This window comes from Pogona vitticeps, chromosome 2 (assembly GCF_051106095.1).
Source record: "Pogona vitticeps strain Pit_001003342236 chromosome 2, PviZW2.1, whole genome shotgun sequence".
In the NCBI taxonomy this organism is placed as follows: domain Eukaryota; kingdom Metazoa; phylum Chordata; class Lepidosauria; order Squamata; family Agamidae; genus Pogona; species Pogona vitticeps.
In genome coordinates, this window is record NC_135784.1 from 109,236,230 (window position 1) to 109,308,318 (window position 72,089).

Sequence of the window (72,089 nt, forward strand, 5' to 3'; positions counted from 1 at the left end):
GTTTTTTTTTTTTTTGAAAAAACAATGATGGAAATTAGAAAAGGAAACACTCAAATAGAGACATAACTGAACAATGATTAATGAACCAGAGAAGGTTCATGAACCAGAGTAAAGTATTTTCAGAACTGGAATTGCAAGAACTAGAAAAGATGGCAAAAGAAAAATCAGCACAGAACAATGACCATAGTGTGGAAGACAAATGAAGGGTAGAGGAGGACATAATAGTGGAAGAAAACATATCGATAGAGGAACAATTTATGGAACAACCTGGAAATTATGAGTTGAGAGAACAGCAAAAGGAAAAAAATAGTAACCCATATGAACCAGAACACAGAAAGACAAACGGTCCCCACGTTGCACCAATTACAAAGTAAACCAGTGAAAGATCTACTGAATGATGCAAATGTAGTCATCAGAACAATCCCAACAACACACTAAGGAAACAAACAAGCTCATGTATAGGGCAGTAGTATAGTATAGTATAGCGCAGCTACTACAATAACCATGGAACTGGTTACAAGCTGCAAAAAAACCCCAGAAAACTCCTGGCACTCCAAAATGAAAAATTTGGCTGGAAAGAAAAATAAACAAATTACGTGGAGACATTAGCAAGTTAAAACACTTGAAATGAAAAAGTAAAAGCCAGACTATGCAAAATATGCGACCTAGAAAGGAGAACAGCTGGTGAAATTATGGAAGAATTAAAACAATGGGTGACAGCTACAGCATGGAAAATTGAAAGATCTGATGGATGCTTGAAACAGGAGAGAGAGAAAAAACACCATGTCGAAATAACCAACAAGTATTCTATAAATCATTAGGGAAAAAATGCAGAGCAAAAGAAATTAGGCCCATGTAAAGTTGATGCTCTAAACTTTTGGGAAGAAATGTGGGAATGCCCAACCGGACACAAAAAAGATGCCTCATGGATTAAAGATATTTGTAAAGAAAATGTATGGATGATATTGCAATAGCAAGTGAAATGATTAAGAGGCAAGTAAAGGCTGTGAAAAACTGGGGTGCACTTGGACCAGATGAGGTTCACAGATTTTGGTTAAAGCATTTAAGAAGTCTCCATCAACATAGAGCAATGCAATTTAATCAGTTACTTCAAAATTCTACAATTGAAGATTGGATGACAACAGACCACATATTTCTGATAATAAAAGATAATCAAAATGGCAATGAACCCGGTAATTATTGGCCAATTATGTGATTTCCAACGATGTACAAGCTTCTCACATCCCGCACTACATCCAAAAAGTGATGTGGATAGTTTATATTTACCATGAAAATATGGAAGGCGGGGATTACTGCAAATATAGCAGATAGTAGAGGAGGAAAAAAGAAGCCTAAAGGATTATATTAGTACAAGTAGAGAAAAATTAGTACTGGAGAATATTTTGAAAACAACAGAAACAAAGGCTCAATATAAGAAACAACTATTGGAAAATAAATTGATCAGTTGGAAAAATAAACCACTACATGGACAACACCTGAGAAATATTGATTGAAAGCATTATAATAATTCAACATGAACATGGCTGAACCTGGGGACTATTAAGAAAGAAACTGAAGGCTTGATTTTTGCTGCGTATGAGCAGGTACTCCAAACCAATGTAACGAAAGCTAAGATTCAAGGAATTAATGTTGACTCTGCCAAGAAAAAGATGAAACTTGCCGCATCTTGTTGGTGAATGTTCAAAGATTGCACAAACAGATTACAAAATTAGACATGAGAGAGTGGCAAAATTAGTGCACTAGTCATTATGCAAAAATATAACTTGTCACCCTCCAAAACATATGGGAACATAAGGTAGAGAAGGTGTCAGAAAATGACAAAGTCAAGATCCTGTGGGATTTCCGGATGCAAACTAATAGATACCTTGAACATAACACACCAGACATAGTAGCAATAGAATGACATTGCAATTCCAGGGGATGCTAGAGCTGAACATGAAGAATTGGAAAAACTGACACAATTCCAAGATCTGGCAATCAAAACATCTTCCTTGTGGATGAAACACACTTCACTGGGCTCCGTGGTCATTGGGGCTTTGGGAACAATATCAAGAAACTTCACACAGTACTAATAGCAGTTGCAGATCTCAGAAATCACACCATCAGAGCTACAAATAAACCACGGCCATATTAGGAACAGTATACATCCTGTGCCAATATTTAACTGATACATAGGGCTTTTGTTAAAACTTATATCTGTTACATAATACCAGCCAATGTTTTTATAATTTTGATTGGCTGTGCCTGGTAAGGGGCCCTACAGATCATGAACTCCAACCCCTGTTAAAAAGGTACAGTAGGAAATTGAACTCCCAACTTCTGGCTCCATAGCCAGAGGCCTAAACCACGGAGCTATCCAGCAATTTATTTCCCGATAAATTCATGTTTATCCTCCAGTGATGGGACTCCCCCCCCCCAGAACTACATGCCTGAGTACCCAGACTTGCAGATCGGGCCATACAATATTTACCTTCTGATGACCAACTGTAGCCTTCATGTTACACAGTGGTTAAACTGCAGTACTGCAGCCAGAAACGTTTACGACTGGGTTCAATCCCAGGTAGCTGTCTTGAAGTTTACTTAACCTTCCATCTTTCTGAGGTTGGAAAGATTGAGTATCCAGCTTGTGGGAGGTGGGGGGCAATGTGCAGCCTGCATAATTAAACTGTAAACCACCCAGTGAGTGCTTTAAGTGCTATGGTGTGGTATATAAGCAGCATGTGTTTTTTATTTAATATATATATTTGCTTTGAAGCAACATTTTAAAAAAGTGACTGCCAAAGCAGAGTAGCATATAGGTTTTTGTGGAGGTGAATAATTATGTTTTCTCACCTCAGGACTCCACAGCCTTTCTTCAAGGATGACATGAATAATATTTAGAGGACAAGATAATAGTAAACCATGGGAAGAAACACACGGCAAGGTAATTGTCTCTCTTACGTATGTTTTATTTATTTATTTATTTATTTATTTATTTATTTATTTATTTATTTATTTATTTATTTAAAAAAAAGAGGAAGAGAGAGACTGTAACAAGCATCACTGTTAGCCATTCAAGGTTAGCTTAGCATGCTCCTAACTGACATTAAGAAGAATTATGGTGGCATAAAAGCAGCTCTACAAATGCTAACCCCTAGGAAATTAACCTTTGATTGTGCATGACAGCTCAGTGAGTCTTATTTGTTATTTCATGACAGCTAAACCAGCCTCCTACACTCTCTGTGATTGCTTCAGTCTTCAGTTCCAAGCTTTAGTGACGCCTGTTATGCCAACACAGGAGGCTTACTTTTTAATAATGATTTTCCAGGCCCCTCATAGTTTATGCAATATAGTAATAAATAATTTGAATGGCAGAGAGCAAAGGATTATCACTGTTCTTTTTTTTCAAAGTGTTCCAGAATCTTGCATATATATATATTTGAATATATATATCTTGAATATATATATTTTTAATTATTTAAATAATTCAAATTATTTATTACTATTCTGCATAAACTATGAAGGGCCAGGAAAATCATTATTTAAAAGTAAGCCTCCTGTGTTGGCATAACAAGCGTCACTAAAGCTTCATATATATATGAAAAGACCTCCCCCCTTTCTGCATTTCCTTCCCTCAGTTGTGTTTTTTATTTGCAAGCAGGTATTCAAAAGGCACAAATGCCCTGCCTGACTCTCCCTCCTCCAAAGCTCTACACCAATCTTTAGGCTGATTGGTAGCTCTAGTGTCTGTTACAAGGTCCACAACAGAGCCTGCAGGCTTTCAGTGCTGATGAAGGTGAAGAAAAGGAATTTCTGCCCCAAAAATAGTTGTTTTGATATGGCGTGGGTAGGTTGATTTATCCCAAGCACTTCCTGTCCTTTATATAAATTAACCCATCATTTGTTGTTGTTGTTTAGTTGTTTAGTCATGCCCGACTCTTCGTGACCCCATGGACCAGAGCACTCCAGGCCCTCCTGTCTTCCACGGCCTCCCGGAATTGGGTCAAATTCATGTTGGTAGCTTCGATGACACTGTCCAACCATCTCATCCTCTATTGTCCCCTTCTCCTCCTGCCTTCACACTTTCCTAACATCAGCGTCTTTTCCAGGGAGTCTTTTCTTCTCATGAGATGGCCGAAGTACTGGAGCCTCAGCTTCAGGATCTGTCCTTCCAGTGAGCACTCAGGGTTGATTTCCTTTAGAACTGATAGGTTTGTTCTCCTTGCAGTCCAGGGGATTCTCAAAATCCTCCTCCAGCACCACAATTCAAAAGCATCAATTCTTTGGCGGTCTGCTTTCTTTATGGTCCAGCTCTCACTTCCGTACATCACTACAGGAAAAACCATAGCTTTGACTATTCTGACTTTTGTTGGCGAGGTGATGTCTCTGCTTTTTAAGATGCTGTCAAGATTTGTCATCGCTTTCCTCCCAAGAAGCAGGTGTCTTTTAATTTCGTGGCTGCTGTCTCCATCTGCAGTGATCATGGAGCCCAGGAAAATAAAATCTGTGACTTCCTCCATGTCTTCCCCTTCTATTTCCCAGGAGGTGATGGGACCAGTGGCCATGATCTTAGTTTTTTTTGATGTTGAGTTTTAGACCATTTTTTGCACTCTCCTCTTTCACTCTCATTACAAGGTTCTTTAATTCCTCCTCACTTTCTGCCATCAGAGTGGTATCATCTGCTTATCTGAGGTTGTTGATATTTCTTCCTGCAATCTTAATTCCAGCTTGGGATTCCTCCAGTCCAGCCTTCCGCATGATGTATTCTGCATACAAGTTAAATAAGCTGGGGGACAATATACAGCCTTGTCGTACTCCTTTCCCAATTTTGAACCAATCAGTTGTTCCATGTCCAGTTCTAACTGTTGCTTCCTGTCCCACATATAGGTTTCTCAGGAGATAGATAAGGTGGTCAGGCACTCCCATTTCTTTAAGGACTTGCCATAGTTTGCTGTGATCCACACAGTCAAACCCATCATTTAAATTCTTTATTAACAGCATGGCATAGCCTGACTTTTTTCCCCTCTTTCTCCATCGGAATGCTGTCAAATTGCACAGTTTTTCCTAATTGCATATTTTTTTTTACTGCATCTTAAAACATGACTTAATAAAATAAAATAAAATACTAGCCTCATTATAAACCCCTTCCTTTTGAAAGGCCCCCTAAGCTGCAGATCTCCAAGAAAAAGCTGTATTTTGTGGACATGAATGATTATTCTGAAAGGAATAAAATTGCTGTAGTTGAGGGAAAGATGGTCCAACAGGTAGACGTTTGACTGAGATGTGATTCAGTTAGTGCCAAGGGGACTAATTTTTCTGAGGAATAGAGAATGACTCTTTCTAATACGCATGTTTGTGTTTTCTTTTTGATTTGGCAACAATTGTGTTATTCGGCAGACAGCAAAAGTAGCATTTTCAAACTTTTCTGTTTACAGCTTCTTCCTTCTTCACATTTTATTACTATTTTTTGCATTAGTCAGATGTAATATAGCAGAACCGTGTGTAGACTGATGATGCTGTATAAATAACTGATAGTAATAAAAATAAATGACAACGAATAACAGTTGGGATCAAACAATCATCAGTTAGGCATATAGATTGACTCGGGCAATCCATACATCTGGAAAAACATGTAACTGTAAAGTGGGACTATAGGATATACATTCAAAAGTAGATTGATGATTGAGGTCTTCAGATGATGGAGTGATGATGAATTTTTTACTGCTCCAACTTTGAAGTAAGAGTGCATTTACAAGAGTGCATTCACATTTACACACTGCCTTGTTCCTTAATGTTTATGAAATTTCAGAGGACATACCTGTTACCTCCTCACCTAACTTTGTTTCTTCTCTGGTTTTTCCCTTCTTTTCCTTGCTGCTTAAAATCCGTTAAGGAGGAGAAGAGGGAATAGATGCCAAAGGGTCTGCTGATGTGTAAAATCCTCTGTCTGAAACTGCTCTAAGCCTCTTTGCATCTGCAAGAGCTCAGAGACTCCATTTACATTGTCCCACTGCCAGACTTTACATTACAGAAGTCATTCCAGGCACAATTGACTTATCTTCCGGAAGGACTGAAGTCCATAGAAATAGTTCCCCTGACAGTTACCATCCGTGAGATTCTACATTAGTTACTTAAGTAAATTCCATTAATCTAATCAGTCATCACTAGTATAGGGCTAGCAAATGGATTTAGATTCATGCACCAGGATCCTGTTCGGCACCAGCGGAACTGAAAGCTCCACTGGCATTGTCCATGTAAGGGAGCCTGTCCATTTAAGTGCTGCCATTGTAAACAGAGGCGCTGGTTGTCCCCTTGCGTGAACTGAGAAAATGAACTCCCTCCCTCTGTGAGCAGTTCGACTGTAGGCGATCCTGGAGTTTTGCTTTTTGTGGATGGCATCTTCAAGTCTTGGGCCAGCAAAGGCATCCTTAGAAAGAGGCCCCAAGAAAAGGAGAGAGGTGTCCGAACCTGCCACAGTTGTGCTTTTCCTTTGAAACCATGAATACAGGGGGGCAAGATTATCTTGAAAATCACCCCCCTTTTTTGGTTCAGGAGAGGATTTGTATCTTTGGGGGTGGGCAGTGTAGGTCTCTGTTTCCTCTCTTAGGGCCTGTCCACACTGTAAAAATTTGGTACAATTTGGCCAGTGCTTAAAAGGCCCTTATCTTCAGTGCAACCTATTTCAACACAAGTACCCATCTGGGAAGGCTGAATAAAGAGCTATTTTACATCTCAACGACTTGTTTCAAAAAGATTGCGTGCCCTAGTCTTGTGCCAGATACGGGCCAGCTTTTAAAGAGGAAGGATCAATCATTTGAAGTGGATATACAAGTGGACAAGGTCTTTTCTCCATGCCAGACAGTGCTATCGGGGAACCATATATCCTAACTATATGCCAATGTGGACGGGCTGCTTGCTGTGCAGTTGCCCGGCTTCATTTTACACAGGGTTGCAAAGTGAAGCCCTCAGCTTGTAGCCCTGCTGTGTTTCCCAGCAGTTCTTCCTTCTCTCTTTTAAATTTATCTTTAAAAGTCTGTGCAGGAAGAAAAGCCAGATTGGCTTCATGGCAAGGCTGGGATCCCTCCATTTAGAAGCATAATTATTCAACCTTCTCTCCATCTCAAGCTTCACAGAGATACAGATGCATTCCCTCCCCCCCCCCGCTCTCTCTCACACACAATTACACAGCGGGACTTGATATTAAATAATGCCATCTGTTGAGATAGGGAAAGTAAACCCTGGTTTTGCCAGGAGAGGGAGCTAAGTCCACACACAACTCTGTGTCGCTTGGATGTTCCTGAGCACAGTGAATGGCAGCGAGAGAAAGTGGTTCTGTGTAGTGAGGGGGGTGGGTGGGAGGGAGAAAGGAACCAGAAATAAACCAGCAGCAAAAAGATGAGGTGAGTGTCGTTCTTTCAGCTGGGAGCCTGTAACATCAGCATCCCACAACAGCCACACTGGGGGAATAAATGACTTCTCTATCTCGGTAAGTTCATGCCGGAGGGCAAAGACTAACCTCAATACTTTGGTGTCATTGCAAATGAATGTTTTGTTTGTGGGTGTTGGGGTTCAGGGCTAGGCAGGGGAATTCCTCTGTGTTGATTACATGTCTTTTTCAATTGTATTTTTCCCTGTGCTTTTTAAAAACGGTGATCTAGCCCAACTGAAATGCCTGTCTTCCTTTGCGTGGGCATATTCTGGGTATTATTTTGTACACCTATCTGGTTACAAACAGTGATGCACGAAGCGTATCTGTATGTTGAATAGCATTGCAGATTAAATGCCTCCTGGGTCTTACATTTCACACGGCACGTTTGGCATGCACTCTTAAAGACCACTACCAAATAACTTATTTCTTGTGTGTGCCTATTTACTGTTGGGATGAATCAAGGTAACTGGACTATTTCGACAAGACAAAGTGCTTCACCGAGGCCAGTATAACACTGGGGAATTTACATTAATATGGCATGCTGAAAATCAGAACATTAGGCTAATTCAACTCCTATAGAAAACTGTATTTCTTTTAGAAGAAGAAGAAAAAAATTGTGCTTTATACTGGAGAAGCTTCTTGGACTTTTAAGGGCAGGATGTTTGAGGGGCTTCTGCTTGTCAGTTTCACTCATTCTTGGGTTTTGTTCTTCTGTGACCTAGGAAGGAATGCGGACAAACGGACCTTTCCTAGCAAGGCGATGCTGCTGTTTTCCACACCAGGTGAGAAGAAGACTGTGTTGTCAAGGTCCTGGGCTCAACAGGATACACACACACACAGAGAGAGAGATAGAGCACCTGAGATCACTAGAGTTGTAAATCCAAGGGCAGAGAGTCAGAGAAGCCGAAAAGCCTCTTGTGCCTGAGCGCTTCTAAGCGAAAGGGATTGTGACTATGACCTAAACCCTGGGATGCAGCGATAATGAGCTATAGCTGGAAGAAGATGCATTCTTCTCAAAGAAACATGGGAAAGTCGCTCAACCACAAAGGACCAAAGCTCACATAGTAATGAACTTACATTTTATTTAGTAGCGACTGGGCTGGGAAATAACATCAAGTGCCAAAGGCATCTGCACTCAGGACTTTTCCTTCCTTCTTTTCGTCCACCCTTCCTTCACCAAAGAAGACCAAAAGGCACAGCCCAAGCATCTCTAAAATCTTTGCCAGAGAATGGGGAATGCCATATTTTTGCTTGGGATGATTTCATCCCTGATGGGCCACTTCAGCAGGATGTACAAAAAGTGACTCGGGTGACGAAAATCTAGACAGGACTGCCTTGACCCACTGACTTTGCACATGAACGATACGGAGTGGATGGAAGTGAAGGAGCTTGCCTGTGTCCTCGGAAGACGAAATGAGAAGAAAGGATCTCGAAAGTTAGGTCTGCTGGATTTTACTGAAAAATTCGGTCTTACCAGTCCATGTGCCTGCCTCCCTTTCATGCTATTGGAAGATTATACCTGATGCAGTCCAGCTTACCTGCTTTGGTTGTGTCTTTTTTTCTGGCTTTGCTATGCAATTCAAACCCTAAATTAAACAGAGAGAAGAATGTTCTTTCCTGGACTAGACTAGAGAATCAAAAGTCCCAAAGGTAGGACAGATTTCTTTTTACGAAAAACTGCAATCGTCTATCTATCTGTTTCTGTCATCTCTGCCATCTCTGTCTCTTAGCATCTTAAAATGTAAATATATTTTTCTTTGCTTCTAGGACTATGAATCTAAAATAATGTGGAATGGTTTGAGGAGTTGATCCCTGAGGCTCCCTGTAAAAGAGAGAACCAAATGTTTTAATTTTCTTAGCAGAAAAATACAAAAGCTGGAAGGGTATTAAAATGTCCCACCAATTAGTGGGATGGAAAATTAAATCAGAAACAGAAGCACCTAATGTGTTACGCTTCAGTAGAGCTGAAGGGCTAGTTAAATGGACACTGGATAAACTGAATCAATAGCTTATTTAAGTGAGCATACATCTAAGCTGGAAAGCAATTGTACCCGCCCGCCCCCCATACCGGGCTGCTGAGGGACTTTGAGGATTTGACTCTGTCCCGTCCCTGAAAGCATAATCTATTTTAGGCTGAAATTCAGAAAGGAGTGCTGGAGACAACTACAGCAACATGACTGCGGCAGCCAGTTTCAGATCCTTGCCCAATGTTTCTTAATGAGATTCCTAAGGAGGATGGGAGCCCTCCTAAGAATGAAGAGACTTTAGTACTACTAGCCTTAGGGTGTTCTGCCTTGCTGCTGCTGAGTAATTAACGGACACCTGATGTCTCTTTTGTAAGCTCTGAAAGGACATGAGCTGATGTCACCACCACAAGCCCCTTGATATGAGACTGCCTCAGGAGGAAAGATGATTTGGAACAACACCACTATGGACGGGAAAGGGTTGTATGTGAAAAAGGATTCCTGCTTTCGAATCCTCACCGGCTGCTTCCTCTCCTTGCTGATTCTTTCCACTCTCTTGGGCAACACACTGGTCTGTGCTGCCGTCATCAGGTTTCGCCACCTGAGGTCTAAGGTGACCAACTTCTTTGTGATTTCTCTGGCGGTCTCAGACCTTTTAGTGGCGGTCTTGGTCATGCCCTGGAAAGCTGTTTCTGAGATAGCTGGATTCTGGCCGTTTGGATCATTCTGTAATATCTGGGTAGCTTTTGACATCATGTGTTCCACAGCCTCCATCTTACATCTGTGTGTCATTAGTGTGGACAGATACTGGGCCATCTCTAGCCCATTCAGGTACGAGAGGAAAATGACCCCCAAGGCAGCCTTCATCATGATCAGTGTGGCATGGACCTTATCTGTGTTGATTTCCTTCATCCCTGTACAACTCAACTGGCACAAGGCTAAAACCACCAGCTTTTTAGACCTCAATGCCAGCTTCCAGGGTGTAGCCATGGATAACTGTGATTCCAGCTTAAACAGGATGTATGCCATCTCTTCCTCTCTCATTAGCTTTTATATCCCAGTGGCCATTATGATAGTCACCTATACAAGAATATACAGGATTGCTCAAAAACAGATCCGACGCATTTCAGCCTTGGAACGGGCAGCAGTGCATGCGAAGAACTGCCAAACTCCTGCTGGTAACAGAAACAGCCTGGATTGTCAACAACCTGAAAGTTCATTCAAAATGTCCTTCAAGAGAGAAACCAAAGTCTTAAAGACTTTGTCCGTGATCATGGGGGTGTTTGTGTGCTGCTGGTTACCCTTCTTCATACTGAACTGCATGGTGCCCTTCTGTGAGCCTGCCATCCCATCTGGGGGAGGAGAACCATTTTGTATTAGTTCTACCACCTTTGATGTTTTTATATGGTTTGGATGGGCCAATTCTTCGCTCAACCCCATCATTTACGCCTTCAATGCAGATTTCCGCAAGGCATTCTCCACCCTCTTGGGATGCTACCGACTCTGTCCTGCTTCCATGAATGCCATAGAGACAGTGAGTATCAATAACAATGGGGGCGTAGCCTTTTCCAGTCAGCTGGAGCCCAGAGGGTCTAGCCCTAAAGAGTGCAATCTGGTCTATCTCATCCCACATTCCGTTATATGCCCTGAAGAGGATGACATGATGAAAAAAGAAGATGAAGGAGGACTGGCTAAGACCCTGGAGAAAACATCTCCTGCCCTATCAGGTATCTTGGATTTTGAGGCTGATGTCTCTTTGGAAAAGATCAATCCTATCACACAAAACGGTCAACATAAAACCTGAGGTGTAAAGTTAGCCCATTGGAATGTAATCCCACAAGAAAGATTTTCAAGGTGTTTGGTGAGGGGGGAGGGGGGGGAAACAAGAAAGTGTGCCCTTGTGCAAGTCAAAGCCATCCCATAAAAACCAAGCTCAGTGAACGGTTGCTGGACAGAAAAGCATAAAATTGAAAACAAAAAATTCCAGCCAAACAGAATTTTGTGTTTTGAAGTTGGTCTCTGTTGTTCATCCAGAACAGAAATGAATCGAAGATGTAGATACTGTGGAAACTGCAAAGACAAAGCTGAAAATCAGACTTGATAAATGTTTGCAGAGGTGGAGTGGGCCAAGGAAACCTTATTATATGAATAAAATGTATTAACCTAAATATGAAGTTCCTGTTTGACTTGCATAGTTGTTCATGATTGTTTATAGGTTGCGAGTAAAGTTTGGTGAGTTGCTAAGGTTAGGTGGATGCCTTTATAAATGATTTCTGAACATCAACAGAGCCTTATAACAAGAATGGAATATTTTCCATAGCAGGAAGATAACGTGTTGATATTGGCTTTATTTATTTATTATTTAAATAGCTATTTTTAAAATATGTTTCAACAAATTTAGCTTTATTTAACTTATTTTAATGTATGTTTTAAATAATTTCTGAGGTCTCATTCACTGCATTTTTGACTCGTTTACTAGTCAGCACTTTATTTTTTTTTAAAAAAAGAAGATGACCCTTTCCCAATTCAGCTTTGCCTGGATAACCACCAAGTGTGTAGTTGTTCAAAGCATAGCAAAAATAAATAATAAACAAGTACATATAAAATGGTGAATCAACAATGCTGCATGACAAACGGGAGGTGTTTTATGGATTCTCTCCTTTCCCCAACAGAGGAACAGAGCTGACTGAATGATGAGTTATAAAGGTTGTACCCGTATAGGAATGAAACAAATTGCTGTGACTGATTCTGAAGTTTCCTGTTATGTTGACTTAGCTTGAATGTCAGCATGTGAAACTGTACATAGTATACCTAATTCATGAATACATTTTTGAAGAAAAATTGATCTAAGATGTCAACCATTCTCAGTTAACTGACAGTTAATTGCCATTTTCTGAGGTAAACCTGCTCTTCTTAAACATTTCTTACTTCAGAATTTGGCCACTGTTTTCTGCTGGAGTAGGGGCTTCCACCCCTGTACCTTCTAAGAAATGTAGTCTAGATCTATTGACAGATATTATCCTTGGTAGTTAAATAGCGCCTCCGTTTTCGGAGGCAGTATACCTCCAAGTACTAGGTACTAGAGATCAGCCATGGAGAAGGGCTCATGTCCTTTTGCCCTGATTGTGGCATCTGTTTGCCAGGACAGGAAAGAGGATGCTGTACTGTGGATTCCCAACTGGAACCAGCAGGGTTCCTGAGTTCTTGCAAAATGAGTAAACTGCAAAAATAAATATTGGTGTATGAACTGTCTGAAATCCTATTGTGCAATTTGGTTTTCTTTTTCTTTTTCTTGTTCATTTGTTTGTTTGCTGCCCACCGCATGGAAAATAGTGCCTAATTCTTACACTGGATTCTCAAGCAGTAAATGGAGCAGCAAAACCTTTAGAAACTTAATGTTTTGAACTACATAATCCAGAATTCCACAGCCACTCCAAAAAGTAACTTTTCCAAGCTCTATCCCATAAGCTCCCCAAGTTAAGATTTATTTTTTTACTACCTTAAATTCCGAATTCCTACTACATTCCCATAGTAATGTAAAATAAAAACACAGAAGTTGCTATTATCAACAGTCACCAGCATTAATTTACAAATACATTCCAGGATAATTATTTTGGATTTTTGAAAAGGGGACATTAGTTTTTAAAAAATTGTTTTTTGAAAGAAATGAAACATTTATCAAGGGATGTTTTTGGCAAGGGAGGCTTGGTTGAGATAAATTAGAAGCCTAATGCAAATATACATCCTGAATCAGGTCTGTGTTATGTATTGTGAATGTTTTCATAATTCTATTGCCTGTAAGCTGCTTTCATACATATAATAAAAATATTTTGTGAACATAAGGTCAAATAAAGCAATTTACATGATGTTTATTAAATAAATTATTGTTGTATCATTTTTAATAATCATGATAATTTATCTGGAATAACTCTAATTGATGTAATATAGTGACAACAATGGTGTTCCATTTCAGATATCAGGTATCTCTTTCAATCCGAATTCAATTTGAGCTGCTTTCTGTCATTGCTGAAATTGTGAAAGAGCTCAGTGGTGGAGCATATCCTATACATGTATAAAGTCCCAGATTCAGATAAAAAGCTGGGAAATGCTCCTGTGTAAACTCTTCAAAAGGTACTGCTTGTTAATGTCCACAGTATGCCCACTCAGGGAATGGCTACACTAACAGCAGGGTGTAACCTACTGTGGGCTGTTTGAAAACAGTTGGGCTTAATTACAACAATCTAATCAAAGCTTGACTGTTCACATGGAAATGGCTCCTCCCAATATCATGAATAAGTCACAGGATAGTGGCAAATTAATCACTTCCCCTATTTGGCAGAGGGCAGAGGAAGTGGCTTTTTAAAAACTGTGTATAAGCTATTGCTGATGCACTGCATCAGTTTTTTCTTTCAAACTTTCGTCTCTTTACCTTCTCTTAAAGGCCTGGTTGAGAAACCATCTGCAGCTGAAGCCACCAACATGGACTTGACTGTGGGCAGATTCTCAACCAGCCCTTGAAGAAAAGGGAAAGAAAAGTTTTTTTTAAATTTTGTTTTTAAATAAATCAGTGATAATCTACACACAGGCAAAAAAATTGTTTTCACTTCCCGTGGCCTCTGGCAAGCACACAAGCTGGAACCGATCCAAACAGGAGCGATCCTGTCTATCCCAGAAAAGTAGAAGCTCTTTGACAGGGGCCAGAAAGGTGCAGGTAGGAACACTCTGGGAGCAGGTTGGTGTGCTCTAGCAAAGACATTGTCTGATTGCTAGCTATCTTTAAGAGCACACCAACCCAGCCCTGCAGTGCTCCAAACAGTGGGCTAAACAGCCCTCTAATGACCCTCGTAGTCAGCCTTTCAGTGTATCAGTGGTGTCATTTAGCATCAAACCATGGCTGCTTCCTCTGCCCTAAAGACTAACGTCTTTCAATATATTTTAAAGAGTTATGGCTCTCTGTCCCACAACTCTTTGTTTCACAATGCCACCTATAAAAATAAAAGATGGGTGAGAAAAACTTATTTTGGTCCTTACATCCGTATTTTTATCCCAATGCACAGAGCAAATGAATGCACGAAAGGGCCACGGCTTGGTCTCGTTCCACAGATTCTGGTGTTTTCAGAGGTGACAAATAATTTTTTAAAAATGGTTCATTTCCCAAATTTAGCCTGATGCGGTAATCCAAAGGGAAGCCAAAAATCGGTTCCTACGTGTAGTCAGCTTTTGATTCTGTGTCTCCAAAGTGCATAACTCTGGTATGTGATCAAGGCTGTCTTTTCATTGTTCCAAGCTCTGCCCAAATCTTGCTTCTTCTATGGTGTACTAGGATAGTTGTGTATGCCTATACCAATCTGTTGTATGCCGGACTATATCAATACTGTACTTATGCTATTTTAGAGTCACCTGAAACATGGTTGTGTTTTCAGTGGAGGAGTTAGTAGAATATTTGTAATCAATTCAGTCATGCAAACAACAACATACAGTCATGGAGATTATAGTCTTTGGAAATTCTCTTCAACTAAGTAGGATAGTACATAAATTCAAGGGCAGATAAAGCCAGCAATGATTATAGATAAGTAGGCATGGGATAAGTTGATTTGGAAAAGTCGCATCAGAGGTGGAAAAGTTACAAGGGCCATGCTGGCTAGGGCAGTTCAGGACTTCTGCAAGTCGTGAGTCATCCTGCTTCAGAAGCAGTATGGTGAGGCTTCATGGAGGGGAGAGGATTGTGGCTCCTTGCTGTGGGAACCACTGAACTCAATGAGATCAGACTTTTAATATGATCCAGCAGGGCTTTTGAATGTGTTTTGTGCCTACTTATTACAAGAGCCTGTACATCCTTTGGGGAGAAGGCAAGGCAATGGGAATCTAATATACAAAAGATTCCCATCTAGGGATGTGCAGATCACTTCCTAGGGATTTCTAGGAAGTGATCTGCACAATATTGCTGATCACTTCCTAGAAACCTCTCTGTGAGGCTTGTGGGCTATGGTCGGTGGTGTAGAAATTGGGATTTGGGAATCAACTGGTTATGTGCGACCACTTCACTTCAAACTTGTTTGCTTTGAATTTCAGCTGGCCGGTCTGATTCCCTGAGATAGAAAGCTATGTCCATAGATCACCATTTGTTCTTCACAGTTGTTGCAGAAATTAAGGGTATCTGTCTGTCTGTCTGTGACAAGCAATGAGAGGGCTTTACAATGGAAATGCCTTGTGCCTTGTCTGAGCTCTCAAAGGGCCTGCCTGCTTACATAAAGGGATGTAATTGTCAGCCATAGCAGGGAACCTGGGCATTTGGGAACAATCTGGCCACATTTTGCTCAGAGGTCTGATTTTTCCCTTCAAAACACTGACCAAATGTGCAGCTTCATTTAAGCCTATCAATATTCTCTCAGTATTTGAGTCACCCAGAGCCTCATAGTTTGGCAAGGAAACAAACAGATATTTAGGGTTTTTTAAAAAAATTTCCTTTCACTTATGGACATTCATATGTACAAGGTTAAATTTAATAATCTCATATGGACAAAATCCAGTGATTCTGAACAAATGCAAGCAGGATTGTGCCTGCTGTCCCTCTTCCTGACTCTTTGTGATCATGGACGCTTTCGAATGGAGCTTACATGTGCATCAGTTGTATAAATGCAGACGATGCTATGTTACGGCATTACCTAAGAAATGCTTAGGGTCAGAGAGTGCTGGGTCTCTTTGTTGTTGTTTTAAAAGACAGCTGAATTTTATGCTTTACACCACTGGCATAATTCTACACATTTTTTTGGGGGGGGGGTTGTAACGATATGGGATCTTTAAGCCATCATCATCATCATCAAGTCAATTCTGACTTATGGTGATCCTTTTCAGTTTTTTTCCAGACAGAGAATACTCAGAACTGGTTTATAATTCCCTTCTTCTGGGGGCGCCCTGGGACTGTGCAGCCTTGTCCATGACTGCACAGCGGGCTGTACTCACAGGAGGAACACTGTGGAATCAAATTTAACCTCTTTTTAAAAATCATCAGAGTTGGTGACCATCCGTCTCACATCTTGCAGCAGCTATTTGCATGGTTTAATAATGTACTGAGTGAAGACGTCCTTGCTGTTATCTAATCTGAATCTTTCATCCTTCAGCTTCAGCACCTGACCCCAGGTTCTAGCAATGTATAAAACTTCTTTTTATCCACTTTGCCCATGCTGTACACATCTTTGTATGCACCCTACCATGTTTCCCTTCCTTGCTTTCCCTCTCCTGTTGGCATGTAGATACACACAACTGTCAAAAATGCATGAATACACGGAGGATGGGAACAGAAGAGTGGGTGTCACACCCGTCTCTTTTCATGTATTCCCTATCCCTGGCTTTCAAGTGGGTGGGCTGGGGATTTTAATCTCTTTCATAATGCATTTCAAAATTATGTGGGGAGAACAGGAAAAAAATTTAATAGTTTCCATTTGATTACAGTGCTGTCTCTGACATTTTCTCACTAGTAATTTGCTGCCTTTCCTGCTGAATTAAGTGTCCTGGTGCAGATGATAGGCTACAGAACTCTTAACAAGAGCATCCTTGTATATTTTAGTCCTAATCATTTTGGTATTGTAGTGGTGTTTTTTTTTTTAAAGAAATCTCTTTTTTAAGGATCTTCATGCATTTCCCTGTTTCCTCTTTTCTTACTTTTTAATATCTACAAAATCATTGCAAACATTATTAATTCTTCACATGACCAAAGTCCTGGTTTGCAGAGGTTAAACTCCACCCCCTCTTTAATCCCTCTCAGTAAAAGTGAACACAACAAAATCCCAAAAGATTCCTTACAGTTTCACACACCCCCCATCACATCTTCCTCAAGAAACTCATGGAAGCATTTGTGATTCTCTCTCCTCTGTATGGTCCTCATAAAACACCCCATGAAATAGGTTAGTCTGTGGAAAAAATGACCAGCCAGCCGTCACTCACTCTAGTTTCATGGCTGAGTGTGAGCCTGAACCTCAGGATCCCAGGTCCATGGGGCTGGCCCAAGGTATTTTATTATCTGACACAAAGCAGTAAATGGCACCTGCATCCCCTTAAGCCAAGATACGTAATACCTAGAGCTAGTCATGCTATTTTGTTGCACAAGGCAGAACACTGGTTGGAGAAATAGGGTCAGTAACCTTTCACATGCTGTGCAGAGCGACAAATGCAGGCTTGTTACACAATGTACGTTCAACATGGTGCTGCACCCAAACATGTCCCTAAGCTAATATATGTGGTCGAAGCAGCTAAAACTGTGCTCACGACCTGGGGTTCAAATCCCAGGTAGCCGGCTCAAGGTTGACTCAGCCTTCCATCCTTCCGAGGTCGGTAAAATGAGTACCCAGCTTGCTGGGGGGGCAATGTGTAGCCTGTATAATTAAAAATTGTAAACCGCCCGGAGAGTGCTTGTAGCACTATGGGGCGGTATATAAGTCCAATAAATAAATAAATAAATAAACATGTTGTGGTTGCATCTTGCATCTTTGCATTTTTAGATGTGCACTGAAAATCTTAATTTCTTAAGTAATCCATGCAGGTGGCTAATTGGATGAAACATGTGCAGACTTCTTTTCCCCTCTGGAGTATAACATAGCTGCCTAGTGACTTCTGGGAAGTGTGGTCCAAAGCGACACTTCTTAGGCCTATTCCTATGACTGACGAGAGAGAGAAAGAGAGAGAGGGAGAGAGAGAGAGAGAGAGAGAAGAGGGCAACGTTCCTTGTATATTTAGGGGACACAGTGTCTGAAATAGCCTTGTTGCCAATTAGTTTTACCACAGGACAAGATGCTTATTTGGCATGATAACTGGCATTCAGGGATGGTTTATGGATCAGGGTTGGGATGCTGGCATTACACTGCTGAAAGAGATCATACTGATGTGTGATTCCTTTGCTGGTATGTTGAGGAACATATATTTCTTGGTGATGCTACCAATAGGTTGCCTCCCTTATGTTTCCTACTATATTCTCTCTCTCTCTCTCTCTCTCTCTGTGTGTGTGTGTGTTTGGGATCACCATTTACATATTGCCCCCCAAAGAGAAAAGGCATCCGGCATACGCACAGTATCAGAGGGAAAATTCCTACAAACGTTGTGTTTATGGATGCGCATGTAGACATATAACCAGAATTGATATAAAAGTACAACGCATCCATAGTGGGCGAAACTGTGATTAGGTGGCCGGTGTGACTGCCTCCTCAGCCTGTTAATGGGAAAATTCCAGGTCTTCGCTCTTTTTGCTTTTAGTTCTTTATCGTCAGACTTGGCCTGGGCAGCAATTCAGATAAAGGGTACTTTCAAACAGAGAAATGTCCTCTGTGGCGGAGGACACTCAATGGCTTATTTAGGACCACTGGAATATTTGCCTAAGGAGCCTGGTTAGGCAGCAGTGGGCACCTTTAGGCCCTCCCAAATGTTTTTCGGATTGTTGCCCACAGCAACTCCAACCAAATGTAGCCAGTGGTGAGGGATGAGGAGAATTGTCCTTCAACAGTTACAGGAAAAGGGGTTCAGCTCCACTTGGTTTTCTTTCTCATCCTCCCTTGGTTTGGTTCAGCTTCCAGTTTCAGGAATCTTCTCTAATTTGTCTCTAGACTTTACATTAAGCAAGAGTGTGGCCCTGGGATGCCTCTGCCTCCTCCTGAAAAGAAGTGGGGCTCCACAGCTGAAAGCAAAGCAAAGGAAAGGTTTGGCTGCTTCTAGGAACAGAAATATATCTTTTTAACAGATTTTATGGGTGCTTTGCAGTACTTAACACCAACACTGCCCACTTTTCAAGTGTATACAGGCTTCTTTTGTTGTTTTGGTTGTTGTTGTTTATTCACATTTTGGGTGAGCAGTGTAGCCTCTGGATGATCCCATGGGGCAAAAAAAATTGCCCCCTGGATATGGTGAAGTTGCCCAACCCTGCTTGAAATATTCCTTTTCAACAATTGGTTGCTTTCCTTGTTTTGGATTCATGAGAAAGCATAGAAAGCTGAAAACCAGAGGCAGGAATAGTTAGGCTTATAGATACAAACCATCATGGAATACTATTTTTGACAGTAATAACCAAATGTTGCTGGGGCTTTTGTATATCCAATGTGCATTCAAACTGGTGTTTAAAAAGATGTATTATTTTGCTTCATTACCATATGAAGTGCAGATGTAGAAATAGCAAGAAGAGCCATTTAGTTGACTGTTGCTACTTTTATGACTGGCAATGAGGTCAGGAGTCCCCCAGACCTTTCCCACAAAGTTATTCTGCAAAGCCACTTGTGTGTATGCAGCATTGATTTGATTACTGATAGATGTTGCTACGTGTAACTGAAAGTGGAAGAATGATAACAAACCTTGGATTCAACCTTCGTTGTGTAAATATATGTTCTTGAAGTCAAATGTGGTGTTTATTTTTTGTCCCATCTCTTTCATGTGGGACTGACTGGTGTAACAGAAAGATAATCTACAAGGTCAGTGGCTTAATTTATATATAAAAGCAGTATTTCAGAGAGAAACACAACTGCAATATCCATGAAGGATACTGTAGAGAGAGGGAAAAGATGTGGGGAAAAACAAGTAAGAGAAGGAAAAAAGGCCAGAGCAACTCAACTGTGAAGCAAGGTTACAATGTTTGGCATGTTTAGCTTGAAGAAATAGGAGAGTAAAAGGGAGTCATGATAGAACTATAAAGGGTTCTATAAGGTATGGAGGAAGTGAACAGAGAGGAGCTTTATTCCCTCTCTCATGGTGGGACCTTCCCCAAAAGGTTGGAGATTGTAGCCTGCCTCTCGCTCCCAAGTCTTACCACAGAACCATTCTAAACAACATGTTACTTTTCTTGCTCAGGGTAGAGATGCAATGAACAATTTAACTGTGGAATTCTCTGCCACAAGAGGTAGTGATGGTTACTAGGAATGTAGACAGGGAACAACTTTGGATCTGATTTGTTTCAGATTCTTTTAGGGAATGCTTCATTCATTTTAAATCTTTCGCTTACCCGTCCCTTCTTCAAATGTGAAAGAGACTGGCTTTTTGGAAGTTCATTCATTTCATTTCACCTCATTTTTCTGCTCCCAGTAAGTAAGCCCTAAAAAGACATGTATTTATTACCTGTCACTGGTCTTAGAAGCCCTGGGACTACTTTGACACTGGAGAAGAACAGGGGCAGTTTCATGGGTGTGTGCCTGATGTGGTCCAGTTGGTTAATCAGCCAGGTTAGAAAAAAAAAAAGAGAGATAAGTGGAAGAAGGCAAAGGATGGTCTTGAAGAGGTTGGAGGGGGAAGAAAAGGAGACAGATTGAGAGATCCCTAGATGAGCAGACTGCTTGACCCCATGCTCCTTCTCAGGAGACCCATCCCAGCTGCTGTAACACAGGTAGAGCTACACAAGTTGGCACTGGGCCAGGGGCTATCAATTGTGATATGCTGATCCTAGGGGGAAGATTTCTATGACATGTCATATTTTTCCTGCAACCTATATTTGAGCTTATAAATGGGATTGAACATGTTTATGAGTAATCTGTTGAGAAAGGCCAGATTACTTATAAACATGTTTGAACTTGCTTATCAGTTCAGATGCAGGTTGCAGAGAAAGTGTGAAATGTCATAAAAATCCTCCCCCTTACTCACTATGGGGAGACCTGGATCTTCCCCTCACAACTCTTCATTTCCTCTTCTTTTTTCTGGTGTCCCAACTCCAGTCTCAGGAGTGGTGGGTTCCCATTACCATCTGCTTTAACTCAGCCCAAACTGTAGTGCCCTCTATGCTACCTGCCTCGGTCCCGTTGCCTCTCCTTCCCTAAACTGCTTTCTTGCTGCTTAGAACTGCTATTGCCAGCGTAAGTGATGAGCAACGCCAGGAAAAACAGATCTTGGCCAGGAGCTGTGCAGGCCCAGAATTCAACAGCAGCATCCCCTGCAAGATGACCCCAAGAATCTGCCTTCTTGCTTCTCTCCATCTCTCTACTCAGAAGATGCAAAGGTGAGCAGTGATTCTCTCCAACCAGGGCAGGGGCAGAAACAACAATGGCTCACATGGTTGTTGTAGGTTTTTTGGGCTGTTTGGCCATTTTCTGGAGATTTTCTTCCTAACGTTTCACCAGTCTCTGTGGCTGGCATCTTCAGAGGACAGGAGTTAGAACTCTGTGTTCTGGTATAGTGTGTGGGATGGCTGAGTATTTGTAGTGTGGGATCAGCTTTTTGTCCTTTTCAGGAGATTGGGTGTTTATGGGAAGGAAGTAAAACCTCCAGAACATGGCCAAACAGCCTGAAAAACCTACAACAACCATTGGACCCTGGCCGTGAAAACCTTTGAGAATACATCAAATGGCTCATGTGTTTTTCAAGTCCAGTCCAGGATCTCCTCACATGAAGAGGAAAGACCAAGATTCTTCCACACCCACTTTGGAAAATCTTCAGGGCTGGGAAGGGGAAGAGAAGAGGCCTGAACTGTTACAAGCAACAGATGTGCACAGAAGTCCTCCTGAGGCTCAATAAGCAGACATCTTTGACCAGCATAGCTCTTGTGGGAGACTGGGGTTCTGACCTCTCTTTGTTCCTCTCCTCTTCTTTTCCTCTTCTTAAATCCTTAGATGGGAAAGGGAAAAGGACAGCCAAAAGTTGCTGAAGGAAAGTCTGTTCACACATTCATCGCTCACACTCTCCACTCTGGGCCTTTCTGATTGCCTATGCATAAAAGCCCTCATAATGTTAATGGCTGAACATTTCCCCAGGGAATTTGACAGACAAAGGGGGAAGGAAAAGTTTAATGAAGCAGGAACACACACACACACATACACACACTTTTCATATACTTCCCTTTCACGTTTAAGAGACTGTCTTCTGGAGACTGATGAACAAGCACAGAGGTGAAAGTAAGAGCCTTTTCTGTCTATTTTCCTTCCTTTTATTTCTAAATTAAAGTGCCATTCCTATGAGTTTTCAATCTGAAATGTTTTAAAGGGAAATTGGTCATTATCAAAAACAGGCAACAGCTTGGCCACTGTGCAAACAGAACGTTGGTCCAGGTAGGCCTTTGAATGATCAGCAGGATACTAGAGACGTATTTTGCAGCCAAAAAAAAAAAATCTAGTGGGGGGGCATGTTGTTCAAATGAATCACAAATTCCAGGCCAAAGCAGGGCACTTGGAGGAGATTCAAGGCTTTTCCAGGGCAGAACCAGTGGCTGTCAGGTGTATAAAAATTAAATCAGGCTAATCCTGACATTTTGGATCTGCCTCGGAGCTTCAGTGGGTCACTATAAGATGACTGCAGCTCAGATCACATTCAGTTCTCCAGAATCACCAAAGCTCAGATCAGGGCCAACCCTGACATAAGGCAGAAAGAGGCTGCTGCTTTAGGCAGGCTGTTATCGAACACTGGGAAGGGAAGTGGACAGTGGAGCTGTGTCTGCTCCATAGACTGCCTAGCAGCCACTATGTTAGCCTGCTGCCTCTCCCCAGGGCAGTGGATGACATTGGTCCATTGCCAGTGACAAAGTCAAGTCTAACTGTCAGTCTGGTCAACTTCTATACATGTAATAAAAAATATGCCATTTTGCCCTTCAACCTATATAGCAACAAGGGTATTCCTGCCTCGACTCGTATGTTGGAAGATAGAATTTACAGCAATATATTCAATTGCTGCCCAGTTCCTCTATTATGAATATTCTATTTCTCTTCTACTTCTCACTAAACATATAATAAATTTCATCCCCTTGCTGTAACACAGCTTGCCTTGATGCTATAAAAAAGATTTATAGCCTGATTATTCCCCAAATAGGCACAAATTAAAGAGACGATAACATCTTTATACAAACACCCACTCCTTTCAAAGTGACCCTCAAAAGTCATTTTGATGTACTGTCTGGTGCTTCAGTTCTTTAGTAGAAACGTAAGTAAGATCACTTGCTCATTACTGTGTGGCACGTAAGCTGAAGAGGTTTAATACAATACATGTAGTGCTGCTTTTTGCTGATCTTCTTAGATAAAATAAAACAGTACTGTAATAATCAGGTAAGAGGCCCCCAGCTTACAGTATATAAAAATGTAGCTTCATGCGGTCAACACTGTTAATGAATTTCCTTTCATTGTTGGGATAAGCCTCAATGAAAAGCCCTTCTACTCTGGATAAGAGGTAGGGCAAGCATTTTTTTTTTTTTACTATAAATGCTCTTTACTTTAAATATCTATACTAAATTCTAGAGATGAAGCTCCTTGCCACCCATCCCCAATGGAAAAGCCAGATAAAATAAGATTTGCCAGAATTGGGAATGGAGTGAAAGAACTGCCTGCCAATATTAAGAGCAGTCCATGAACCCTTAAAAAAGATAATCTACAAAAATAATACAAATCCTTATTCCGGACAAGGTGGAAATTTAACAAAGATGTTGGACTTGAAAGATTTGAAAAGCCCTGATCCCCTTACTACAGGGAAGTAGGAAACACCTTTGAAATGTTGTGGTGACAGAGTACAGTACTTAATTTTGGGAAGAGTTACAATGCCAAATACCAAGTGACAGAGGAGCCTAATGTAAAGGCAACCCTCCTGGAAACAAGGGCAATGTACATGATGTGGCTTCCTCCCAGGTAGCCCCAGTCTTATCTGACATTCTGTTCTTCGCACATGTCGAAACCATGCTGAGGATGCAAAGGGAATGTGAGAAAGGTCTCTAAAGCAGGGATGCAAGGATGTAAAGTAAGAGCTGAAGAGATCTTTAGAGCTCCATGTCAGATAAATAGGTCAGCTATAAGCGTCAATTATAACATTGCACTGCTTCCACACTCACCAGACACGCCTGCCCTGATGCGACCAAACTATAGCCTGGGCTGTTTGCCTTGCTGCTTTTATTCATTCAGCAAGATGAAATCAGGCCACTGACGTTGCCAGAAGCCAGACTTTTCCCTAGTTTAAAAACCACAGAGAATCTATTTTTAATGATGTGTTTCTTCTCTACCGTTGGGCTCCCCATGTGACTGCAGAACTGTAGCCACCGTTTAGCAGCAAGGCACTTCCACGCACAGCAGGCCGAGAAAAAGATCAACAAATAGCAATTTAACAAAAGGAAATGGAGATGAAGGATAAACACACACACACACACACACACAAATGCATTATTTTAAATTGCATTATTATTGTGTTACAGTCTTCTCAATCAAAAAATATTCTATGCATGTTTTTGATTTTTTAAAAAATTCTAATTAACATTTTTGATAATTTATTATGCTCCTTCAAGTCCATTCTGGCTTACGGTGACTCTTTCCAGGGTGTTTCCATTCCTTTTCTTCTTCTTCTTCATTTTTTACCCCGATTCTAAGAAGCAGACAAACTGCCGAAACCTCGGATCTGTACTTAGTGTTTATGATTGGGCAGGAATACAGATTCCATCTCCTGGTATATTTTTGGAATTCATTGACACAGTGGCTAAAAGCTGAAATACCACCTGCAAATTACTGTGATGGGGTCCCTTTCATTTAAATGATTTTTCAGGGCTTTAACATTTTAATATAAAAGTAGCCATTTAGGGAGAGAGGCAATGGCCTTGCTATTATGACAGAAAGAAAGCAATGCCTGCAAATGAGGTGTTGTTCCCCCCCGCCCCCCCCCCCCAACATTTTGATGGTCTGTGCAGCCCTTGGAGGATCCTGAGAGGGGAGGGTAGAAAACGTCCCTGGGTCCACCCAAGATGCCCACTCTTGTTGCAGTATCACAACACAACCAATGTTTGGAGAAGATAAAACCTGCTCCATTCCCTCATTCTGCAAGATAGTGGGAAAGAGGCAACGTGTCTTGCTGCAGTGTGGCCTCATTTCCCGGTTCATTTTGCACAGCAGGAACTGGGTTCTGATACAGCTGTAGTTTTCTATGACAATTGGGGTCAACATGTGTTTTTGGATGCAGAGACCCAATATGGAATCCATTTTACATTGTTCACAACTACATATCCCATCTCCAATGCATGATTTAAACCACATAAATCAACCCATGACACATAGCTCGATGCATTTTTTACTGAAAGGAATGTAAAAGAGACCAACTTTGGAACGGGCAATTTTTGGCAGGGGGACTGAATTTCCACCATGCTTTCACTATAAGGCTGAATGTACATTACTATCCATATCCCCTAAATTGTCTGCATAATGAACCTGAAACCCTAATTGGCAGTGGCAAACGTAATGTCAGAAAAACTACAATGGATCATAATAGTTTGAGCATCTTTGATTACAAGAAAAGAAAAGAAAAAATTAAAACATCCAGAATCCCCAGTTATCAAGACGACCTGGGGTTTCTAAAAGTTACAGTCTACGAAAGTAACTTTTCCAAGCTCTGACTGTGATATCCTTGAAGTGATGAAGGGGAAAGTATCAGTTCAGAGAGCTTCTGAACTCCAGTGGCAAATTTGCAATCTAGTCACTTGTCTGGGAGCTGCCACTCAGACCTTCTCAAAAAAGAAAGAAAGAAAGAAAGAAAATTCTAAAGGAAAACGATTTTTCCCCCTGAAATGTGTTGAAAGATCTTTAGCAATCACAGTGAAATATTTAGCACAAATGATGACAAAAATATTGCTATTAAGGGTGCTTGCACATCATGATTCTCCAAGGGCAGCAACAGGGTTAGAGATCAGGATTAGAGATTAATTGTTCTGTCAGTGAATCATTAACCCTGCCGGGAATACAAGAAACCCAGCTGTGAAACTAATAGGTGCGATTCCTTTCTTCAGTTTAATGAAACTCATTCATTCAAACAGAAATAGCACAATGGACAGTCCAATCCACAAAGCTCTCTCTCGGTATCCATGCAGAAGGGGAAGAAAAGACGGCAAAAATGGAAACATTACTTTTGCTTCAGACTGCAGCTTCCAGAACCTTTGAGTCAGAATATCTAAGCTGGCTGGCTGGCTGGCTGGGAGGTTTGTGGCACTGTGTTCCAAAGCAGGCATTTCTCCATCTTTTTGGCACAGGATCATGCTGGACATGCACCCTGTGTACCATCCCATGTCTGAAATGGGGACATGTGGAGAGGTCCAGGTTGCCTTCATTTTTCAGGACCTTTGCAAACATAAAGAGATGAAAGGAAGAATCAGTCTGGTTTACAAGGCCAAGAGTATGGGCAGCAGGACACATTTCACTACATACATTTGTTTAATTAATGCAATGGAGATGACCTTCTAAAAAGGGTTTCTGTAATACATGTTGAGTCCCGTATCTTGAAAAGTGTTTATGAAAAACAAAACCCAGAAAGACACATCCAGACGACAACAACAACAACAACAGCAGCAGCAGCTGCTGCTGCTGCTATTACTACTACTACTACTACTACTACTACTACTACTACTACTAACAACAACAACAACAACAACAACAACAACAACAACAACACCAACCAACCAACCAACCAACCAACCAACCAACCAACCAACCAACCAACCAACCCAGCATGATGAAAGCTAAGATCCAAGGAATTAGTGCTAACAGCAAATGTTGACTCTACCAAGAAAAAGATGAAACGGTGTCACACCTCATCTGTGAATGTCCAAAGATTGCACAAACAGATAACAAAATTAGATATGAGAGAGTGGCAAAGTTAATGCACTAGTTATTATGTAAAAATATATCTTGCCAGCCTCTGAAAACCCATGGGAACATCAGACGGAAAAGGTGTCAGAAAATGAGGAAGTCAATATCTTGTAGGATTTCCAGATTCAAATGGACAAACACCTTGAACATAACACACTAGACATAGCAGTAATAGAATGAAGATATATGTGGATCATTGACATTGTAATCCTAGGGGATGCCAGAGTTGAACATAAAGAATTGGAAAAACTGACAAAATTCTGAGATCTGGCAATAGAAACATCTCACTTGTGAATGAAACACGTTTCAGTGGTCCTTGTAGTCATTGGGGCTTTAGGATCATTATCAAGAAATTTCACACAGTATTATAAGCAGTTGAAGATCTCAGAAATCACACCATCAGAACTAATAATAATAACAACATAGAGGCACCTAAAAGACTAACTGTCACATTTCAACCTGAGCTTTTGTGAATAACTTTCATGGACTAACTGTTATATTTAAATGTGAAATATATAGATTTATCCATAAAGGCTCACATTGAAGTATAACAAGTGTCTCTATACCTTTTTTGGTGGGTATGTGTGTGTCTGGATATGCTTGTACAGTCTCACATGACTACTGATATCAGAAGACTACAGAACCTTGGTCTCAGGTTCTGACTCTGAAATCTAAGGTGATGGGATGCCATTTAGATCTTGCCTTTCTTTCTGCATGCAGCAGGCTATGATAAAAGGGGCAGAGAGAGAAGGAGAGAGGAGATTGTAGGCAACTGGAGGTAACAGTCTGACGTTGGGACCCACAGCCTCTGAGGACAAAGGAATGTAGGGAGATGCTATGGAGGAACAGGGAAAGCCCTGTTTTGGGAAGGGATTTATGACTATGACAATGCCAAAGACCTCTGGTGCAGGGTCTAGCTAAGATCTGACTTCCTCAAGGAAGGGGGCCGGGGCTAGGGCTTTGAACTGATCCCTTGCCAGCCACGGTCCAAAGCCTGGCACCACTGGAGACACCAGACACTCAACTCCCACACAGTAGGCACACATGGCAGAAAGATCAGCAGTGGTGCTTCCAGAGAAACTTGAGGAGATCCCTGTACAATGGCCATGCAAGACCCATCTTTTGCCCACCCCTGCCTGACACCTTTCACATACTAAGGTAAACAGGAGTGGAGGCAGTGCTGTAGTCGGGGGATTTGTCAAGAACCCCTAGTGACAGCTCATGACCAGAATGTGGGTCACACTGCAAATTTTGCTAGCGAGGCACCTTCCTCATCCCATTCCATAAGCCATTCCATGTCTTAAGGTAACCTGGGGTTGGTCTTGGCTCAGGCCTCCTTGCAGTTCAGATCCATGAGAACAGGTCATATCACTCACTCACTCACTCACTCTCTCTCCCTCTCTCTCTCTCTCTCTCTCTCTCACACACACACACACACACACACACACACACACCACCACCACCACCACCACCACCACCACCACCAACAACAACAACAACAACAACAACAACAACAACAACAACAAATGGTACCTTTTGTAGTGTACAAATCAATCTCCATTGATTTGCTTATCCACAATCTGAAAATACTGTACTGTACTTTAATACAAATATTAGAAGAAGGACTTTAAAAAATGCATGTTTTACCAGAACTGAGCACTACAGGGAGTCCCTGCCAGGGACCCTACAATGAATTTTAATTTAATTTTATTTTTTTTAATTTTATTTTATTTATATCCCGCCTATCTAGTCAATAGACCACTCTAGGCGGCTCACAACAGGGGTACAACAATAACTAAAAACAAATTTACAAAGAGGAAACTTTCAACCATGAAATTATACACTAAGAAAAAGAAAAAAGGAAAATCAGGATTAGCTAAGGGGGGGTGGGGGGGAAGGCCTGCCGAAACATCATTGTCTTTAATTTCTTTTTAAAAATACCCAGCGAGGGGGCCGCGCGAATGTCCGGGGGAAGGTTGTTCCAGAGGCGAGGAGCCACCGCCGAGAAGGCCCGACTTCTTGTCTTTTCCTTCCGGGCCTCCCTCGGCGTTAGGCTCCTCAACGTCACCTCCTGGCTCGCGCGAGTGACACGGGTAGAACTTGGTGGTAGAAGGCGTTCCGCCAAATATCGCCTTTTGGTTTTCTTATGGAGTTTCTCCTTTCTTACAAAGTGGTTCCCAGTCCTTCCTCTTCCCCAGGTTCTGCTTCCGGCCAACTCACCTGAGCCTTCAGTCACAGGCAGGTAAGCAGGCGGGATCCTTCCTCCTCCATTGCTTCCTTGGGCCTCTTCCAGGCTGCAGCACCTCACGAGAAAGCAGAGCCAAAAAGGGCAGCTCTTGCCCCTGGTGGTTTGGCCCCTTCACGTGCTGCTACTGTGGGAGGTAGGTGGCGGGGTTGGGGCTAGCCCAGGCCACTCCTCATGAGGGCAGCAACAATGGTGTGGAAGGCATTCACTAGTATCCACGGTTTTCAGGATATGTGGGGACTTGAAACCAACCCCCGGCAGATATGGGGGGTCCTACTATATATTCTAGACGCAGCAAGGGTGGTTTGTTTGTTTGTTTATTTATTTATTTATTTATTTATTTCACTGTGAGAATGTAGAGATGTTGATATAGCACATAGGTTCCCAAACTTTTTTGCCCCCTAGACCACTTGCCAACTTTCTTGTTTTCCATAGACCCCCTGCCTACCTAATATCACATTTTCCTGAACCTATTAACATCAAACGTGTTTTGAGGTGGTTTTTTTTGCACAAGTGTAGAAAAAATGTAAAATTTTTATTAATACCGTTATTGAAAAAACACAAAATGCAACTAAATATTTGTATTTGGAACGGAAAAAAAACCAGAACTTAGTAAAATTAATAAATTAATACACAGCTAATGATGTTAATGAGAGGGATAACCTGATGTTCTGATAACAGTTTTTCAATATTTGGTTTTAAATTAGTTAGGTATAATCTTAAATCTCCATGTTCAATTATTTGCAATGACCTCTTTTTTTTTTTTTTTTGCAAGAAGATTGGAAACCACACTAAAACCCCTTTCCATGAGGTAGGAAGATGGAAAAGCTATCAAAAACTTTCTTGCGATAGTCCATAATGCAGGATAAACAACAGCTATATCTTTCTGAAGTCAGAATTGCTGATACCCCTTGTTGAACTCAACCTTTAGTTCTTCATTAGTGCTTATTCCAGCCAGTTCTTCTTGCAATACGATATCCGACCCTTCAATCTCACCGTATGGACTGAAAATCCACTGTGGTATTTCCATAGTCAACACATCATCAAATCTGGTTTTAAAGTCCATGTGAAGGACCTCTAAATGTTGAACATAGACCAAAACATCATCATCATGGATGTTTGTCAACAACAAGTTGGGGAACTGGAAAAATTTGTGTCATCCAATATTTTGCTTCATCATATTCATTCTGGCAAGAAAAGATGCAATGATAGACTTTAATTTTTATTAAATTTAGAATATCAATTTGCAACTGCAAGTTAATCTCATTAAACGTACTAAACAAATCTGTTAAGTAAGCAATGTCTGGTTTCCATTTGATTACATTTTCTTTCAAAATAGGATCTTTAGCATCCAAAAACTCTAAAATAGTCTCAAAAAGTGAAAAAATCTTCTCAAACATAAGCCTTTCGATAGCCAGTGTACTTCAGTGTGAAGGAGTAATCGATGAAAGTCCTCGTCTTTTTCATCACACAATTGCACAAATGACCTAGAGTTCAACGTGTTGCTGCAAATCTTGCATTTATGACGAATTGAAGAGATTAATGCAATCTAGCACTCAGATTTTTAGCTACTAAATGTTGTCGGTGAATAATGCAGTGAATTGTAAACAACCCTGGTACATTTTGTTTTAAATGGCTCATAAAACCTCAATAGTGCTCAAACATAGCTGGTGCGCCATCTGCTGCAGAAATTATATTTGATAAAGGGATCACTTTTTCCATGAAATAATCTTTCAAAACTTTGAATATTGATTCGCCTTTAGTATCGGTTGTCAAAGTTCTTGCGAATAGCAGATCTTCGTGGATTTCTTGACCCATAACAAAACAAACATTTTTTTACAACACCATAATGCAAAACTTCACAAATATTCGATACAGTTTGGTAAATTGAGGTTTCCAGTATCCATACTGCAATATACTAGTAAAATGTTTCTAAATATTTTAAGGGGAGCCGAATGTGGTCAAAATCAAAAAATTACCAATTTTTTGTTTTTGATATTAAAAATTAAATCAGACTTTGCAATTTCTGGCAAACTTTGTTTCATCATTCTATCTGCCCTAGAAATGGAATTATTACAGTTTTTATAGTTGCCTACAGTATGCATTTTTATACAAGGCATGGCTGGGGCAAAAGTGGGCGTTGCTGGTGAGTGCTTTTGACATCATCTTGTGAGTACATTGGATTTCCTGTTTCTGGACTAGATTATATCCTATGCTTAGACAAGTTTTCTGCATTATTATGTTTTCCTTTGTGACAAATGAAGTGTTGAGAACAAAAAATGTCTTGTGTTTGTATGGTTTTGTTTTACTTGTTGGCAACAGTTCTACTTTGAGTGTGAAGACTGCTTGTAATGATGATGCCATGATTTAATTGTTGTGCTTTCAAGAAGAGAAAGAATGTAGGAAAATGAAAATATTTGGTACAAAACAAAAATTCTAAAAGAAAAATATATTTTTATGTTACAAAATGGCTTTTAATAAAAAAACTGTGCCAAACAAATTAAGTCAGAAATATTAATACTGCCACATTAAAAACTTATAAACTAATCAATAAATATGTTGTAAAAGTTTTGGGTGTTTATCACTAACAGTCTCTGTTAGTGATAAACACCTGAAAGTTTCTTATTTTAACACAGTGAGCATAGGCACCTCTGGCTCCCCTTAAAAATACTTTTTAAAATGTTGAAATGTCCACTAAAATACATATATGGCTCTATGCAACCATAACGACTACAAAATATGTACAAAATGTTGTACTTACTTTTCTTTTTTTGTTTAGTCATTAAGTTGTGTCTGACTCTTCATGACCCCATGCAGAGCACGCCAGACCCTCCTGTCTTCCACTGCTTCCTGGAGTTTGATTAAATTCATGTTGGTAGCTTCAATGACACTGTCCAACCAACTCGTCCTCTGTCATCCCCTTCTCCTCTTGCCTTCACACTTTCCCAACATCAGAGTCTTTTCCAGGGAGTCTTCTCTTCTCATGAGATGGCCAAAGTATTGGAGCCTTGCAGTCCAGGGGACTCTCAAGAGTCTACTCCAGCACTACAATTCAAAGTATCTTCGGTGGTCAGCCTTCTTTATGGTCCAGCTTTCACTTCCATACATCACTACTGGGAAAACCATAGCTTTGACCATACGGACCTTTGTCGGCAAGGTGATGCCTTTGCTTTTTAAGTTGCTGTCTAGGTTTGTCATTGCTTTCCTCCCAAGAAACAGGCGTCTTTTAATTTTGTGGCTGCTGTCTCCATTTGCACTGATCATGGAGCCCAAGAAGGTAAAATCTGTCACTGCCTCCATATCTTCCCTTTCTATTTCCCAGGAGGTGATGGGACCAGTGGCCATGATCTCGGTTTTTTTGGTGTTGTGCTTCAGACCATTTTTTGCACTCTCCTCTTTCACCCTCATTAATAGGTTCTTTAATTCCTCCTCATTTTCTGCCATCAGAGTGGTATCATCTGCATATCTGCATTACTTTTCTTAGGCACTCCTAAGGAAGATGATTTCGATCCACTTGACTTTTACCTGTTTTCTATCTATATTTTTGAACGTATTTTTAAGACACTTTTCTTCTCAAAACTCAGAAACCAACTGAACATCTCTAACACTCCTATTTATGAATTATGAATCAAACAAGTTTGCACAAAGCTTTGATACAAGTCTAAACAAGCACGTGTGTGGGCAATGTTTGTGCCCATATAGCTCAGTAATGAGAAATGACAAAATGTCATTGATCCCATTTACAACTCACTGACATTTACCATAAAATTTTACCAATAATTTTACAAACTTACACATGAATGTAGCACACCACAATACAGATAGTACATAGTACCTAATTAAATAATATTCTGAAATATTATGTGCACAGAATCTGTGTTTGGTGTAATTATGGATCGCCTAAATATTTATTATTTCCCTAATGGGATCTGCTCACGTAGACTCTCATTTACATCTCGTGTACCCCTAATTTTTTTCTCTTTGATGTGGACCCCCTGCAAGTCGAAATCGACCCCTGGGATTTCATATAGACCACTTTGGGAACCTATGATATAGCAGAACTGACAGGCTCCAGATGTTTAGAATGATACCTCATAAAAAAAAATAAAATAAACCCCAGAACCTTATGATTCATTTAGGAAGCCTTCAAAATTGCTGTGGCTCTAGGGATAAACAGAAGCCTCATGCTTCATTTAAGGATTTGATACTTTAATCTTAAATAGGACAACATTCCATATACCAAATTGCCCATTATTGCCATATATAACAAATTAAAACAACAGTCTCCCACTGGTTGTTAAATTTGGTTTCGCCCATTAAATAGTCACGGTGATACCACTCTGCTTCCTACCTTCTTCAGATGTACTGCTCTTTTCAGGAAAAGAAAGGTGCTGGATTTAGTACTGCAGAGTCAAATAAGGAAAGAAAGGGATGGACACGAAAATGAAGTGCCTTTATGAAAGACTGCCAAGGGGTTGATCACGGGCGCATCATGTTTGATTTTCCTCAGCAGTCTGCGGTTGAACAATTCAGAGCAAAACCCACAGCTGATTTCACTAAAGTAAAGCCATTTCACTGTTTCGGTATCTGATCGTCAAAGGTGCATCTGTACAATGCACAGCTGAACATCGATTGGTTGTTAACAAGCAACCAACCTCCTGTTCCAGAAGGATTTTAATTGAAATAATATCAGCTGTGGGTCCTGATGGCAATTTTTAGAGTACATATTTTAATTATATTTAATTGTTTTATCTTTTTTACTGTATTTTAATTGTTGTAACCCACCCAAAGACCTTTGGGTAGTGTGGCCGGCATATAAGTTAAACAAACAAACAAACAAACAAACAAACAAACTGGTTCAATTGGTTGTTAGTGTGCTGGTTTGAAAGCAAGTGATAGGATCTACCAGAGTCTGGAAAAGTTTAGGTTAATTAAAAAACAAACAAACCCAACAACATTAACACACTTCCCCCAACTTCTAGAGTTGTGATCCAAATAGTAATTTTTCTAAGATGTAATAGAAAAATTGCTCCAATACATTGTTAGAAGAGGTCTTGTGCCACTTGATTCTTACCTGGAAAATGCCTGCTTTGCATCTTGGACTTTGCTGCATTGGGGCAACTGCTTTGGGTTATGCTGATCAGCTTTATAACAATCCTATCTGCATGTAATAACCTTAACCCAAACCCCCTATTGCACCAAAATTGTTTGAGTCTAAGAAACTGTTGGGTGTTTGGAACAGATTTCTACTAGCGAGAGCAATTGCTGCATTACTTTCATATAGCTGTAGTTTCTAGTAGAAATGTGCCATTTGTCAGGGGATTTCTTTCTTTTTGGACTCTAAATCCCAGAATTCTTCCTTCAGGGAGTTCCACTTACCAGACCGACACCTCAGTGGTGCCTATCTGGAGAAACCCTGGGCTGCATGGCTTCATAGACTAGACTAGGCTAAGCCAAGCTCCACCCTAGTTTCCTGTTAGAAAAGGAAGTTACCTGCTGGGAATTCACAGCAAGCACTGGGGCAAAATCCCTTGTAAACATCAGCTGCGTCAATTCAGTGACTCAAGAAACTGTATTTTCTAAACAAAAAAAAGGGATCAACCTCTGTAGCAGAAAAACCTCATTGAGTGAGGAGGAAACCAAATTCTGCAAAGAGAATGAAATAATTGCACAAATAAATGAATCTCAATTAATAGACAATAATTTCAGTTAGTAGTGGTTTATTCGATTAATAGAGGAGTTCAAGGAATGCCTTGTCAGTTCCTAGCAAATTTCCAGCCAAGCAAGGATTTGAATCCAGGTCTCCTGAGTCCTGTTTGACACTTTATCTGGTACACCACACTAGCTTTCTATACAAACAAATCCATGAACAGTTTCAGAGTAAAACTAGATGATGCAAGTAGCATATTGTTAGAAATGAGCCTCTCTCAATTACTAAAAGATGCTAGTTTTGCACACTGTCAGTTTTTTTCATGTCCTATATCTTGCAAATTGGCTTGCCTTTGTTTATATTGGTCATTGCAAGGTACATGTGGGCTTAATTTGCACGTCTAATTGCTGAGGCCTGTAGCTCTGAAGGAATTGTGTCTCTGGGGACAAGCATGACATTAGCTTCTAAAAGGAATTCTCAGAAGCTGAGAATCTCATGTAGTTTGAACTTTATTCAAAGTTCTCTCTCCTTTATTCTATATCTGTCAGGATACAGAAGTCAATCTATGCATTAGATTTTTCTTCCCACATCATATATAGGAAGCTGAGGGCCTTTATGAGCACAGTGGGAAATATGCATGACTGGCAACAGCACGTGACACACTAGGGCAAGTGACGTGGACCAAATGTGTGGATGCCTGGTTTGTTTTTCTCTCCCACTCATGGCCACAAGCCATTTTGGTTGCACTGGCTAGGTCTGGGAAGCCACCACCATTCAAAATCACCTCTCCAGTCCCACATCTAGATTCTGTTCCTTTACCCAATTGTCTTGGATCTTATTTTACAAATCTCTCATTCTACATACCTTCCAATTTAACACCTTTCCAGTTAATCACCCCTTATTTAGGAGTCAAATAGTTACTCCTCACAGCTATTACTTTCAGGGTGATTGAATTCTTGAGCATCTTGCTGACACCTGGAAACTATAGTGGTTTTTTTTTTGTATGTAGGAAACTCACTATGGGGGTGGGTGGTGTGCATGTGGAATCTTGAACATGGAGAACAGTTTGAAGCTGCAGCAAGATGTACCATTTAGATATCAAAATAAGCTTCATTCAAAGGCCCTCTGATTAAAACACAGAATGCAATCAGCCTCACATATCTGAATGAATGATGAGACAGGGAGGAGATCATCATAGCTTAGATAGTTAGATGTTCACATAAACCAAAGTAATGCTCACACAGAGTTAGACTCACCCAATATACTACATTTATCACAGGGGTGCTATTGTAGGAAAGGGGTAAATGCACACGTCAATGGATGCTGCATTTTCCATGCACAAACCATAACACTATAACACTTAACCCTGGACATCTTCACTGATAGCTAATAATGAATGTAATGTGTACTCCCTGATTGCTGGCAAACAGAACATCCCAGAACAATTATCTTAAGGTGGCAATAGCTATATTTGTCACTGGCACTATTGTCCATGTCATTATCATAATCATCACCAGCTGATGGTGGTGGTGGTGATGATTTGGACAACATAGTTATGTGAGAAACAGTATGGAGAACACTAGGAATATTCCATATTAGGAATAGCTATTGAGCTGGCCCAGTGCAGAAGGTTGAGGAGTTTTGTATGGCTCATTTTCAATAAGAAGTTTCCAGTACTGACATATTTCTTGAGAAATTCAACAGGAAGAATGGGTTGTTTGTTGTTGTTGTTTTTTTTTTTAAAAAAAACAGACATGGGAGAAAGCAAAACTGACTGAGTCATCCAGCTGTAAATGTGTATATTGTCACAAATATGTCAGATGTGCTTTCTCATGGTTGACATGGTTCATAGAGTGCACCATTTTCAGAGAAGTGAGAGAGTCAGCAACCAAAGCACTTGTCATGGAGTGCCTATAAAGAGCTCTGCAACAGCTTGTCTACTGTTTTACTACCTGCTTATGTTTCTCAAATGCTTGCCAAGTTGTCAATGCAGTAACGCAACAAGAAACATGTGAAGAGGCTGTGGAAGAGTCTTCACCTAACACTCAAAAGGTGACATAGCATGAGATGAGCCTCCACGATTACAGCATTTCAGATAGGGGATGACATCAACAAAAAGGCCCTGCCTGAGGACAGTGCCCACATCAACTCAGAGGGTCGTGGCCTGAAGAAATCTTAGGATTTGAGCAGAAAAAGAATAAGCTATGTCTTAGATCAGTGGTTCTTAACCTTTTTGAAAGAAACGCCCCCTTGAGCCCTTGAGGAAGTTATCAGTGCCCCCCTTCCCAGTGGAGGTGGCGCAGCAGCGGCAGCATGGCACCGCTGTGGGAGAGGGGTGATGATAACTTCCTCAATGGTGGCGGTGGTGCCATCACATCCACTGCCAGCACAAGCTGCTCTGGATCTGGCGGTGCCATGCCGCTGCCGCGGGGAGCAATGACAACTTCCTCAATGGTGCTGGCAGCACCACATCCGCTGCTAGCACCAGCTGCTCTGGATCCGGCAGTGCGGGGAGGGGGGTGATGATAACTTCCTCAATGGCGGCAGTGACACAGCGGCTCCATCGCCCCCTATCACCCCCTTCTGTTCCTTTGCCCCTGTGTCACCGCCTTTCATTCCATCACCCCCCTGAAAAATGAAATCGCCCCCTGGGGGTGTGATATCGCCCAGGTTAAGAACCACTGTCTTAGATGACAGGTCTCATATGCCCAAGCCTATATGGCCATTGAACAGGCTGACTGGGGTATTCTGGAAGTTGCAGGCCAGAAAAGTATGTACACACTGTTCAGTTGAATGCTGAAACACTAATACAATGAGGGTTTTATTTTCATGGCAACTACAGGAGGGGGCCAAGAGCGCAAGGAGTACGCACAGTGTGAAACAGCAGCAACCTCCCCCTTGGGTCCCCTTCTGTTGAATCCAGCATTTATGGAATTAAACATATTAAAATAAAAGTAACACAACTTGAATACCTTATAAGGAAGATGCTGATCTGGTGCTAAAGAAGAAGAGGTCTTGACAGCTACATTTCCACCCACCCCTGGGAAGCTCAAGATATCTCCTGCATACAGTACTCTGGCTCCAGAGGATCTCTCTTCCCTACCCGCACCCCGTTTGATTTCTCTTTTCTTCTGGTTACATTGGTAAAGGTAAAGGTAAAGGTTCCTCTTGACAATTTTTCTCCAGTCGTGTTCGACTCTAGGGGGCGGTGCTCATCCCCGTTTCCAAGCCATAGAGCCAGCGTTTTGTCCGAAGACAATCTTCCGTGGTCACATGGCCAGTGCGACTTAGACACAGAACGCTGTTACCTTCCCACCGAGGTGGTCCCTATTTATCTACTTGCATTTGCATGCTTTTGAACCGCTAGGTTGGCGGGAGCTGGGACAAGCGACGGGAGCTCACTCCGTCGCGTGGATTCGATCTTATGACTGCTTGGTCTTCTGACCCTGCAGCACAGGCTTCTGCGGTTTAGCCTGCAGCGCCACCGCGTCCCCTGGTTACATTGGTGTCACTGCCAAAATTCACAGCAGCTGTTTTTCACTTCTCTTATTCTTGTGTCCTCTGGACAGATGGAGCAAACAATTCTGCCAGAAATTATTCTAGTGGTATCATGTAACCCCTTTCCATAAGTTGTTTCTCTAACTCTGTTCTCATTTATGAGAAATGGGTTTCTCCTGGATATTTGGTAACAAAAATACTGGCATGGGCCCAGATAAGGACCTGGTCATAACATCTCTAAAAAGGCAAAGAGTGAAGGAGGTCATTTGTGCGTCTTTATTTGGATGTGGTTTGAACTGGGGGGAGCAAGTGCACACATTTACTTACTACCCAGCATGTCAAAAAGAGTATCTGCCCATATGGACATCCTGTAAGATCTATTTTAAATTTCTTTCACAGCACCAAAGTTCTTTGAAGCCTTTTTTTTTTTGACAAGAATAAAGTGCCATGTATTTCAAAGAGAACATGATATGTTATATAATTGTGTTATTTTTCATATATTAAAAGCCACAGGGGAAAAAAGTGTGGGTGTGTAGCTGATACATCCATGAATGATGACTGGAAAAAGTCTTAAGCACCCGAAGTGATCCATATATTCTTAGTTCAATAAACAGCCAAGAGACAGAAGAACAACGTCTTGATTTGGGATCTCAGATTTCACTTCAATTTATTTCCTGGTACCACCACAACTGGACTCTCTCTCTTTCTCTGTGTGTGTGTGTTTTTTTTTTTTTTTTTAAAAAAAACCCATATTCTCTTGTTTCAATTTATTTATTTGTTCAGAGTCTGAGAAAAATGGACTTTTCTCAATAAAATGTAGGGAAATCTGAATCTGAGGAAATGGACTTGCCTCAGCAATATCTAGGGATTTGTTTTTAAAAGAAGTGATGTGGAATCAAGAATTACTTGAAAATATCTTTAAGAAAAAAAATGTTAATCTGAACTAGCGTAGGTGGTTTTTGATTAGAAGGGAGAGGAAATGGAAAGAGAAGAGAAAGTTACATCATGGAGACCATTTTCAATTTAGTTGTAATAATAGTAATTATGTACTGTCAAGTTGATTCCAGCTTATGGTGAGCTTTTCCAAGGTTTTCTGGGTATAAACTATTCAAATGTGGTTTGCCTTTCACTCCTAGTGGTGTTCTGGGACTGTGCAGCTCACCCAAAGATACACAGGCTGGCTCTTCTCCTTGGAGACATAATGGGGAATTGATTTCCCAACCTTTGGCTCATCATCCAACCCACTGAGCTACCTGGTCATAAAAAAGGCAGCACTTATACAGAATGATAAGCCACAATTCTAGAAAATCTTAGCTAACTGTTCAAAAGCAGGTGCGCTGGTGTATGCTGCTAGATTGCCTTTTTTGTGTGTGCCCTCTTACCTGTGGAAGTTGCTTTGGTAACCAGGGATTCACTGATAGGGGACAGCTTGCCAGCACTGTGTCCAAAATTAACTCCTGGCTTCTTATTACCAAAGCTTGTAATATTATTTTTTAATGATAAAATGTCAGGCATTACTGGTTAAATTTTTTTACTTCAAACAAGTGTCTTAGCTGTTACACATTCTGCTATGAGTAACACAGCATTATTCAAAGCCACTTCATTCTGCCTGCTCCCACTGCCTTATATATTTTTAAATGGCCCGAAATAGCCATATTTCTCTTAACCCCTCACCCATGGACACTGGAGAAGGACTTGGTAAGTAATAATGTTATTGTTGAATTATTTAGCAAAATGATTGCTAAATTATTTAACTAAACAGTCATTGTGATGCCTATGTCTTCTGCCACCATAACTTATTTATTTATTTAAAACATTTCTACTCCACTTTTATCTTTTTTAAAAGTATTTTTTATTTTCTATAACTATAACATAAACAAAAACATATACATATAACATATAAACTCAAATACAATGACTGTGTTCCCCACCACTATGTACGGGACCTCTTGCCATCTTCTTCTTCTTCTTCTTCTTCTTCTTCTTCTTCTTCTTCTTCTTCTTCTTCTTCTTCTTCTTCTTCTTCTTCTTCTTCTTCTTCTTCTTCTTCTTCTTCTTCTTCTTCTTCTTCTTCTTCTTCTTCTTCTTCTTCTTCTTCTTCTATTGTCCTCTTCTTCAAAACTGCATGGATTCTTGATTTGGAGCTTTCCGTTTCCCCCTTATTAGCGCATATTCCAAAAATTTGCCCCACATTTCGTAAAAATTATTCCTTTTTCAACTCTCCTTTCTTAATCTTTAAATTACAAGTTAATTTATCATTTATTGCTATATTCCATATTTCTTTGTACCATTCTTCAATTTGCATTTCATTTTTAAATTTCCATTGCCTAGCAATTCCCTTTTAAAAGGGAATTCAAGGCGGCTTACATCATTTAATGACAATATATAAAACTAAAACCAGTAAGTATATAAATACTGTATTTAAAAGGGTCAAACAAATACAACAGTAAATGATGGTAAACAGAAGCAACCTCAAAAGACACTCAAAGCAGTAAATCTATTTAAGAATGTATTTAAATTAACCAATTACCAGTAAAATGGTTGCTTGCAATGTAGTACTGTATGTCCAAACTCTGGTTATTACCACAGATACCAAGATCTGCAAGCCATCTTTGACCTGTGGTTTTCAAATACAGGTTACGAATTGCAGGTAGAGGACTAAACACACTGAAAAGAACTGGAGCTCTCCATAAGCTTCATATGGTTTCTTATAGTGAAGGTCAAAACCTCATTCATATTGACAGCCGGAAGCTCTTATCCTGAATTGAGTGTAGTTCTGTGCACGATAGTGCACCAGCACCTTCACTTCCCTCAGTCATACTGATAAATGAAACCGTTCTATATCCAGCAGCATTCAATGCTCAGCAAAGTGAAATAATAAAGAGAGCAAATTCTCCCTATCAAATTCCACTCAGTCGCAAGCCTATGTATGTTGTAACTGCTGCTTCAGAGGCAGCCAATGCATTAAATTGCTCTTTGCATGACTTAGAAATGCTCTGTCTGCTGAACATGGCATGGGGTTGTTAAAGAGAAGAGTAAGGCACTGGATGTGTTGTGAAATAAAAGCAAACAAGGAGATGTACTCCGTGAAGGAACTCCAATGAAGAGCCTGTTAAGTGACTTATAATGGAAACAGCCTAACAAAGCTGCCTTTTCCAAAACAACATCAATAATGTCCAAAAGGTCTTATTGTGTCTCATTAGAGTTCAGGGAATATAAATACAGCACTGTATCAGACAGCAGGACTTTAAAAAATGCAGAGAGAGGCATTCACATATGTGGAAGCAATTTAAAATAATTGATTTTACTCCTCGGGTGGAGGAATTAAAAAAAAAAACCTCACTGCTGCCCAAAATAATACAGTCCCCTGTCAAATTTATTTGCTCTTGCACATCCCTCATGTAATCACCCAAATTTATGTCAACCTCAAGCATGCTAAACCTGATTTAAATGTGTGTTTTTTTTTGTTGCTATTTTTTGTTTTGTTTTTAAAATAGTAATAGGGATTGGGCTGTGACATTCCCTGGTGCACAAAGGAATCACATGTTGCTGAAGTTCTGTGAATTTGGACATGTGTCCATAGAAGACAACGCTGACGTAGGACTGTGGGGCTGGAGAGGAAAGAGAAGGGTATGCCATTGATGTAACATGCTCAGGACCCTTCAGGAATCATGGTCTGTTGAGGGCAGTTGAAAATTAGCTGAAAATAAAAGGAACTGGAGGTTGGGTGGCCTGCTCAGGCCCTAAAACACTGGCTTATCAAGCCACTGACATTGAGGGAGTAGTCCATGATGTTAAAATCCCCCCTTTCTGGGCTATTAGGAGCGTGCAAGTTCTCCTCCCACTTCAGCACCTTATTAATTATTTGGTTGGGACCTTGATTCAGTTATGAGTGATTTGGATCTGATCTGATCTAATTCAGGCCAAATCAAAATTGAAATTAATCATCATTACCATTACCCCACCCCACCCTCAACACCACCAGCAGCATCTTAGAATTTCCAGCTCTGCAGGTCTAAAATGATGGTGGTGTTGCTTCCAAAACCTTGTTCCTTCTTTTGACTTCTTCTTGGAAGGAAAAAAAAGCAGCCATAGTTTTTTGTTTTGTTTTGTTCTGTTTTTCACACACAGTTTGAAGATGTGCTAGCTTATTCCAAGGAGATTGACCCTGTTAACATACAGACAAATAGGTGAAGGGTTTTGGGGCAGAGGGTAGGTGGGAGGTGGGCCAGTCACCTTTAAAGTTTGCTGTGGTATATTTGATAATAGTGCCTCCCTCCCGCACTGTAACAGTGCTTATGTTGTATAACTGCTGCTTATGCACTAAGGGCCAAAACATACATTACAGATGACACCTCATTAGATGATGAAATCATTTTAGTGTCCTCAAGACATGATCTTGTGAGACCATTGTGTCTAAAAAAATCATACTTGCCAATAAAATCTGCTTTATGTCCCAAACACCAATCACAAAACAAAGCAAGCTAATTTGTAAAGTACAGATGGTGTGATAGGCTTCTGGTTTGGCAATCAGAGGTTTTTAGCACTTGTGGATTTTTCTCTTCTAATGTTGTGCTGTCTGTAATGTATAGTTTGACCCTGTCTGTCGCCATTCTCTCTGTGTGCAGTAACAACAAATTGTAGAGACATGAGAGAGAGAAAAATAAAAACAAAACAAAAATACACTAATGAACAACACAGCTTGGAATGAAAATAAACATAACCTAAAAATGTGAGCCAACATTTTATTTATTTTTATTAATTTATTAATTAAAATTGGCATGGGTAGGGGATATGGGTGAATAATGACAGGTGATATTCACTATCTTTCTTCTGAAGTACACATCTCTCACAGCAGAAATGGTTACGTGGATAGGCCTTAAGTGAGTGCGGCTGATTTTTATTTATTTATCTTATCTTCTTGCAAAGAAATCCAGAACAAGAATATGTAGTCTGGCTTGGTTCCTAGTTGTAATGGATGCTTTCCCCTAAGAATTTGACAGGCATTCGTTAGGCAGTGCTTTATGGGAAACTACCCCTCCTCTTCCTTTCTGGACAATTTGAGCCCTTTACAAATGTTGATGAAGAAATGCATTTTTAGAACTATATACATTTGGTTGAAAAATTACCCCAGAAGATCAATCCAAATCTCCTTTGGAGAACCATCTCATTCTCCTGGGAAACATTAAGCTCTGTATGGAAATAGTCTCAATGCTGAGAAAGGAAAGGACCCAGTACAAAACAAAACATTTCTTCTCTTACAAATAAACACGAACTTCACCCACAAAGTTCTATTAGTTTTGAACCGAGCACAAACTTCAGGCTGTGATGAAGGGCTACTGAAGAGTCTCCAAACCCTCGTCTCAATAGAAATATTTTTTGTTACAATTGTTTAAATGGTAAAAGAGCCTTTGCATCCTCTACTGGCCAAATTTTAATACATTTAAAAACAGAATCCCCCCCCCCCCCCGGTACCACCTAGAGCAGTTGTTCCTAACCTTGGGTTTCCTAGTGTTTTTAGACTTACAACAGCACAAGCTGTGCTGACCAGGATTTCTGGACGTTGTAGTCCAAGAATATCTGGGAACTCAAGGTTGGGAGACATGGACCTAGAGGGCACAAAGAGAATTTTGGAGCCAAATATAGATTTTCTGTTTTTTTTTTTTAAAAATAGGGTTATGTCAGTGGTGGGGACCTGAGTGCTGATGCATGTGTCCCTCTGCTGAGATGCATGCAACCCATGGGTACATGTGCTCCACCCATGGCTCGTGCCAAATAAAGGCGCCATAAAATTATTTTATTGTTTTTGCTACACACACCCTTCTCAATTTCTTACTGTTCTCTGAGACAACGGTTTGCCGGTTTTACCCTTAACAATTATGTAATTGCCTTTTACTGGCATTGCCATTTGGTTTATCCCTTGATCGAAAATCCTTAGATTTTTAACGTCTTATGCGCTGGTTGGTTTAATTTTGCTTCTGTTGCATTGTCTAAAGAATTTCAAATGACTTTCTCTGTGTAATTTTTCCTAATAGATCTTCAGGGCCACACACCTACATCTTGGTGTTGAGAATCTTACATACTTGTTCAATATGTAATATCAGAACCAATGCCCGATATGAAGACGTTTATTTCTGTCAATAAATAAGGATTCTGTGCTGTCATCATTAGAATGAAATTAAGCACATAGTGCGAAACAAGCTGAATGCTTGCAACTGAAATGTGGTGGTGCTCTCTGCTAAAATTACAGGTGGGCTGTGTAGATACGCAAGATAAAATAAGTACTTATTGTCCTATCTACGATGCTGGTTGCCTGAAGAGAAAGGTCTTTGCTTGCTTGCAAAGATGGTGCCATCTTTGTCTAGGAGCAATATTACAGACAAGGCTGTCTCCTGTGTTCCCACTAATTGCATCTGTGCGAGTTGGGGGATTAAGAGAAACGTCTCCTCCCTTGACAATCTTAATACCCAGGCAGGCTCACAAAGGGAGACACAGTCCTCGAGATAGCTTGGACCCAAGCTGTTTAGGGCTTTATAGGTATAAAGGAAATATGACACACAATCTTGCATGCTATTCTTTTAACTCTGAGTGTCAGTGAAGAATACGTCCTGAACTGGCTATTGACTTTAGAATTTTTTTTCCTCCAAACTTCGGAGTCCTTGAGTCTGTCCCTTCCTTCCTGACAATTCCTTTGCAAGAGGCAGCTGTTCTTAAAGGTAGGTGTGTAGAGATGCAGCTTTGCACTATATGTATAAACAAGCAAAAACCAGGAATGATAAGTACAAGTTTTTTGTTTCCTCTAACCAAGGAGCATGCAGATTGATCACTTTCCATTTTCCATAAGGGCAGGTGAGTCTGGGCTAGAGATGGGCATGAACCAGAAAAATGACGACTCCAGCTGGTTCATGGTTTGTGGCTATCCATGAACCACCATGAACCTCCAGAAAAATGAACTGGTATATGGTGGGGCTTTTTTGCCCTCCACCTCCCTAGCTTGTCTTCTTTCTACTGTCCCATAACCTCCCTAGTTGGTCCTGCCACCGCTGCCTGCTCCTCCACCATGGATGCTCCTCCACTCTTAGAGGCAGTGGGCCTGGCCTCCCTGTCTGGAGCACGCCTGCTGCCTCTGTGCATGTGCCCCCTCATCAGTTGATAGGCGGCACATGCACAGAGGCATCTGACCTGGCTTTAAGCATCTGGCCTGCTGCCTCTGTGCATGCACCTGCCTATCATCTGGCCAGTGGGCGCATGTGCAGGACAGCTGGATGGCTCCAATAAGAAAGTAGTGGTGGTGGTGGTGGTGGTGGTGGTGGAGGAGGAGGAGGTGGCGGCAGCAGGAGCAGGTGATGGGGCAGTGGGAAGGAAATAACCAGGCATCTCCTTTTGCCAAACCAAATGAGGTATGGAGGAGAAAAAAGTTTGGTGCTTTGTTTTACTTTGACTAAATGGGATTCTTGAACTGGTTCACGAAATGAACCACAACCAGCCTGATTTGTCAGTTTTTCTGGCTCAGTTCATGCCCATTTCTAGTCTGGACAGATCTCCCTACACTATTCTGTGCATGAAAAGCAGAATAACCACATTCCATATCCCTTCCCAGAAGACAGGAGGGCCTGGTGTGCTCTGGTCCATGGGGTCACAAAGAGTTGGACACGACTAAACAACTAAACAACAACAACAACATATCCCTTCCACCTTACAATGGAAATTTGCCTAGTTTGTGTGAAATTGGCCATATCTGATACATGAGGAAAGGGGAAACAGTATAATCCTTGAACCTTTCATCTTATTTAGATTGGGGGGAGGGAAATAAAAGTTGCAGGAAGATGATGTGTGTCTCCCATGGTAATCAAAAGCAAAGCAAAGTGTGTTGCTTATATACCACCCCATAGCACTTAAAGTACTCTCTGGGGGGGGGTCAAAAGTTAATAGTGCAGGCTACACATTGTCTTCTTCCCCTGCCCGTGAGTGGGTTGTGAGCACAGTTTTGGCTGCAGTACAGTAATGTAACCACTGTACCACAAGGGTCCTTCACTAATCAGTGAAGAAACAACAAAAAAAGAAACAAAAAATGATGGAAATGAGTTGAAACAAATGGGATAAAAACAAGTGAAATGTGGGAAGGAATGGAATAATGAACTGAATATTTATCTTTCTTTATTCCTACAGGTTTTATAGTCCACACAAGTCTACTCCTCATGTGCTATTTATGAAAAAATGACCATTTATTTATTCATTTGTTTAAACGTTGTTATATGCACTCAAGATGCTTCCGACTTATGGCGGTCCTTAAAGGATTTTCAAGATAAGTAATATATTTAAGGGATGGCTTTACAAGTACCACCTGTGTTGGGTTTCTCTGGCAAAGACAACCATATTTGTATTCCTGAGTTTGCTTCTTATCCATTCTCTTCTCCTTCTCCTTCTGTCCAAGCTCCTGACAGGTACCTGACAGAAATCCCTTCCAGTGTTCAGAATAAAACCAAAATGAAGCCTTTATAAAACCTTTATGGATCTAATGGTTTTGACAGCAATGCCACACTTCCATCCCACATTCTCAGTGCTTCCAAGTGGACTCCTCCAAGACCTTACATCTCTAATGTTTAAAAAGCTTCTTCTGGTTTCTGGTCTAAATTATTAATTCTTAGAACCTAGCCATTTGTTCTTTTATTGACAGCCTTATTCTCAAACTTCTTTAACCTTCTGTAACCTGAAGAGTTCTTCCTCAGTGTCCTATGTTCCTCACTCCGAAGTATTAGTGGGATGCGATAAAGCCCTCTTTCAGAATCAATTTTTCCTATTTATCCTCATTTACATAATAATTAAACAGAATCACTTAGGTGTCATCCTTGTGTTTCTGCAGCAAAATGTACTCAAACAGTTCAGAGCTTGAAACAAAGACCAACCTTAAAATAATAAAAAGCAGTATTTTTTTTAAACGAGTGATCAAATTAGAGGACTAGTTAATGCTGACAGAATAAACCTATCCCATCATTACTGTATACATTTACCTCAACACAGGAGGTGGCAAGTATCTAGCCCTACTTCCTCTGTGATTAGTTTCATCACATAATGACATAGAAATGGGTATCAGAGTCTCCACATGAGTAGGAGACTGCCTTCTTTGGACTGATCCATTTTTGCATGAAGAAAGTAATGACAGAGGAGAGCAGGACATTTGTTGCCTTATGTACTGAGGTAAACAAAAGCTGTATCTCCTTAAGCAAGCTGTGTCACAGTCTGGATGGACAAGACCTTCTTTAATGAATATTTTCTGTATTTAGTTGGCAATGGAATGAGGAACGGGGAAAATAATTCCTGGGAAGGTTTCTCTAACTAGAATATTGTAAGTTGTTTTTTTTAAAGAAACAGTTACTGTTCTTGAATAATTTCTGCTTCATTCCATTTGATAATGCAGAAATTAAATTGATTCACTTTCCCCCATCATTGGTAATACATGCCAGAAAAAGATGCACCTGTCAAATCTCCACCTGTCCCAAAATTGCTAAGGACATTCTGGCTGCAGCCCTGTTAAGTCATGCTTTACAGTGTGAGGAGACCACATGTACTGAGGGAGCATGCTAGCCCCCAGTGCCAAATCTGGGAACTAAAAGGGGGGATCTGCCTGAGCCAGCAGCAGACTGTGGGTAGGCACAAGTGGGGACTCCAAGCAATCAACTGGGAGAAAAGCTAGGGAGGTGATATGCTGCTTGGAGGCAGGCACAGCTGGTATGCTGGCCACCAGAGGCACCAAGGCAGAAAAAGACAGCTGGGAAAGGCAGGAAGAGAGGGTGGCAGGAATGGCTGCTCATGCTCCCTCTCCTATATTTGAGGCTAAAGCAGCAGCTGCCTCACACATGAAGAACAACAACTGCATGGGACAGAGTGAAGATCCAATTGTATCCTGTGTACTTCCAACCTCCTTTCTTCAGCCTTAACTGATTGCAAAGTACTTCTCTTTTTTTTTTTAAGGCTCCATATCATTCCTTATTTTGGCCAGTTTGGGGTTACTTGATAAATTTTATTAGAGGGTTGAAGGTCTAGTTATTGCAATGTTACCATGGATGAAATCCATGGCAGCTCAGCTATTCTAGGAAGCTAGAAAATCTATTGTTTATTGTCTCATGAGACCACTCACCAAATAGTCCTTAGAGACCATTTGGGATGTTTTTGGCAAGGGGACCATTTTTTAATTATTATTACTGAGTATACAACAAATCTTTAAAATGTACTTCATATATGTCTACGATTGATTATGATTAGCAGCTCTTGTTTTTTATTGAGACAATGACTTTGAATTTTTTGTGTGTGTTAATGACCAGTAGATTGTAAAGAATTGCTATTGCTGTTGCTGCTATAATCTAACTGCAATAACTGCTTAAGTGAACAGATTTAATATTGGTTCCAAGTCTGACAGCTTCCAATATCTAATCTCTGAACATTACCAAATTATTATTAGTGATGGTATGAAATCAAGAGTTGTGTGGGTTGGACTTGGAAGCAGAAAAAAAAAAGCCCTCATCCTAAGTATCATTTATAGCCGGAATACATGGGAAATATTATATGGTTTCCCACCCCCCACCTTTTGGTTTGGTTATGGAGAGAAGGAAGCTCAAGCACCATGCCCCTCGCAAAAATTGCTCAGGAACTTGATTTTTAGTTAGGGAAAGCTTGGCAACCCATTTCCTGTTTCTATACACTGCTTACATCATCTCCATTCTGAGAAGCAAAGCTTCTCACGGGAAATGAAACCAGTGGCAGGGGGGAGTGGGAAGAGATGCAGTCCTTGTGTGTGTATGTGCATATGTGTATTATTCCCAAAGAATGCTTGAACATTCCTAGTATATTCTGAGGCAAGGTGACTGGAATTCAGTCACTGTTGTGACATTGTCATCCTTTCTTACTGTTGTCATTATTATGTTTCATCAAGCTGCATCTGAGTTACAGGGACCGCAACAGGGGTTTTGAGGTACAGAATGTGAGATATTTAAGGAGTGGTTTCAACAGTGCCAACCCAAGTGAGTTTCTATGTCTGAGTACGGGCTTAAGTGCAGCTTTCCTAAGTCCTTGTGTGTCACTCTATCCATTGACTTTCCACACTTTCTTACTAGTTTGGCCAAAAGGACTAAATATGGTAAATCGCATACAGTCTTCACTACACCATTCAAAACGGGCAGTTTTAATTAATTAAGAAGATATAGCAGAAAACAATGAAGAGAAATAAGAAGGTTTTGTTGGAAGTGACTGGATGCTACTCAGATTCCATTCAAAGGACCTCCTTTGGTTTCCTGGGCTGTTCTTTACCTGTTGTCACCTGTGCTGACCTTACTTCAAGTTAACATTGCTATTCTTAGGGATGCTGATGTCACTTCCTTCCTTCTCACTCCTACCTTTTGTCCTTCCAAGGAAGAGACATCTTTTTTGGGGTACATTTAGAGATGAAATGGGAAGCCATATATTTGTGACTTAGCTGGACATCTGTCATCTTTCTATCTCTAGTGTACTTCTCTAAGAAATGTAAGATGCCTTTTTAAAGAAAGTAGTATGGATGTGATACAGGGACGTGGTGGCGCTGCGGGCTAAACTGCAGAAGCCTGTGCTGCAGGGTCAGAAGACTAAGCAGTCATAAGATCGAATCCACGCGACGGAGTGAGCTCCCGTCGCTTGTCCCAGCTCCCGCCAACCTAGCAGTTCAAAAGCATGCAAATGCAAGTAGATAAATAGGGACCACCTCGGTGGGAAGGTAACAGCGTTCTGTGTCTAAGTCGCACTGGCCATGTGACCACGGAAGATTGTCTTCGGACAAACGCTGGCTCTATGGCTTGGAAACGGGGATGAGCACCGCCCCCTAGAGTCGAACATGACTGGACAACAATTGTCAAGGGGAACCTTTACCTTTACCTAGTATGGATGTGATACAAAGAGGGAGGTAATCATTTTGAGTTTCAGTGGGTTAAACCCAAAAGTTCATGTTGTCCCTGTGCCACTGTTTGCTGACAGTCCAACAGCATCCAGTTGATTCTTGCCTTAGGTACAATAATCATTTCCAGATAGTCTGTTATAGGTAGAGTTGACAAAGCGGCAGAATCTCATTCACTGAGATTTCATAGCTGAAGCTTGAGACCTAGGGCAGGGCCTTGTGATGTCACAGAGACAGGGCAGAGAAAGATAAAGAGGGAAGAAAGCACAATAAACATGTGCAAAAATCTTTGTGCTGAGTCTTGACACCAGTGGAAAATGGGTAGAGATAGCTGACCGGGCGTTAAGGCCATTTCACATGCAGTTCTCTTCTCCTCTAGCACCATTCACCCTGTGATTTGTCTCCACATCTGGAGATCTGGAGAAGCCTAGCAGTTCCCTGAGATGCTAACTATCACCCTAAGACTAGGCAAGCTTAGTTAAAGGTAGCCAATAGCAAACAGTAATCATTCTTCAAGAGAGGTCCAGGACTTTTGAAGAACAAATAGGCATAAACCCCTCATAGAAGGACCCAGAAGAAAAAAATTTTTCTCTGAAAAAAAAAATCCAGAGGAAAATGAAAGCTTTCTGTTCCCACCAGCCCTCTTTGCTAATTTGGCAAAGAAGCCCAGTGTTGGATGCAAAACACTGTTCCTCAGGTACTTCAGAGAAGTGTTCCGTGAACAAATGAATTTTCTGGGCTGCCATTCTTCAGGCACTCTAGAAAGCTGCAGAACTTTCAACAATGACTTTTGTTTTCCATGCCATGGATGTTGTTTCTCAGTTTCTCCTGCCTCACATTTCAGTTTTACTTGCTACTTGAGTGGCTGTGTTCAGTGATGTGTCAGCTGTTTGCTCAAGGCGCTGCACTCGTCCAATCAGAGAGGCAAACCGCTCCTTAACAGGGTTGAGCCGAATATAGGCTACAGCTTGTTTTATGCATGGGAAGCATTACTTCTGGTGCCTGCTCAGCTAATTAATTAAATCCTTGTGTAACAAAGAGCACCCACAGATGTTAAAGAAACAGAAAGCATAACTGAACAGGTCCAAATTCATACTGGTCTCAGGCCCTCAATATTCCTAATAGCTTTTCCTCCTCCTCCATGGAAGCATTTCCTTTTATTCAGTGGGGTATTAGAACCAGCGCTCATGGAATTGAAGCCCTAAGATCTGATATCATCTACCACCTTTTTAAGTTTTGCTGTATCTACAGAATTTGTCTGCAGTCCTCCAAGGAGCTGGGATAGAAACTGATTTTCCCAGGAACAATATATCCCGGCATGTTGCCCCTGTTGTCATGTAAACATTTTAGGTTGTTTTATTTTTCAGTGGCCAGTAAGGAGCTATTCACTGTACAAAAGACGGGCTCCTTATTTGGTGATATGGGCTAATTTACCAGCATGCATTTTTTGACTCTCCTGACAGAGGGCTGGGTATGAGAATTGTTCATGATGGGCCCCTGCACTTCCAAATTGTTACTGCATCATATAAATGAAACCATGTTTTCATCACATTTGTCTTGTTAGGCTGAGCCCTTTGGGGTTAATCCTCTTCAAGAGGTAGTACCAAATAGCTTTGTCCTCCTCTATAACAGAAGACTGGAGCCCCTTGCCTTGGCTTTGGATAAACCTGGAAGATTTGACTATGAATTTACTCTAATGTGGACTATGATTTAGGAAATTCAGCCAGTGGCTATGTTAAGCGAGCAATAAAAATCTAGATGGTTTTATAATATCTGAGTCTGCTAGAAACACATGGCAACAAGAAACATAAAATGAGACTAGTTATGACAATGCACACAAAGATGTATACAGTGGAACCTCTACTTAAGAACGTCCCTACTTAAGAACAATCCAACTTAAGAACAGCTCCGTTCACTAAATTTTGCTTCTACTTGAGAACAGAGCTCCAAGATAAGAACAGGGGAAAAAAAAACTTTCCTGCCCTTTTTTTAACCTTAGGTCATTTTAGGCAGATCTCTTAGATTAAAAAAAAAAAAAAATCTCCCCCTAGTGGTAGAGTACGGATTAACCGGCTTTGCATTAGTTCTTATGGGAACTAATGCTTCAGTGTACAAACGTGCCTGTACATAAGGACAAAAAACAGCCGGAACAGATTAATCGGTTTTCAATGCATTCCTATGGGAAATTTTGCTTCAACTTAAGAACGTTTCAACTTAAGAACACCATTCCAATACGGATCAAGTTCTTAAGTAGAGGTTCCACTGTAGTTTCTATGGACGGAAAAGAGCAGATACGGATTAAATGGTTTTCAATTCATTCCTATGGGAAATGCAGATTCGACATAAGAACTTTTCGACTTGAGAACCGCCTTCCAATACGGATTAAGTTCTTAAGTAGAGACCCCACTGTAGCTACTTATACACAATTCGGACAATTTCATCCCTCATCAGACAATTCTACATATTGTTTCCCTGAGTGCCAAGATCTCATTTCAATTCCATTCCCACCCACTTTCTAATACTCAAATACTCATTGAGTTAGTTCTGCTTTTTTTTTCCCTTGAAAGGCTCCTCCAGCTTTTCAGTCTGAATGTTACTGACTACTTGTGTCTGCTGAATTATAGAAATCGTATGTCATTTCTGCACTTCTAACTTCAACTCACCTCTGCAATTAACCTTCTTTGCTTCTCAAGGTCTTCCTCATACAAATGAAACCATCTTTTTAATACATTTTATTTATTTCTGGTGTTCAATTATAAAGTCCTTTTGACTTTCCCTCCTGAACCATTTGCTTGCAGCAAGGTGTGTTTGTTCATGCTAGAAATCCACATATTTAATTTCTGGGTCTTTATGTTAATTATAAGCCGTTAGAAAATTAATATCTTTTAAACACAAATAAATAGGCCGGAGCTGATCTTTTTTTTCCAGTGAATGTTTTCAGCACAAGACGTTGGGGGCTGAAAGGTGAGATTTCTCATATATCTTAACTTTGTGGACACAATCGTAGTCAGTGTCTGCTTTAGCTGCCTTATTTATGCTTTTCTACCCATAAGTACTGAACATGGTAAAGCAGATACAGTGGTGCATCGCAAGACGAATGCCTCGTGGGATGAAAAACTCGCAAGATGAATGGTTTTGGCGATGGGGTTGATGACTCGCAAGACGAATGTTCCTATGGCTATGCTTTGCAAGACAAATGTTTTCAATTTTTTGTTCCTGCCTCATGTTTGCCGATTCTTAAATATTTTTCTATAATGTTTAAAAAGTTAAAGTTTTTTGGTTGAAATTTTTGAAATCATCTGCACAATATGTATGGCTTTAAAGAGCACTTAATAAACCCTTTGTAAACCATATTTGACTTTGTTCTCACTTTTTTTGCCCATAGGAATGGATTAATTAGATTTCAATGCATTCCTATGGGGAAAACGCGTTTCGCAAGATGATTTTTTTCGCAAGACACCATTAACCGCGGAATGAATTAAATTCATCTTGTGAGTCACCACTGTATCTGGGAATGCAGCCAGGTAGCTTTCGCACTAGTGGTACATCCACAAGGAGGAAGCCCTATGTACAGGTAACCATAGATGTGTGCAACCCTTTTTGGACCAGAGCGGAGGCAGTAATGAGAGTTTAGGAAACGGTTTCTTTCTTTCTTATTGGTTTTTTTTTTTTTTTTGCACTACAAAAGCAGCAACAGGGAGTTATGCTCCCCATATCTTTTCCAAGCTTTTCAAAGATTTTGTGGTGTCCCACCAGCATGCTGATGTCTCAGGACTTGTGTTGTCTCGACACATTCACAGACTCCCTGTGTTCTGTACTGAATGCCTGAAAAAGGCTTTCAATATTGTGAGGACGACTATGATAATTTTGAGCATGCTTCATCTCCATTTGCTCATTCCGCAACCAAGTTTGATTGGCTGATTGGCCTGTCAGAAAAGCAAATGGCTCCACCACTGGCAAACCTTTCTTTCGTTTGGTCTCTTGGTGTCTTACTATGGTGGAAAATACCATCCATTGTTTTATCTTCTAACAACACAGTCACACGAACATCTTTATGCAGGTATCTGAAGGAGCAATTTTGAGCCTAGCAATTGCTGATGAAAGGTCCTGTTTATTCAATAGCAGAATAATAATTCACAGGTGATAACATACATGGTGCTGTTCTAGCTACTTTGGACAGTTAAGTCCTAAAATATATTTTAGGTTTGAATTTCTTGGGTTAAGTTGGCAGGGAAAGAAAGTGGAGGCCTTCGATAGGTCATTGAGCAATTATGTTCCTCCCATCCTATTTTCCCCCTCAAACAACTATATTAAAATAAACAGAATGTCTCCAGGATGTGTAGGCTGTGCAGTATGAAGAACCATTTTTAAAAGTTAGGTTCTTGCTTCTGCTTCCCATTTAAGTGAAATTATTCTTTTTTTACCCTATTCCGTGTGCTTCAATAGTCATTTTCCTGTCATTCCTACTAAGAGATCCAAGCCCTATAATGATTTGCTTTAAAATACATTAATCACAAAGTCAAGCGCATAAAGGCTTGAATTGGATATTTTAGTCATTTCTTTATGTGAAAAGTGCCAGAAATGAGGCACCATGTAATGCATATCGCTATTTCTAACAAAGCAAGAAAATGTAATTGGGTGAGAAACTTTCTGTCTAGCCAAAAAATGTGCTGAGAAAATTTGGACTGAAATTCTGCCTGTATTTATGAACACATGGGCACTGTGTACAGGCAAACACACACAAGGCACATTAGCTAAATTACCTGATGATACTTTAAATGCTCCTTAGTACATAATCAACATTTTATTTGTGGAACTGGAGTTATTAATTCAAAAGAGCCTGACATCCTTAGTGCACATCATTGTCCATTGCTTAATGATAGCTTCTCCTTTACTTAGGGATGGTGGATGGAAGGGATGCTGATTATAGACTACCTTTGTAGACAAAGAGGGATGGTGAGGAAATAGGTGGTGAGCTTCCCTTCCTTCCTACTTCATTGGCCAAAACATAGCATTTGCATAGTAGCTCTGGCTACCAAGAGACTCAGAGGTCTAGCATCTTGAGAGTGTTGCTGCATAAACTTGCTTCAGGTGGCTAGTTCATGTATGGGAAAACAGTTCTTCTGATCCCACCATTCTCTTCATAGCAATTTGTAACTCCTCACGTACATACAGTAAGTCTCTAGTATTTACTCAGCACGATGGTGCTCCATGTGCAGCCTTAGCCAATGTATACCATTTAATCCTCTGTAGCCATCTAGTGTGCATGTTTACCCCGAGGTGCAAGAGCTTGTCCAGAAAATAAAGTTGTAAAGGCTTTGTGGACTTTCATGGGGCTCTAGAAGATGTTGAACTTCAGAGGGATGGGAAACCTTGAGCAATCATGGTGCAGACATATGTACTTACTGAGTGGGAGGAGCTCTGACCACCATTTTGAGGTCAGGCACTGTCTTCTCTGAGACTACAGGCTGTCCCTGGACACAGTGATTTATGATTAGTTGTGAGTTTTGGACCATAGCAGGGAAGAGGAAAATATTCAGGCTGGCAACATATTCATGGTATTACTATCAAGAATTTTCAGAAACTGCTCACAAAGAGAAGAGAAGCCCTGAACATCTCAAAAAAAAAAATGATTTCATCATTACTAATGAGGTGAGCCGCCAAAAGCAGCTGTTGTTTTAAATCTGCACATTCAGTAGCCGGGACCTCTAAGCTCAGCTTCATTGATTTTTAAGTCTGTGAGAAACTAAATGGTTTGAGGATTACAGCTCTTAAACTTTATAAATTCCAACCTTCCCATTTATAACTACCAAACCATTAAAGTATGCAAAGGTCGCATCATGAAAATTGCTTTTAAATTACCAGAGGTGTTTCAGTACCTCTTTTGTTAATAGTAACTCTACAGAACTAAAATGATCTGGGTCAGCTGAGAATTGTAATATCTCTCTTGCTTTTGTGTTCTCTCCTCCTTCCCACAATTAATAGTTTGTTATTGTATTGCCATAGATGTTTCCAGAATGCCCGATTGGCACAAACACCCTTCAGTAATCCCCTTTAGAATATTAATACTTTCATCAGTCAATATACCTCAAACTGTCTTGCCTCAGTCTGCTACAGGAACCCGTCAATATAGTTAAGGGCAATGTCCATCAGAAAAATCTATCAAGTTTAAAACAAATAATCATGGAAATGGCCTTTGAAAGTTAAGCCACCATGGCTAATTAAATGCCAGTGAATGTGGCAGAATTATAAATATTTAGGGAGAAACAAATGGGAACCAGAGCACAATGCATCAAAGTAGTTTTAAATTCTGTGGAGAAAGGAGACAAGGTGAAATTTCCAAGGAATTAGGTGTGCTAGTCTGTTTTAGATTGTGGGCAAAATTAAAGGGGAAAGAACAGGGAAGGGGAAAGAATGAGAAAAAGAGAGAAACAAAACATTTTGGCACTTTAAAAACTTTTTAAAAATTCAGTGTGAGTTTTCATGGATCAAAATCCATGTCTCATACACCGAGAGTACAAATACATGTCCTCTATACAGTGGTGCCTCACTTAGCGATGTTAATTGGTTCAAAAAAATTGCTATGGGAAAACATTGCTAAGCAAAACACCATTTTCCATAGGAATGCATTGAAAACCGGATAATCCATTCCAATGGGAACGGATTGCCGTCCTTAAGCGAAAATCGCCATAGGAAACATCGGTAAGTGAAACGCGGTCCCCCCATTGGAATGCATTGAATAGGTTTCAATGCATTTCAATGGTTTTGACAGGTCCATTTTCGCTATTTTTAAAGTGTCTTAAAATATTCAAAAACTGTTTAAAATGCTTGGAATCTTTAGTGGACCTTGTAAAACCTTTGCAAACTTAATTTGACTTTGTTCTGAGTCTTCGTTAATTTTTGGTGAATTTCCCCCCCCCCACACTTAAAATAGCAAAAATGGACATCGCTAAGCGAAACAGGGGGACGTAAACTGTCATCGCTAAGCAAAGCAAGGTCTCAGACATCACTATGTGAAATTTCCCCATTGGAAACATCGCTAAATGGAGCGCAAGATTGCTCCAAAAACCTCATCGCTAAGCGAATACATCGTTAAACAAGGCACTCGCTAAGCGAGGCACCACTGCATTTCTATATATTTCCTCAATTGAGGATACAGATCACAGATAAAGAGACATTAAATCATTAACAGAGGAATGGGATTATGAAACTGTTAATTGTCTCAATTAGTAGATCCTGCTGAGAGTGATAAGCTGTGTGCCAGGTAGCTGTCAAATAAAAGCTAAGAATTGTTTCCGGGGGGGGGAGGTCAGAATGTACCAAGGGAGTAAACTATTTTATGCCTATGATATATTTCAGGAAGCAGGGTTATTAATACAAATACAGTAGTGTGCTAAAAAGCCTTCAATTCTATGTAGACCCTTAGAGATGCACTCAGTGGTCTTGGGAAGGAGCTGTAGGTGACTGTCAGTGGTGCTCTGTCATAATCTATATTGGGTCTGTCTTGAAGCAATTCCAATGTACTATTGTACTCTGTGTATCCAGTGATATACCTCCACCATTTAGAGGGGTCACATCTGCATAACCAATGAAATAGCTAAAAGCATAACAGTTACAAGGCAAAGGGAGTGATACTACTCCTTATTAAGTTACGACAGTATATTTTTATACTGTTTTGTTTTATTTTGTAAGCCGCCCCGAGTAGACATGGTCTAGAGGGGCGGGGTAAAAATCAAATAAATAAATAAATAAATAAATAAATAAATAAATAAATAAATAAATAAATAAATAAATAAATAAATAAATAAATAAATAGATAGACTGTATGGTAATTCAATCATATCCATTTTTGGTCAAAGGTATTAATAACAGATAACCCATCATTTGTCATAAATAAGTAGTTACTTCCAATGTCTGCTGTCTCCCTCTCAAGTCTCTCTTTGTAATTCCTTTTTTCCAATAATAGCCAATCTGAGTTCCGTAACAGCTTGTCCTATCAGATTGAAGTGCTCTGAAACTGGCTTTGCTGTGTTGCCAGTCCTGATATCAGATTTATGTCCATTCATTCTTTTGTGCAACAATTGTTATGTCCCGTGTAGAAAGCAGAAGGGTATCGTGGAAGAAGGTGGCATACATCACATTGAAGAATGAACTAATAAGTAAACCTTTGATATTGTGGCTAACATTGTTTGGGACCTTTGCTGCCACTGCCAGTGTAGATACAGGATTCCTTTCTCTACCACCATACTGTGTTGTCCGTAGAGTACAGTTCAGACCCCTGAAAACCTAGGAAGGAGACGATCATTGTTCTGATTGAGCTACAAGTCATAGATGATACATCTCAGTGGTCTTAACAGGGAGTTGTAGGTGACTATTAATGGTATTCTGCCATTCTCTCTTTTGGGTCCTCCTTGTGACAGGGTATTTTGGCATAACGCTCTTGCTCTGCTAATTTGCTTTTTCATCATTGTCATTTTAGAAATGCCTATAACTCCATGCATTTTGAGTCTCTATCCTACGGTTCTAAGCAAATCTGGTTATGCTGGGGAGAGAAAACCTAACTGGTTGCTTAGAAGAAGATGAATCATATGTGCTGAAATGCATCCAGTGTAAAGCGATCTAGAAGGTCTTCTCCTCTGAACGCTGGAAGCATGCCCGGCCTTCCACATACTAATTTTGGGAGAATTTGACAATCTATTTTTTTATAGCATCAGGAATAAAAAATCGTTTCCCTTCCTTTGACACTAGATATGCAAAACCCTGGATTCAGCCATTGGTGTCTTTGAAAAATTTCTCAGCTTGTTCATACGAAAATAGTTATTCAGAATGCTTTGTATGCAAATCTGTTGTGTTCCTGGTGCAGCCTTGATAAACTCTTGACATGCAGGGTCGTTGTACCAAAGGTCTGATCACTCTGGGCTGATCAGGCTGACACTCTTCATTAGCCTTTGAGCAGGGGAGGGAATCAGTGAATCGGGCATGCAACAGAGTCTACAGAGAACAGAGACCCATTTGTGCCCTTCACAAAAAGGGGAAGGAAAAAGCGAAGGAACGAAAGGACTCTGGGCTGCCCAATTGTGAAAGACCTATTCCGTTTTCCCTCTCAGAGTTTGGAATGTTACTTTAAGAAAATCATCTGTTGCAATTATAGTTCTGAGGATTAAAAAGATACAGTAGTTACTAATACAGGTGACAGGGTATTCTTGTTATTACTTTAATATCCACATTGGTATATCCGCAGAAGCTCGCACTGTAAATACGCATGTCTTAAAAGTGCCACCCAACTATTTGGGTTTTTTTACACATAACAAAACAATGGGAGTCTTCACTTGAAGCATGTGATATTCTTCCACCATTTGGAGGGGCCACATGCCCATAATCAAAGAAGTAGCTAAAAGCTTAATAGTTACAATGCAAAAGGAGTGATACTTCCCCGTATTAAGTTACAACAGTATGGCAGTACAATGATATCTTTGTTTTTGGTCAATGGGATTAATTAAAGATCATTTGTCTTATGCAGCTAGTTGTTTCCAGACTCTGTTTTACTGGTACTGCTATTTTTGAACAACATAATTATGTTGAATCAAGTTCCACTTGATATCAAATAAGCACATCAAACCTAACCTGCAGAAAGGGTTTGCGATATGCTTGCTAATTGGGGGTGGAGGAGGCTGTAAATCTTCAGCTAATTAGTTGTCACAGGCAAAACTGAACAATTTCCCAAGCTTTCTCCTACATGGTGAAAGTTTTTTCTCTCCCCCCCCCCCGCCCCCCCATATATTCTGCGCTACGCTTTCTGTAGAGAACCTTGCTTGTAAAATACAGGCTCAACAAAGAAAATTCAAGATTTTCACTCATGAAAAACAGGGTGTTTTTGTTTTTGTTGTTTGCAAATGCTGCTGTTAAGAAAAGAAAAAAGTGCTGCTCTTTTCTGTCCTGTGCTAGGGGCCAAAAACCTTGCAGCAGTTGCCCATTTCTCAGATGGCATATTTCATCCAATCTTTTTTTATCTGAGGATGAATACGTTTGTACATATTCATTGCATCCTTATTAGGACATGTTTGTATGTGTGCATGAAGACTCATGATATGATGCTGACTGAAGGGAGAGCAATCTCTATTCTTCAGAGCCAGTGTGGCTTAGCCTTCCTACAGAGCGAATATCAACAGGTCTCCATTATTGTCAGACAGATTTACTGGGTGTTTTGTTTTTCAAAAGAATTCCATGTAGCCCTGCTTCACAAAGTCACTAGAAACCTACAGAGGTTTGCTATAAATATTGATATGCCTACGCAATTGCAGTTCTGACTCATTCTTCACTCTCTCTCCTCTCCACACCACTTTGGCTTCAGTTTTCTGCTAGTGTTTCGGATCTTACTCACCAACGGATGAGAGTCACTGTTGCATTCAGCAGTTGGAGGCTGATGTCATATGACGGGCCAGGCTTTGTGATGTGTGTGAGCTACTTGTCCAGGTCTGGTATGCATTTTGTGTATGGTACGAATTAAGAGCTATTTACTTGAGCTCAGAAGAAATGGCCTTCTCAAATTCCCCACTCGAAATTCCCTACATTTCTCATGTGCAGAGACATGTCACAGGCGATAGAGAGAAAAGGAATTCTCCCACAATGTCCTAGGAATAGGCCTCACCAACTTTGTTCTTGTTGCCTTACCTGTTAGTGTTGTTCTCACCGCCACTGCAAGTATGGACACTAACTTGGTTGTCAGGCTGGCCAGCCTTTTGTGCCTTCCACATTATTCTGAGGGTTCATGTGGAGAAAACGGTAGCCATTACAAAGAACTGATGCTGAATATGCAGCAATAGTTCTATAAATTGGCCTTCTCTATGTTACATCTGAAAAAGAAACATCTCAGAAAAATTTTTCAGGACACAACCTTGTGAGAAATACTAGTTTAGTATGTAGAATACTCTTAAACAGAATTTATTTCAACTGATTCTTTGTTAAATGCAGACTTCAGGGGCATTGGGAACACAGCAGGGAGTAACACCTCCTTGAATGCATCTAAACTAATTCCCTCCTGTAAGTTAGCTTTGCTCTCTCCAGTAAACAAACCACAAAGACATGTGATAGGGCTGATAAGTTGCTCCATTGACACTTCCACCCTGTAGGCAAGAGCTCTGCTGGAGCTTTACATATAGCAGAGCCTCAAGATTTTAGCATTCCCTCCTACACCCCCACTAACACTTTAGGATTACAGCCATAGAATAAAATGTTTACCATGCATTTAGAGACCCTCCATCAAGTGATAAAAGACACAGTACATGACTGTCCTCAGGAAAGTACCTTGCACAGAGTGTGCTTTTTTGGGATTGGTCGCTAGAAGGTATGTATGGGCTTAGTTTGCAAGTGAGGGACATGCATCTTTGAGCAAATCACACAGTCAAAGGGGAACAGAATGATCAGAGGATACACATATTCCCCTTTTATTTCCAATGTCCTTAGTCAGCTTTGGATATTTCTAGAAACAAAATGAGCTGAACACTTCAGCTGTATTTATACTTAGGATGATGACTCATCTTCTGCCCTTTCATTTCTCTTTTTCAGAGCCTTCCTCATTTTACTATATCCTAGAGATGAAGTTGATCAGTTATACACAATATTCTTTCTTTCTTTCTTTCTTTCTTTCTTTCTTTCTTTCTTTCTTTCTTTCTTTCTTTCTTTCTTTCTTTCTTTCTTTCTTTCTTTCTTTCTTTCTTTCTTTCTTTCTTTCATCAGGGCACTGCATTATTTAAAACAATGGATGCATGTGAAATATAGGAAACATTAAAAACAAATGACATCGTTAAGATAAGTAGTCGAGATGGGCATGCGCTGCTGGTTTGTTGGTTCATGCCAATTTGACTGATGGCTTGATGGGTATTTTGTGGTTTGGTATCTTGCCCCTTTGGTGGGTGCCCACTCAGAGGCAAAGCCTAGAGGAGGCAGGGCAGGGAAACCAGAGCACTATCTCTGACCACCCACTGGAGGGGGCACCCACTATTGGGTCATTGGCTGAACTGGCATGAACTGGTGGTTTGCGTCCATCTCTAATAATTAAACTTTTTAAAACCAGAAGTGGGTTTCTTCAATAAAATTATCTTAACTATTTGCTAGATTTTCTTTTGTACATGTGGTGGGGCATAAATTGCATGCACATAAGTGTTGCATTGATTGAATTTATCCACAGTCACAGAAAATGTGTCCTGTATCTAAGTAGCCCCATTTTACTTGATTATTCTTGGATCTACCTACTTCACTTTGAACTTTTGAAAGCTCTGCTATAGCGTTATAATGATAAACAATGCTATAATTACAGCCCTGAGAAAGGCTGAAGCAGGATCTAACTTGAGGGTAGGCAAATTTAGTAGAGTCCAAGATGCAATTTAGCTCCCAAGAATCCCCACACATTGTTGGCAGCAAACTGTACCACTGAATCGTCGCCGCAATTGAAACCATTTGCTCTATTTGTCACCAAAAGGTGGAGGAAAATGTACAAGTCATTTAAAACAAGCAAAATGTGTGAAAGGATAATAAACATATTACAAATGCACATTTATTTCAGAAAGGACTCATATGTCATTTCCTTTACAGTAGATACATGACAAAAGACAAGGAAATGAAGTAAAATCAAAGGAAAAATTTGTTTTTGTTTCTTTTAATACTCCCCTGAGATGTTTTCTTCAGGTGTGTAAATATAGCTGTTTGATCTTTAGATTTCTTTAATGCACAAAATTTTGCTTTCAAAATAGGAAAAATCAATGGTAGAAGTTTATTTTTTCCTCGTTTACATTCTTTTGTTGTCATAGAACACTGTAGAGTTAAAATAGGACAGGCATAGACAGAATCTTGATAGAACCTAAATAATACATTTAGAACAGAGTATAAATTATCTGGCAAACTTAATTCCCAGCTTTGGGTCTTATAATCATTTCCATAAAAATAACGTAATTGTACATTATTCAGCTGGGTATTACTCATTGTTTATTTATTAGTCTTATTTATAGGCTGCCTTTCTCTCGGTAAGGGGATTCGAGGCAAACTCAAAGTATTAAAAATAACAGAATTAAAAACATTACGTTATACATTAAACACAATTAAACACTGATTAAAATACAAATGAATAATTTAAAACATTTAAAACTTAAAAACGAACTTACAGTAACTTAAAAAAAATAGCATTCAGGGACGCAGTGATAATTGTTAGAAACCTGATTGAGGAGGGAAATCTTCAACTGTTGGTGAAATGATAAAAGGGAGGGAGACACCCTAATCCCCTGAGGGAGACACCCTGAGGGAGAGCATTCCATTCCCTTGGGAGCAGTCATAGAGAAGGCCTTCTCTCTGGTCCCCATCAGCTGTGCCTGCATTGGAAATGGGACCACAAGAAGTGCTCCCTCTGATGATGTTATGAGTGAAAAGCCTCACATGGGGAGATATGGTCCTTCAGGTAGCCTGGACCCAAGCCTTATAGATCTTTATAGAGAATGGCCAGTACTTTTAATTGGGCCTGGAAACGGACAGGTAGCCAGTAATCCAAGTGGGATGTAACTAAGGCATGTGTCACAGTAGCCAGATCAGACTCCTCATACTAAGCACTAGAATTCACACTCAGCATTGGAATACTTTCTAATCTTTGCAGTTGTAGAAGAGGTAGCTGTGTTAGTCTGTGCAAGCATTATAGGTAAAAGCAAAATAGGAATAAAAAGTTAAAATAAAAAGACAAAAACATGGTGGCACTTAAAGACTAACTATTATATTTTTGAATGTGAGTTTTTGTGGAAACGTCCACTTCACCAGACATAAGAGAAAGAGATTTAACGTGGCAAATACATGGCATCAAAATATAGATCTCAAAATACAGAGATTGTGGTTGACTGATAATAAAGTGGCGAGAGTCTCTTTGATATGCAGCCTTGTGCTTTGAAATTTCTAAGGTGATTCTATTAAGTGGGAGGGATATCTGGGAGATGCAGTACAGTACAATATTTGTAGTGTTTATCTCTGGTAGTGCCCTAAAAAGCCTTGGCTTGTAGTAAGTCCATTGTGTGCCTAGAATGTGTGTATATTTTATCTGAGCTGTTTCTTTCTGCGCTCTTGTCCTGTATTTTCTTTTTTTCAGGATGGCCACTTTCAAATTGTCTGTGAAATGTTCTGGTAAGTTAAAATGATTTTGAATGGGTTTCTGTGTGTTGCCTTAGAAACTTCAAAACACAAACTTCAATGAAAAACCTGCATATGAAATACACTATCACCACTTTCTTACCAATCAGCCACAATCTCTGTATTTTGATATCTATATTTTCATAGAATCATAGAATCACAGAGTTGGAAGAGACCACAGGGGCCTTCATGTCCAAACCCCTGCCATGCAGGAACTCCATCAAAGCAGTCCCGACAGATGGCCATCCAGCCTCTACTTAAAAAACTCTAAAGAAGGAGACTCCACCACTCTCAGAGGCAGGATATTCCACTGCTGACCAGGGTCCTGGAAGCTGGTGATTTCACCCCTGCTGGCCCCGTGGGAGTAGCCTCCCAAGGGTCCACATCTGCCTTCCAGATTATTTTTTTCCTGTTTTCTTCTCCTAAAAATTTGGTGTGTCTTATGGAGAGGTGCGTCTTATGGAGCGAAAAATATGGTATTTGCCGTGTTAAATCTCGTTCTCTTATGTATGATTATGTGGAATTATCCATAAAAGCTCACATTAAAAAAAAGTATTTAAAGTGCCACCAGGTTTTTGTCTTTTTTAAAAAACTTTTTATTTCTGATTTGCTTGTATTTATAATGCTTTCCAATCTTGTGTGTGTGCAGAGATATTACCTACTCTTTCATAGGTCACTTTATTTTTATATAACTGAGGTAACCAGATGAAAAAACTACTATAGGTATTAAGTGATGGGGATTAGAACTCAAAATGAAAAGTTGAAAAAATTGAATTGGGGAGGCAGGAAAATGTGTGGCCCCATTTAACTGATTTCTCCCCCCATTTTCTCTGAGTGTATGCTTTTGAATTAATTAAATTAATTACGCAGTTTTGGGGATGAGGCAACATATTCATGGCTTGGATTGCCACATCAGCAGCATCCCATTTACTGAGACAAAGAGTCCGAAATATTAAGATCCTTATGATGTCTTAAGGATAGGCCCTGCTTGTGATGCTATGGAATGGATACATGTGATGTCACAGAGCCAGGGGTGTAGGACAGCTGATTGTGGCAAAGGTCATCTGGTGTATCCAAGTGTATGGGTGCAGAACTCATGTAAATTGCAGCTAATTAGGTATTGTAGAAACCCAGAATCAGGAAAATAAATATCCCTAGTCCCCACCATTCCCGGCAAATGGTGAACATTACATATACAAACACTTTCATGCTGATCCAGTGAATGAAGCCACCAACTATAATGGGGGTTGGGGTGGGAACAGGTGCCCTTCTATTAAAGGGCCTTTTCCTCCAGTGTCACTCACTCTCACTTCCATCTGGAGGCTGAAAGAAGCACGCCAGTGCCTTAAGACTTCAGCCAGTGCCCTGAGACCTGGCAGCTTTTGGCAGTGTTGGAGTGGTTTCTTCCATCTTTTAGAATCATCTACTTGCTGCTGTCTCTGGAACAGCATTGTTCTGGAACATGGGAGGAACGTGGTTTTGAAAAACCTCTTTAGATAATGACATAATCTGAGAATATGGACCATCAAACAAGCAAGTACATTTCAATATCTCACCAATTGCCCTCTTAATACATCTTTTTAACACACATGTCAAGATATATCTGAATATGATCTACAACTGCTTAGATCTTATCTGTCTGCTTTGTCTTGTCTTTCTCTTTCAGTACATGTCCACTGAAGTGAGTGAAACAAATTTACTGCTTCTTAAGTCCACTTTTTGTAAGAGATGTCACTGTATGCGTTAATTTATCACGGCCTCTCCAGCATTAATCTAATTCTGTTATTTATTAATACGACTTGTCCTAGTCCTTCATTTGAGCTGTTGGCTACAGGAACAGTGAAGAAATAAGGGTTTAATTTAAAAGCCTATTTAATGTATCACTTTATTGGTTCTTAGCTTTGTGGCCATTCCATTTAATAATTAAATAACACCACTAAACAGATAAAATGGAATATGAATGACACTGTTTGGTATAATAAACCTAAAAGGAGAGTACATTGTATTTACCAATTTCACACACACATTATTGACGGTATGAAATTTAGTCATCATCATCAGTATATTAAAAGAATAGGGGTTGTATGTGTGTTGTAAAGTCATTTTATCTGACATATTGGGAAGGGATAGCCCAGCATAGGGAAGATAAAAATTAATCAACAGAGAGTTGAAAAAATATGCATGTACCTTTTGTCCAAATGAGATTAGGCAAGAGAAGGCAAAGGGGAAGCAAGCTTCCAGTGGAATTATACGGAATGAAAAATGGAGCAGCATAAAAACACAGAAAACACCAAGACAGGCAAGACTCAGCATGTTGCTCAGCTATGTGGGAAACTTTAATCAGATTTAAAAAAAAGTAGAATGGCCAATGTGTTTGTGCTTAATAATAATGATATGCTGTCAAGTCAGTTCTCTGTTAAGGTGACTCTCCTAGGGTATATTCCTATATATAAAGAAGTGGTTTGCCACTTTCATGTTGGGTGGTAATAATAATAATAATAATAATAATAATAATAATAATAATAATAATAATAATAATAATAATAATAATAATAATAATAATAATAATAATAATAATAATAATGATGATGATGATGATGATGATGATGATGATGATGATGATGATGTGCTGTCAAGTCAATTCTGACTTATGGTGACCCCTTTTAGGGTTTTCTAGGCAGAAAGTGCTCAGAAGTGGTTTACCATTCCTTTCTTCTGGGGATACCCTGGGAATGAACACCTTGCCCAAGACCACACAGGGTGGCTGTTCTGGGATGCATAGTGAGGATCTGAATTCTCAGCCTCTCCCTGAGCTATCTGTCCACTGAGCTATCTGTCCAACTACACCAGCTATGTTTGGACTTACAGTGAAAAAAACAAATGCAATATTTCAGAAATGATAACCTGAAATAATCAGTTGGATTAGCATTTACTTATGTTTAGGGCAGATTAAGTTATTTAAGTGGTATTTACACTACCCATGTTTACATTGTACCAGTGATTTCAGTGTGTCCAATTTAAGAAAGACTACAGCCTTATTCAGGCAGTAAGATTAAAATTTTGTAGGCCTCGAAAGATGGGGTGGGAGATGGGGGCATGCAGGTAAGCCCCACTCTTGTGTCTTGCGCACCCAAAAGTCATGCGGACCTTTGCATGTTCAGTGTGAAGGTCTGAATGGGTTCTATAACAACATTCAGATGTACAGTATCTGCTTACAGTGTTGCTGTGCTGGTGGCACTGATAAGAAAGAGCTGCCAGCCACAGAAATACTGTAAGCACATTCAACTGAGCATATTCACAAATGGTTACACAGACCTTAATCCTGAACACATAAACACATGGCTTCTGGGTAGGGGGGAAATGTGAAGGATGCAGCTTACACGTATGCCCCTTTCCCCACCATCCTTTCAGCCATACACACTTTCAGTCTATAATGCCTCAATTTTAAAAAAAGCAAAGCATGTTTATATACCACCCCATAGTGATTACAGCACTCTCTGGGTGGTTTACAAGTTAATTATGAGGGTTCACATTGCCACCCCCACCATGAGCTGGGTTACCGACCTTGAGAAAGATAGACGGCTGAGCCAACCTTGAGTCAACTACTGTACCTGGGATTGAACAGAGTCTTAGCTACAGTACAGCAGTTTAACCGCTGTGCCATGAGGATTAAGCAAGACATTATGTCCTATCAAGTACTGTATGTAGTTGTCCGACTCGTTGTGACTCCATGGACCAGAGCACGCCAGGCCCTCCTGTCTTCCACTGCCTCCTGGAGTTTGGTCTAATTCATGCTGATAGCTTCGATGACACTGTCCAACCATCTCATCCTCTGTCATCCCCTTCTCCTCCTGCCTTCACACTTTCCCAACATCAGGGTCTTTTCCAGGGAGTCTTCTCTTCTCCTGAGATGGCCAAAGTATTGGAGCCTCAGCTTCAGGATCTGTCCTTCCAGTGAGCACTCAGGGTTGATTTCCTTCAAAACAGATAGGTTTGTTCTCCTTGCAGTCCAGGGGACTCTCAAGAGTCGTCTCCAGCACCACAATTCAAAAGCATCAATTCTTTGGCAGTCAGCCTTCTCTGTGGTCCAGCTCTCACTTCCATACATCACTACTGGAAAAACCATAGCTGTGACTATGTGTACCTTTGTTACCAATGTGATGTCTCTGCTTTTTAAGATGCTGTCTAGGTTTGTCATCACTTTCCTCCCAAGAAGCAGGAGTCTTTTAATTTTGTGGCAGCTATCACCATCTGCAGTGATCATGGAGCCCAGGAAAGTAAAATCTGTCACTGCCTCCGTATCTTCCCCTTCTATTTCCCAGGAGGTGATGGGACCAATGGCCATGATCTTCATTTTTTTAATGTTGAGATTCAGACCATTTTTTTGCACTCTCCCCTTTCACTCTCATTACGAGGTTCTTTAATTCCTCCTCACTTTTGCCATCAGAGTGGTATCATCTGCATATCGGAGGTTGTTGATATTTCTTCCGGCAATCTTAATTCCAGTTTGGGATTCATCCAGTCCAGCCTTTTGCATGATATATTCTGCATATAAGTTAAATAAGCAGGGAGACAATATACAGCCTTGTCATACTTCTTTTCCCAATTTTGAACCTATCAAGTTTACCCCAAGTTATATACTTTTGTCTCTGAACATGACATTAATCAAAACCTCTTGGCCCTTACAGTTCCAACTAAAATATATTACTCTGAGCACTATTTTGAGATACTTCCCCACCCCCAGCAATTTGTAGCCCAAGGATAAGTAGGACCAAGGTCTTATTGCTTAGATCATTGGCCTCACCTTACCCTGGGCATTTTGTGGGCAACATATTGCTTGAGTTTTTCTCCAGGACCCATTATAGATCCCAACAACCAGGCTGAATCTTCGGCTGACATCCCTGAGATCAGCTGTGGGCAATTATTGGACTTCCAAATTTCTTGGATTGAAAGCTTCCAAAAGACCAAGCCAGCATCGCTAGTACTGTACAACCTTTAGTTTCGTAATACCTAGGAAGGCTGTGGTCTCCATTCGTACCATCCAACTGTGCTGTATGCATCTTGCCCTTGTACCAGTTCTACCCACCTTATATGCCTCTCTACAGCTTTCTCCACTGCTCCTATGCATTTAACCTGGCTGTCCTGGCAAGTTCTAACCATTCAAATGGGCTCATTGGTCTTAAAGTGCTTCTTCATTTGTTCATAATGTCTCATTGAGGTAGCCCCTGTACTGGGGTGATAGCAAGAAGGAAAGGCATGAGCAGGTGTCACAGAAAAAGTATGACCAATCTTCACATCTGAATTTATTATAAAATAAGAGAGGGTGCAATGTGTGTCTCTGTGTTGGGGGGTTTCAGTCTTTAGTGGGCTATGGTTTATTGTTTTTATTGTTGCTGTTGGTGCTGCTGTTGCTGAAATTTATGTGGTCCATTGATGCATGATAGATTTGCAGAGCAAGTATGCACTCCCTGTATTCTCTGAATGGCGAAGGCATAAATAAATAATCTGTGTTAAGTGATTGTGAACATTTGCTCTTGCTTCAGTACAGAAAAAGTGCCTTCATGGATTAAATGGAGGTCTACCTAGTCCTCTACCTTCTTTGGAAGTATCTTGGTACTTGATGGTCGAGCAGCCACTGACCACTAATAGATTGGCTACAGCCTTACCTTCTGCCCACACAGGCTGCAAGAAGCAGATAATGAGAGCTACACGAAGAGGCTGGAAGGGATTTTGCCTTTCAAATCAGAATAATAATAAATCCGTGTTTGAAACATTACTTTTGGGACTGCAACTCTCAATCATGAGACAATAGTCTCAAAACATGATTTTTCAAAACTCTAACCATAGTAGCAACAATTGTGTGTTTTGTTGTTTCGGTAAGAACATCTTCAATAGACACAAGCTTTTATAGAGTAACCTAAAAAAAGAGCAAAATTACTGCACTGGGTAGCTTGTGTACCAAAGTTAGAGCTGGAAAAGTTGGAAGGAGAGGATGGAAGAGATAGGGAAACAAGAGGACAAAAAGAGAGAAAAGGCATCACAAGCTTCTTCTGAGAAGATATTGCAGCAGTGTATGCCACCATCCTGAGCTTGTTGGAAGAATAAAATGAAATAAAAGTGCAATTAAAAATGCATATGGTAATGTTTTTTTTTCAACTAGAACTTGGATGATGAGTTTTAAAAACAATTAGTTGGAGTTCCAAGACCGTTACATATCCTTGGCTATTATTACAATTAGAATTTATAAAGTAACTTTTTTACTTCTTTCCAAAAAGTAACTGAAATTGTTACATTTTAATTATTGTAAAAACCTAAACGCTAGAAGACACTGACCACTGGTAGAAAATACACTGTCCCCCCATCCCCTGAACCATGAGATAGTCCTTCTTTACAGTTTAATGAGGCTACACCTCCATCACTAGAAAAATAAGCAAAAGTTACAGTTATGAGTGATGGTGCCCTTCAGTAATGTACAGTTGTAGCTGGATGGGTATTTGGGGGAGCCTCCTGGTGCAGTGGTTAAACTGTGGTACTGCAGCCAAAACTGTGCTCATGACCCGGGGTTCTATCCTGGGTAGCCGGCTTAAGGTTGACTTGGCCTTCTATCCTTCCGAGGTTGGTAAAATGAGTACCCAGATTGCTGGGGGGGGGGGGGGATTGTGTAGCTTGTGTAATTAACTTGTAAACTGCCCAGACAGTGCTTTAAGTGCTATGGGGCGGTATATAAACAGCACACTTTTTGCTTCATATCTCACCAAGTTAGTTTTCTGGCTGCAGAGCCAGAAGCTAGAAGTTTGATTCTCTGCTAGGCCTTCCTGGAGAAAGGCATCAGCCTGTGCGGCCTTAGGCAAGCTGCACAGCCCCAGATTGCCCTTAAAAGAAGGCAGTGGTAAACCACTTCTGAGTACTCTAACTAGAAGACCTTGTGAATGGTCACCATAACTCAAACCTGACTTGATGGCATCACACACTTATTATCAATATAATACATAATTGTAGTTTAATTTAGTTAAAATGTTGTTAATTATAGCAATGTATTGCAGGTAACTAATAACTGGTAACTAGTTCTTTTCAAGTTTCCATTTCTGCTGCACCAGAGTCACAGCATGGTTGACTCTGAAGTGCCAGCGGCTGTTCCTGCATTGGTAGAAGAGAGTATATATTTGTGAGAGAGGTGCCATGTTTCAAAAATTATTGGCTGATTCAACTTAGAGCAGAGGTGGACATTTCTTTAAAACACACTGATAGAAACTGAACAGTTGTTTATTGGATGAATTTTCACACTCACACCAATAAAACCAATGCAATTTGTTCAATTTCAGATGTGCTTTGAACATTTGCTGTTCTCTACCCACATAGTCTCTTTATCACTAGGCTGATGATTTGGAAAGCGAGCAGCGTCTTTGCTTAAGGGACACGTACTCATTTTCATACAATTAGGACAGTATCCAGGCTTCTCTCATGTTGATTAAAAAAAGGCAACTTTTCTTGAAATGCTTTAGGCTTTTGTCATTGGCATCTGGACCCAAGAAGAATACAAATAATTCTTGTAAGGAATCATGACTAAGGCTAAGGAATCATCCCAATTAGATCTTCTCATGCCCAGATTCTTTCTTCAAATATTTTCTGGCAAGGCCACCCAAAGATTTTGCCACCTGAAGTGCAAGGCAA

The 72,089-nt window shown here is 40.4% G+C and overlaps 1 protein-coding gene and 1 long non-coding RNA gene across 3 annotated transcripts; both read left to right on the forward strand.

Moving 5' to 3' along the window:
* Positions 1-7,353: 7,353 nt before the first annotated feature.
* DRD1 (dopamine receptor D1) lies at positions 7,354-13,274 on the forward strand. Of its 2 annotated transcripts, XM_072990225.2 has the most exons (3): positions 7,354-7,486; positions 8,152-9,079; positions 9,197-13,274. In XM_072990225.2, exon 3 carries the CDS (start codon positions 9,839-9,841, stop codon positions 11,195-11,197), a length of 1,359 nt encoding a protein of 452 aa, XP_072846326.1. In that variant the 5' UTR covers positions 7,354-7,486; positions 8,152-9,079; positions 9,197-9,838; the 3' UTR covers positions 11,198-13,274. The 2 variants fall into 2 exon arrangements, with proteins under 2 accessions (XP_072846326.1, XP_072846325.1); XM_072990224.2 differs by having other exon boundaries at positions 7,359-7,486; positions 8,152-13,274.
* Positions 13,275-17,857: 4,583 nt separating this feature from the next.
* On the forward strand, positions 17,858-33,530 carry LOC144586850 (uncharacterized). The gene is made up of 2 exons (XR_013541908.1): positions 17,858-19,841; positions 21,194-33,530. It is a non-coding gene; the product is annotated as an uncharacterized LOC144586850 (long non-coding RNA).
* The last annotated feature ends 38,559 nt before the right edge of the window (positions 33,531-72,089 follow it).

What these genes read in the sequence shown, in the direction of transcription:
- DRD1 (XM_072990225.2), top strand. Translation starts at nt 9,839, where the DNA reads ATGATTTGGAACAACACCACTATGGACGGGAAAGGGTTGTATGTGAAA.